Source organism: Thamnophis sirtalis, unplaced genomic scaffold (assembly GCF_051295495.1).
Source record: "Thamnophis sirtalis isolate CommonGarterSnake01/CBP01778 unplaced genomic scaffold, rThaSir2_p1.2 scaffold_3, whole genome shotgun sequence".
Classification (NCBI taxonomy): domain Eukaryota; kingdom Metazoa; phylum Chordata; class Lepidosauria; order Squamata; family Natricidae; genus Thamnophis; species Thamnophis sirtalis.
Genome location: NW_028261383.1, coordinates 15566469 through 15638557, shown reverse-complemented (window position 1 = coordinate 15638557; position 72089 = coordinate 15566469). Strand labels below are relative to the sequence as shown.

The 72089-nt window shown below is 41.0% G+C and overlaps 2 protein-coding genes across 2 annotated transcripts; both read left to right on the top strand.

Annotated features, from left to right (window-relative positions):
* Positions 1 to 22367: 22367 nt before the first annotated feature.
* LOC148047270 (vomeronasal type-2 receptor 26-like) lies at positions 22368 to 34553 on the top strand. The gene is made up of 4 exons (XM_087708018.1): positions 22368 to 22625; positions 26232 to 26292; positions 30947 to 31090; positions 33643 to 34553. The coding sequence occupies exons 1-4, from the start codon at positions 22368 to 22370 to the stop codon at positions 34551 to 34553; spliced, it is 1374 nt and encodes a 457-aa protein (XP_087564144.1).
* Positions 34554 to 39898: 5345 nt separating this feature from the next.
* On the top strand, positions 39899 to 50311 carry LOC148047269 (uncharacterized). Its single transcript, XM_087708017.1, has 5 exons — positions 39899 to 40110; positions 40846 to 41033; positions 42754 to 43400; positions 48818 to 48944; positions 49401 to 50311. The coding sequence occupies exons 1-5, from the start codon at positions 39899 to 39901 to the stop codon at positions 50309 to 50311; spliced, it is 2085 nt and encodes a 694-aa protein (XP_087564143.1).
* Positions 50312 to 72089: the final 21778 nt, after the last annotated feature.

The window sequence follows — 72089 nt, the reverse complement described above, 5'->3', positions numbered from 1 at the left end:
GGGACAAAATTCACTTAACAAATTTCTCACTTAACAAGATAAGTCTTGGGCTCAATTATGGTCACCTGTATCTTCTCTCTCTTACTACCCAGTAAAACCAGGGAGGAGCCTCTGTTAGGCCCCTATTGCAACACTGCCATTCTGGAGGGGAGGTGGAATAGTTTGCATGTTTTTGCTTTTGCTGTAACTGCTTGGGAATTGAGTGGGGGAGAAGTGGCCATCCGCACTGACTCCCTTTGCCAGTTCCAGCCGGGCATTCAAGGTGGCAGCATTCGGAGGGAAACCCCTTCTCACCATCCAGCCTCAGAGTTTCTCAAAACACCTTTGCGGCAGTTTATTGGCTACAGATGGACATGGGGCACTGGGGTGGGAACAGAGAGGAAAAATTAGCCTAACGCTTCACGCCTGAATTTCAGACTCCACCTGACTTCTCTGCAATCACTATCTCTTAGTAAAAATTCCTTTTGAAGTGTAAACTGTTTCTAGAGTTTTACTTTCTTGGGAAGGTAGCTGAAGCAGGTCCTTACAGCCTCTCTGTGTCACTTCTGAGACCCAAGATGCTACATACAGGTTTTTGAAATTTGTGCAATGGGATCTTGTTGGTATGCCCCCAAAATATGGGGGGTGGAGCGCTCTCTAAATTTCATTATTTTAGCTGTGCTTTTTAGTGACAAGATTCTTTCAATCCCCTTTGAGGGTGAGTCCAAGTCAATTTTCTGTGGCCATGTTGTTTAGGCTTCCTCTGAATATTGGCATTTAAAATAAGAAAAAGGAAATGCTCTATCTACAAATTGTATAACTAAAGTGAAAAGTGTTTGAACATAATTGAGATTGTCATTAAGATTGAAACCCGGGTGGGTGTTGGGGAAAATTGGAGATTCTGGTTGATCTCAGATGGCCTAAAGATATTGGAGAACTTTCCAGTAGTAGGTGTGATTCTCTATAGGAGCATCATGCATGCCCTTAATCCATCCATATTATCAATGCTCCATTAGTTGATCCATGTTATTTCCAGCACTAGCTCTCTCTGCCAGTTTACCAGATTTCAAAAGATAGAAATTGTCTTAATCCAGTATATTAAAAACTGCCATTCTGTGGGTTTGAGGAAGTGTATCTAGAAAGATTAACTGATTCATTATTAATGTCTAATACTGTAGGTTCCTATGGAGGTTCTGCATATTAAATATGAAATCTTACAGTTTCCAAAATTCCATAGATCTCACATATATATTTATACATTAGAAAATGGTATTCTTATTAACTTTATTCTGCATTTAGGGAAATGTTCCTCATAACAGCTATTATCCCAAGAAGCTACCTCTTAAAATGTGAATGGAGAGATTGTTAAAAAATAATCCTTTTGGTATTCTCAGACGCAGAAAAATGCACCAAGTGTCCATCTGATAAATATCCAAATGAGGACAGAATCCAATTTACCCCCCAAATTATAACCTTCCTGTCTTATGAAGAAAATCTGGGCATCATCCTTGTGTCTTTTGCCCTATTCTTGTTTTTAAGCACAGCCCTTGTTTTAATCATATTCATTAAATACCGAGAAACCCCCATTGTCAAAGCCAATAACTAGGACCTCTCTTACACCCTCCTGGTTTTCCTCTTCCTTTGCTTCTTGTCTCCTTTACTCTTCATTGGTCAACAAAAGAAAGTCACCTCCGACAAGCAGTGTTCAGCTCAGTTGCCATTTCTTCTCTCCTGGCTAAAACGATCGTGGTCGTGTTGGCTTTCTTAGCAACAAAACCAGGAAACCAAGTGAAGAGATGGTTGGGGAAGAGCTTGGCCAACTCCATCCTCTTTTCTTGTTCTGGTGTCCAAATTATGATCTGCTCCATCTGGCTGGGAGTTTCTCCCCCATTTCCTGATTCTGACCTCCACTCCCAACCTGGAGAGGTCACCCTGCAATGCAATGAAGGAGCTGTTCTCATGTTTTACCTCACCCTTTGCTACATGGGAATTCTGGCTTTCATTTGCTTCACAGTGGTTTTCCTGGCCAGAAATCTCCCTGGAGCCTTCAATGAAGCCAAGCTCTATATCTATATCTATATCTATATCTATATCTATATCTATATATCTATATCTATATCTATATCTATATCTATATCTATATCTATATCTATATCTATATCTATATCTATATCTATATCTATATCTATATCTATATCTATATCTATATCTATATCTATATCTATATCTATATCTATATCTATATCTATATCTATATCTATATCTATATCTATATCTATATCTATATCTATATCTATATCTATATCTATATCTATATCTATATCTAATCATCTATCTATATCTATCTATATCTATATCTATATCTAATCTAATCTATCTCTATCTCTATCTCTATCTCTATCTCTATCTCTATCTCTATCTCTATCTCTATCTCTATCTCTATCTCTATCTCTATCTCTATCAATCCATCCATCCATCCATCCATCCATCCATCCATCCATCCATCCATCCATCCATCCATCCATCTATCTATCTATCTATCTATCTATCTATCTATCTATCTATCTATCTATCTATCTATCTATCTATATCTGTGAACATCTAGTAGACCAGTGGATACATTATGAGTCTTAGAAGGGCAGTTCTTGACATGTCTCCAAGTTCTCTGTCATAGGCTGTCAATTCCTGGACTCTTGGTTGTCTTTTATCCCAAAATGGAAATTTCTATGAAATTTCACTTCAGGCACATAGAATTTTAAAATCAGCTACAATTTAGGGTTAATGTATGGAGATCTCATTGGGGGAAAAAAGCACAGAAAAACCCTACTCTTAACACTAGGGAGGGTTCAAGGATCTTTCTGTTAGAAGACAGAAAGTACTAGAGTTGAGTCATCAATGTAGAGTTTAATCAAACTTTGTAACTCTGGGTGACCTTCCTCAGCAGCCTCTGGAGACAAGGCATCATGAATTGACAGCAGAAGTCAATTCCTTGGGTGCTAAACTTTTTTCCTCCACCATCAGTTTCTGGACATGTCCTGACAGGAAGGAGCACAACAGCCCCAGGGATATATTTGTGACTTTTTGCTTACATGCTCTTCTCCAGTTGACACTCTGCACATGGAGTCTTGGAAGAAGTTCAGGATCCTCAGAGGAGAAGTTGTTTCTCACTGTAATTATCACCATCCTGGATATTCCAACCTCATCTTCAACTACTGTATTGGCTGCCTTTGAAGTAAACATCACACTAAGGCAAAGTGAAATGATCTTGTATCAGAAAAGGATAAATGTCTCAGGTCACACTATATGGCACAAGTTTTGGGACAGCCACAGATTGTGCTTCAGACTGTGCTTTCGTCTCCTTTCCAGGTGAAGTTTGGATTGCTTATCTGAGTCAGAAAACTGAGGATATTTTGAATTCATCTAATCTTTCTTCTTTGCTTTTCTTTAGAAACAGAAATGGGATTGATTCAGCTCTATAAATGATGGATTTTCTGCTTCTACTGGTATTGGTGTCTCGGGGAGTCTCTGTGAAGCTTGGAATGAAATGCCCGCTGAATTTTGAGACCCAGGATGGGAAAAAACCATGGAACTATTACAAGCCAGGAGACCATCTCATTGGTATAGTCACCACTATGACAAGAATATCGCCTGAAATGTTGCCTTTCGACATGGCTCCTACGAGTCCGTCTCATTCGTAAGTTATTCAATGTGACGGAGGTGCATTCCTTCTACTTGCATTTCTAACACTGTTGTTTTCTTTTGATTTCATTTATCCCTATGTTGCAATAGCTGTCTAATGTCTTAAGGCTTTCCTCTTTTGTGGAGTAGACTCAAATGCAATATGAGGCAAATAAAACCTGAAACAATCCAAGATTATTTATCCATTTCCATTCAATACTGAGCTCATAACTTGAATTATTTGAGGTTATTTTAAATTAATGATTGAAAGGGTTATAGATGCCTCTGCCCATTCCTTTTCCATATTTAAATAACTACTCATTGATATCCAATTTCTGATCTCTAGCGGTATAGATCAATAAGAAGAGAGCTGGAAGTGACCTTGGAGTCTTCTATTCCAGCTCTCGGCTCAAGCAGGGGATCGTATAATATTTCAGTGAAGTGATTGGCTAGTTTCTTCTTAAAACCTCCGAGTGATGAAGCTTCCACCAAATTCTAAAAGCAATCTGTTACACTGGTCAATTGTCCTCAATGTTAGGAAGTTTCTCCTTAATTCCAGGTCGCTTCTCTCCTTGATTAGTTTCCATCCATTGCTTCTTGTCTTCTAGTCCTTTGGAAAATAAATTGCCCCCCACCTATTTGTGGTAGCCTCTCAAATACTGCAATACTGCTATCATTTCCCTCCCCCCCCACCAGTCCTTCTATCTCTAGATCTTCTACAATTGCTTTTCTGGGTCACTAATGAAACAACCATTTAGGTTTAGGTTTATTGGACTTATATGCCGCCCTTCTCTCAAAGGACTCAGGGTGGCGTACAACATAAAAACACATATTACAAAAGTTAAAAGAAAGATTAAATAGAATATCCAAAAAACCCAATAGACATTTACAATGAGATTTAGAAATTAGATTAAAATGAACAATTAAAATGAATAATTAATTTTGTTCAGGCCAGGCCGGCTTGCTGGAAAAGCCAATTTTTTAGGGCACGCCGGAAGGACCAGAGGTCAGGAATTATGCGAAGCTCTGGGGCAGCTCATTCCAAAGGGAAGGCGCCCACACAGAGAAGTCTCTCCCCCTGGAGGTCACTAGCCTACACTGCCTGGCCGATGGCACCCTGAGGAGGCCAACTCTGTGGTCTTGAATTAACTGAGTTAGGTCCATAGCTGTCATGGAAACCATGAACTCCCGAGCTGACACCCATGCTGGCATGAAAAACGCTCTCCATTCTCCATTCACCGCCAGCTGTCCCGTTTCGCTCACAACATTCCAGCTACAGGGCAGAAATCGCAGCTCAAGTGTACACCTCCCCCCCCCCACCGAGGTCCCAGAAAGTTCCCATACCTGGACCTGGAACCGATAATGGGATAGGGTACCCCCTGCATACCCCGAGAAGGAAAATCATCCCCCCGAATTTCTCCTCAAATGCGACAGGACACCATCTTGGGCATGTACAGTTAGCAGGCATTTTATGTTAGTTGTACATTAACAATTGAATGATTTTCTGTGTAGGTTACTTGACAAAAGAAAATTAGGAGTGCTACAAATAACGAGGAATATGTATTTCTTAACTGTGGTGGAAGATTATCTCCATCCCATCTTCTCAATGCTCATAAAAATTATTTGATCATGAGTGGCTATCATTTGCGTTTGGCTTTGGATGTATAGTGTATTAAGACTCAGTAGGGTTGTGGCAACAAAGAGGATTAAATTGAAAAAAAATATTGTTTCTGTTGATGATGATAACAACATGAACATTTCTTTACAGTTGGGTAAATAAATTTAAGCTGAAAACCATGATTTATGCCATTCAAATGATCAACAAGAAACCCCAGCTTCTGCACAATCTCACACTAGGGTACAACATCCATGACAACTATATCAATGATCTTGGCACTTCAGAAGCCTTGCTGGACATGCTCTCTACTGGAGAAGCCAATGTTCCCAACTACAGCTGTGGAAGGAAGGAAAACCTCTTGGCTCTTGTTGATGGGTCTAAGAGGGACATCTCCATCCAGATATCAACATTAGTAGCCGCCTACAAAATCCCACAGGTTTGTGTGCATATGTGTTTCTCTATCTGCTAAAGTGAGTGGAGTTGCAGTGTATGAGCCATAAATCCAACCATATTGTGTCTATAAGGGATGCAGTGGCCTAGCAGATAAGATGCTGGTTTTGTACAGGTCTGCAGATGGGGCACTGAATTGTACTCTATATAAGGCATTGCTCAGTCTGTGTCTGGGTGTTTTAGCCTTGGGCTGGACAAGCTTATGCCTCAATGTATTTTATGGTCCCTCCCAAATCTTTTATTTTGTTGGAGGTATTTATTTGAACAAAACAGTTCAATTTGGTCCGTCATCACTATGTGTTACTCTGCTTGCAACTTTGACATTCAGCTAAACCCACCTGTCTTCCAATAAACCAGAACTTATATGTAAAGCTTTATTAAAGGAAGAGGATGGGTGGAACTGGGAGAATAGAAATACATACTATATGAACCAATAAGCAGCATTTTGGATTTACTGACCCCAAAGATAGCATCGTATTCTTTATTGCTTTTTCAGATCACTGATGCCATTGTTTCAAAGGCTCTGCATGATAAAATTCTATTCCCTTTTTTCCACCGGATCCTCCCCAAAAGTGGGATCACATATCCAGCAATTGTCCAAGTGCTCCTCCATTTCAGGTGGACCTTGATTGGTCTCTTTACTTCAGACACAGAGGAAGGAGAGAATTTCATGAGGACTTTTACTCGTGTGCTTGTCAGGAGTGGAATTTGTGTTGTTATATCACAACAATTCTCAGCCATTGGGCATGCAGCACCCCTCAGGGAGGCCCTCTCTAAGTGGAGACAAGTCAACGTCTTTGTAAACTATATAGAATATGCTAACGTTTGGGACAGAATTCTTACTTTACAGTTAACTTTTGAAGATATGCCAGGACCTATTGGAGGGAAAATCTGGATTGTGGGAACCATTGAATATATGGTATTGGGAAAGGAGAGCCTTTACAAATATGTCCATAATATTTGGAGCTTTGCTTTTCAGCAAAAAGCAAGGCCAGATGGCTATAAAGATGATGTTTTTGAAGAAAAGCACTTAGTGAAATTTGATCATCAGTGTTTTCAGTGTTCTTTTGCAAAGCAAATGTTTTCTGTCAAAGGCCGGAGAAGATGCACCCAGAAAGCACTCCTGAAATCTCAGGTGGAATGGAGGCCTATATGGGTCTCTTTTCACCTCCATTTACACAGTGTTTTTAAGACTCTGGTCCATGCCTTGAAAGCTGCGTATTCCTCCAGATCCAGAAGGAGAAGCAAGCAGGGGGAAGAGAATTTGGGGGCTCCACGGATGCAGCCATGGCAGGTATGTAGTCCTTATCAGAATCCATGAAAAGCCAATGGAGATGGAGAAGAACCTTCTCAGCCTCCTTGTACCACAAAAGCTTGGCCAATCTAATCATTCAGGAAATAAAGTTCTGGAGATGCAGAACAAAAGTCTTTGGCTGAACCTGGAAAAGATCAATTGTCATCTTTGTTGCTCTTCTCTACACTCTTTCTAGAGTCTCAACATCTTTTTTTTACATCGTGACAACCAAAACTGAATGCAATATTCCAAGTGTGGCCTTACCAAGGCATTATAAAGTGGTATTAACACTTCATGTGATCTTGATTCTATCCCTCTGTTTATGTAGCCTAGAACTGTGTTGGCTTTTTTGGCAGCTGCTGCACACGGCTGGCTCATATTTAAACGGTTGTCCATTAGGACTCCAAGATCCCTCTCACAGTTACTACTATTGAGTAGTAACTTTAGTAGGCTTTAATGATATAAAACGTGTAGAGTCACCTCGAAGAGAGATGGGTAGAAAACAGATCTGATAAATAAAAACAAACAACAACAGTTAAACAGTTGAACAAACAGTGAAATAGATAGACAAATACACAAATAAACAAACAAATACACTAAGCGATTTCCAAAAAGTGGGCACTATGATGCATATATTCATATTAAAATGGCTAATCTTAAAACAATGTGTAAGTTTTAAAATAAATTGCTGTATGTAGAGTATTATGAGTAGCATTGTAGAATTTTATATGAAGACACCATGAAGTCATATAGTAGTACCTTGTATTCTTTCCACCTCATAAACAAATGGTACAACATAGGAGAAGAAACACATCAAGGCTAGATTCAGCAGTCCGTCTGCATTTAAAAGACAAAGATCACTCTTTTGAAGACAGAAAAGTCTACATTTTGGATAGAGAGGACCACAGGTTTGAAAGAGGGATCAAAGAGCCCATCTACATCAAAATTGAGCAGCCCTCTCTCAACAGAGGGGGGGGATACACCATCATTCTACATTCTACAATACAGTCCTTTCAAGAAGGCTCCACACCCATTTGCAATACTCAGGTGACCCTGATGACACAGATAAAAGTGCAGGTGTCCTCAATGACATTCTAAAAGAATGCAAATGACCAGTTGTATTCAAGGGGTATAAATACTTACAAAACTCACCATCCAGCCAGAGCTGAAGAAGCTTCTTAGATGATGTGGAATGTCTTCAAAGAAAAAAGAGAAAGTCCAGTTGTCTCTTGTAAAAGCACTTTTCGGTCTAATATAAGACTCGTAATAGTCCCTTAATATGTCTTACAATAATGCAAAATTAGGTCATATGGTCATGTTTCCTATCTGGTCTACTTGGCAGATACTTGGCAGATACTTCAGAACTTTATACTTCAGCATTTATGAATAATCTCATCGTTTGTTTCTGTGTTCAATGTATTTCTGATGTGTTCTAAAATCTTCCCTTTAATAGACAAATTTGATCAATTATATTTGGTCAAAGATGATTATGGTACTGGAGGCTAAAACACATAAAATGCATTTTTTTCAATATAATATCAACAATTTATCTCACTTTTTTCACTTTTGAAGATAGCGGTTAACACTTCCTTTCCTAACTTACAATATTTGCAAGTTAGACATATAGATGAAAGTTTCAAATCTGAAAAGACCACCTGGGATAAGGAATTTCCTTTTTTTAAAAAATTCCTGCATGTTTCTATTGTAGCTCCATCACTTTCTGGAGAAGAATGAGTTTTGCAATCTTTCCCACTGGAAATTTTACATGGACCGAAATGGAGATATAACAGCAGATTTGAACGTCATAAGCTGGGTGTATCTTGATGAGTTCAAAGAAACCGTCGATGAGCAACTGGGGAGTTTTGAAAGGCAGACATTTACAGTCAATAAAGATACTCTGTTACTGCTAAAGTTGCTCAATAAGGTGGGAGAAATATTGGTTGTCCATTCTCTATCTTCAAAAGAGAATTCTCTCATTGAGAATTAAATGTGAGGAGTAGATGTATCAGTTTTCTTGGACTTCTTAGAAGGCATCAGTACCAGAGGTGGAATTCAGCAGGTTCTGACCAGTTCTGGAGAACTGGTAAATACCACCTCTGACTGGCCCTGCCACCATCTATTCTCTGCCTCCCGATTCCCAACTGATCAGGAGGAAATGGGGATTTTGCAGTAACCTTCCCCTGGAGTGGGGTGGGAATGGAGATTTTACAGAATCCTTCCCCTGCCGTGCCCATCAAGTCATGTCCACCAAACCATGCCCACAAAACCAGTAGAGAGCCGAGGTGACACAGTGGTTAAATGCAGCACTGCAGGCTACTTTAGCTGACTGCAGTTCTGCAGTTCGGCTGTTCAAATCTCACCGACTCAGGGTTGACTCAGCCTTCCATCCTTCCGAGGTGGGTAAAATGAGGACCCAGATTGTTGTTGGGGGCGATATGCTGACTCTGTAAACCGCTTAGAGAGGGCTGAAAGCCCTATGAAGCGGTATATAAGTCTAACTGCTATTGCTATTGCTATTGCCATTGCTATAGTAGTATTTTTTTTTTTAATCCTACCACTGATCAGTACTATGGATCAAGGTATCCTTTACATGTACAAATATGGAGTACTGTTTTAAGCTGATTCTGCATTGTGCAACATGAGGTGCAAGGTGACACATTTTCAGCACACACAGGAAATCCCTTTTGTTCATCCTCTGAAATCTGGAATTTCCATAAAACTGACGAGAGAGGACAAATACTGATGACTGTGGTAGTGATAGACTCAACTTTGCTTGTTTCTTGTTCTAGAATAGCAAAGGAGAAGGTAATTCTGTTCCATTCTGTTGCAATTTTAGAAAGAGTGCAGGGAAGAACAACAAAGATGATTAGGGTACTGGAGGCTAAAACATATAAAGAAAATGTGGCAAGCCAAAGATCCAGAAGAAAAGACGGCTGCAGGCCTGACACCCCTCAGAGGCAAGGCAGGGAGTTTCTATTGGCTATATTGTCTGAGTTTTTTTCAGTGGCACCTTTCAGGCAAGGGCTGGAGCAGTTTGTTGATTCAGCTTTGTTACACTTTTACAAGGTGAGAAGTCCTTTTGACTGAAAGTTCAGACATCTAGTTAAGCCTATTAAGAGCTTCCCCGGCAGCATTAGGGAAAGAAAAAAAGAGACAAAAAAATGTCACTTTATTATTCTATTGTGGTTGCTTGCTTTTTTGGTAATATGGGAATAGAAATATGGTAAAAATATGATAAGAATATGAGAGGTTCATCCTGCGGGGGAAAGCAACAAGCTAAATCTTCCGACATAACTACCAACAATGCTCCAACACTGGAAGATTTAAGAAGAGATTGGACAACCATTTGCCTGAAATGGCATAAGGGTTCCTGCCTAAGCAGGAGGTTGGACTAGAAGATTTCCAAGGTACCTTCTAACTCTGTTATTCTAAGTATTGTAAGTATTCTAAACATTTCCCAACTTCAGGTTTGGTCTTCGTCCCTGTGGCAAATATTGCTTGAGATTCAGATTATTGTGGCTAGGGACATTGTGTAATGAAATGTCTGTTAAAAAAGCAAGCTTGGAGAGCACCAAAGACCCCCTCATTTTGGTGGATGGAAGTGGGGGAAGGAATGGAGAGATCTGTATAAGGAAGTTTCTTTTTCTGTTGCTGCATTACTGTGTTAACCTCTATATGAAGTCTCTCTTTCTTTTTCCCTGCCATGATGTAGTGGGGGAAGGGTTTGATTAGTATTCCTTTACCTAGCAGGTTTTAGGTGAGAATCTTCAGTTCTTGCCTAGATTTCTGCTAATCACAAACCTTCCAATAAAAACTCCTTTTGGAACCACTGGAGTTTCAAGAGTCCTGTTTTCTTGGGAAGATTGGAGAGACAAGACCTTATAGTTTTATTATACTTTCATCAATCTAATAGAATAAAATTTTAGGAAATATTTTAGAACAAATTTGATTCTATAATTTAATATGGATACATCATCATACTTTAAAACCATGGATATTTGAAGGGTGGAGGAATAAATGTTAATACTGCCATGAGAAGGAAATCACTAGTCACTTAATACTTAAATCTTTTCTTAATTCCATCCCTCCTAACTTTATTAAATAGAAAAGGTCTTTATATCAATGAGATATTCCAAAAGCAAAAGGGATGAACTAAATGAAGAATCTGTCAGCAGTTATATGTCTTACAACTATTTGAAACTTGTTAGAGGGTTCATACTTATCTAAGAGAAGGTCAGAGACTCTAATACATTTTGACCATTATTTTCTATGAATGGTGAGTCCTAAAACAATTTCTTTTGCATTTCTTCTTTCTCTTCTCAGTCTCTTCCTCAGTCCAAATGTGTGGAAAAATGTCAAGCTGGATTTGTCAAGCGGGCTCGAGAAGGAGAGCCAGTTTGCTGCTATGACTGTCTTCCTTGTCCAGATCAGACTGTCTCCACTCAGGAAGGTGGGTCACACTGAGGAAAATGGCAGGCCTTGTAGTAGTGAACTCATTCAAGACATTTTCATGAAAGTGCAAGTTAAACCACAGATTGATGCTCAGCTGTTTTCTTGTTCATCTTCTGTTCAGTTTATTTAAGGGGAAGAATAGCAAAAAGAACCTGAAAAAAATACTAGTTAGATGCAGTAGGTTATGGCAGATTGGACAAGCTTTACCACTGCCAGTCTTTAAATTTGAGTTTATCTGCTGAACAGAACAGAATAATAGAGTTGGGAGGGACTTTAAAGGTCATCTAGTTTAACCACCTGCTCCAAAAGAAGACCCAATACCATTTGAGACAAGTGACTGTCCAGTCTCTTCTTAAAAGCCTCCAGCTATAGGGCATTCAAAATTTCTGAAGGCAAGGCATTCCACTGTTTTATTGTTCTAAGTGTTGTGGTTCTAAATTTCTCCTTAGTTCTAGGCTGCTTCTCTCTATGGTTAGTTTCCATCCAGCCTTCTACTGGTTTGGAAAACAGGTTGACCCCTTTTTTGCGGCAGCCCCTCAAATATTGGAATATTAAGCTACATAGAATTACCTATAAGCTACACAGAAATAGTGTATTTTTCGGAGTATAAGATGTATCAAAAAAGAGAGTGAATATTTGGGTGCATCTTATACTCCGAATGTAGCCCCCCCCACCAGAGGTTAAACATGTGAGCCATAGAGGCAGCGAGGGTCTGTGGCAATCTTTGCTGCCTGGAACAGCTGATTGGGGATTTTCCTGCAGTCTGATCCACCCGCCCTTCAGCTGTGCTGAATTAGGTTGCAATAAGTGCTGAAGCTGACCTGGCTGGTCAGAGTTTGCAACAGCAATCACATTCAGAAAGCACAGTGACTGATTCAGCAGGATTCAAAATAATAATAATAATATACAATTATCAAAAGCAGGTTTTCCAAGGTAGCAGTAAATACAAGCAAAACACAAGCAATTTCACTTTCAGTTCTCGGTTAAGCCAGGCTCCTTCCTGTCTCCTTGTTGTTCACACAGCAAATTTCAGAGACCAAATAGTCCTCATTGGCTATGCCGATTCATTTGCTGACCTTGTTACCATGTGTCAGCTGAATACTGGTAGGCAGAGACAGAATTTATTTTCTTCTTATTTTCCTCCCCAAAAACTAAGGTGCATCTTATACTCTGAAGCATCTTATACTCCAAAAATGTGGTATTTTAGGATCATTATTGGAAGGATTATTGCAATGCATTCATTATGGACTTTCTGTTGTGTTAAATTATGGATAGCCCTTATCCCACCCATATTACCAATGATCCCAATAGCCATTCCAGGTTATTTGCAGAATAATAGTTTTCTCTGCTAGTTTACCAGATTTCACTATACAGGAATCTTCTGAATCAGTATATTAAGAATTACCATCCTGCATGATTCAGGAAATACATCTAGAAAGATTAACTGATTCATTACTAACTTCTAACACTGTAGGTTCCTTTGCAGGTTCTGCACATTAAATATGAAATCCTACAGTTCCTAAGATTTTCAAAAATTCCATATATCTCAGGTATCTATTGATATATTGTAAATGTTATTCTTATTAACTTTATTGCAACGAAATGTTAAAACATGCATTTAGGGAAATGTTCCTGGTAACAGCTCTTGTCCCAAGAAGCTTCTATTTAAAATGTGACTGGAAAATTTCTTAAATAATAATCCTTTTGGTATTCTCAGATACAGAAAAATGCACCAAGTGTCCACCTGATCAACATCCAAATGAGGACAGAATCCAATGTATCCCCAAAATTATAATCTTCCTGTCTTATGAAGAAAATCTGGGCATCATCCTTGTGTCTTTTTCCCTACTCTTGTTCTTAACCACAGTCCTTGTTTTAATTATATTCATTAAATACCGAGAAACCCCCATTGTCAAAGCCAACAACCGGGACCTCTCTTACGTCCTCCTGGTCTCCCTCTTACTTTGCTTCTTGTCTCCTTTACTTTTTATTGGTCAACGAAGGAAAGCCACCTGCCTTCTCCGTCAAGCAGTTTTCAGCATTGTCTTCTCAGTTGCCATTTCTTCTCTCTTGGCCAAAACGATCACAGTAGTGTTGGCCTTCTTGGCCACAAAACCTGGAAACCGAGTCAAGAGATGGTTGGGAAAGAGCTTGACCAACTCCATCATCCTTTCTTGTTCTGGTGTCCAAATTATCATCTGCTCCATCTGGCTGGGGGTTTCTCCCCCTTTCCCTGATTCTGACCTGCATTCTCAACCTGGAGAGGTCATCCTGAAATGCAATGAAGGCTCTGTTGTCATGTTCTACCTCACCCTTTGCTACATGGGAATTCTGGCTTTCATTTGCTTCACCATGGCTTTCTTGGCCAGAAATCTCCCCGGGACATTCAATGAAGCCAAACTGATCACTTTCAGCATGCTACTTTTCTGCAGTGTCTGGGTAAGTTTTGTCCCAACCTACCTCAGCACCAAAGGGAAATACATGGTGGCTGTCCAGGTCTTCTCTATCTTGTCCTCCAGCGCAGGTCTTCTTGGCTGCATCTTCATCCCCAAGATCTACATTATCATCCTGAGGCCAGACCTGAATACAAAGGAACAACTCACAACCACAAGAAATGTAGAAAAGTGAGGGGGAGATATTTTAAGTCTCAATACTTTCTATCATTCCAGCCCTCAAAGATGATCCACAAGAGGGCGAAAGACATTACTTGAAATAAAGAGCGTTTAGAAGATAATGTACCCGTTCTTGATCTATAAAATTATAAGATGATCACTGAGTTTTTTTCATTAAAGCAGCAAATCTCTCTAATGCCATTAGCCTATTGAGGCCGAAGATGCTACATCCAGGTTTTTGTAAGTTGCACAATGGGATCTTGTTGATATGCCAAAGAATAGAGAGGGGGGTTGGGTGCTCTCTAAATTTCATTTTTTAGTTGTTCTTTTTAGCGACAAGATTCTTTCAATCCTCTGCTGGCGGACGAGTCTTCATCTGAAAATTGGTATTTAAAATAGGAAAAAGAAAATCCTCTATCTACAAACTGTGTAATAAAATTGAAAAGTCTTTGAACATTATTGAGATTGTCATTAAGATTGTAACCCAGGTGAGCATTTGGGAAAGTTGGAGATCCTGGCTGATCTAAAGAAATTAGATATTTCCAGTACTCGATGGATTCTCTAAAGGAGCATCATGCATTCATTCTTCATTTAGTCAAACTAGAATTCAAACTAATGCAAACACAAGCAATATAAGCCAACCTATGTCATAAACTTTAAAAGAGCTTATTTAGAACAAACTCAGAAAGAGCCTAAGCAAAATTTCATGGACAAAAATCCTAAAGGGGAAAAAAAAACCTGTAAGAACCATTGGAAACACTGAAAAATATAATAATAAAAGCCCAGTCCAACACAAAACCATTGAAAAAGATAAACAAGTAATCCAAGAAGAAAGCAGCACAAAGATCTCTCCGATAAACTGATAGACAGAAAGGATAAGTACAAAAATGGAAAGAGAGACACATAACTAACGCAGAATATCAGCACATTGTCTGAATTTGCAAACATGAAGACAGGAAAGCAAAGGGTCAGAATGAACAAAGATTTGCAATAAAAGATCAAAAGTCAAAGGCAATAAAAAAATTCTTTCAACATGTAAGTAACAATAAAAAAGTCAAGGAAACAGTCAGTCAGCTAAAGGGAGAAAATTACAACAAAGTAACAGGCAGTAAAGAGAAAGCAGAGCAGTTTAACTTATTCTTTGCATCAGTCTTCATGAGATAAGAAACTATAGCCCAATCTAAGAAAAAGCTAACTCTAAAAGACAGCCAAGAAATAAAAATTAAAATGGTCAGAGAACACCTATCTGATCTTTTTTTAATAACATTTTAATTTTCAGACAAAACACAAACACACAACACTTATAACAGAAAAGCCTCTTCAACTACACACAGTGTGTTGATTGGTTACAAGGTCTTTCTGTGTCCTTTCCATAGTCATCATTTGAATTTTATCAAAATTCACATATTGACAATCAAGATAGCTTTGTATACATTGTTATTATGCTTCCGCCTATTTTAAGTCATTCTATTATTTTAGCATTGCTAATATTCTCTAATAATTTTCAATTCCATGTTTTTCCCATTATTAGTATCATCAATCTAATATACTTGTATACAAATTGATATAATTATTAAACATCCATTAAGCCTAGCTATTATTACATCCTTTCAACATAAGGCATATTAAATTTAAAATAAATTTATATTATGACATTTTATTACATCATCCTGAAATCATCCAATAATATTACATCTTTATATTCTACTCTATACATTTAACTAAAATGTATTGTGACATTTCATTTCATCATCCTGTATCCTTCCAGAGATAGTGTAGTCCAATATCTCTTGCCTTTTGTAAAGTCTGTATTCTAAGTGTTTTCTTGATAAATCTTATGTGGACTTCTATTAAGAACGTGTTGTTCATTGCATGTCTTATAGGAATTCGAAACCCTCTATCTGCTCTTTTTATCAGCTTAACTTTTGTTATCATTAGTGCTTCTGCTGAGATTACTCTCATTATATCTGCCAAATTTTCTCTCCTTTCTTCATCTATTTTCTGACATCTGGACTAAGGTTCTGGTTCATCGATTTCTCCTTTCTGTATTTCCACTTATCATTTTCCTCCACTCTCACTTTGCTGGCAGTGTCAACAATTTTCTTATCACTTTCATATGTCTCTGTTATTTTTTCAGTTCTGTCCTCAAACTTCATCAATGTCCCTGTACTTTGATCTATAATTTCAAGTCTTTTTTCAATTCCCTCTGTAATTATTAAAACTTTTTGAATTTCTAAGAAAATTCTTTGCAAAGTTAGTGCCTTTTCTTCCTCACGTTGTGCCATTTTCCAGATTATAAACACTGCCAAAACATCCGAGGCTTTTTAGGTTTCAAACAAATTCAGTGGAGTTTTTCAAATCAAAGCTTACTCTTTCCTTCAAAGGAACACCTATATAAACAAAATGTTTTCCACTGAGCCTTTCAGTAAACAAAACTTATAGCTTTATCAGATATTGCCAAGCCTCTAGCCACTAGACAGCAGTGTTACCTCTTTTCCATCTGTTTCTGCTTCTCTCTGTAAACACCAAGTTCTGAGAGAGGTAAAAAAATGTTTAAAAATTACAGTCCGTCCAAGCCTTACGAGAGAAAAAGCTTTTAATCCACGAGTACAAAAAATGAAAAAAGTATAGAGGAAGAAGGAAAAAAAGAGACCAGTCCAGTTTAAAAGTAAGAGGCATTTGTAAAAAGTCCATCCATAAAAAACAAACAAATTCCAATTCTTTTGGGTTTTTCCTTCTCTAATGATAAAAGTTTTTCTCACCATTTTGACTGTACTGTACTGCTTCTGTTTCAGAGGCTTGTCCCAAACTTCTGCAGTCATTTTGGCACCTTCTCTTTCAGCTGGCAAAAAGAGCTTTCTCCTGGATCAATCAGGGGCTTTGCGATGCCCCTAAGATCAGCAGGACATGCTCTTCTCTATCGCTGTTCCTTCACAACAGTTTAGGTCCAAAAGGAACAGAGATATCGACAGCAATCCTGGAGCCCCAAGATTGCATGTTGCGTCATTGCGACGTCAAATCCCCACCCTCAAAGCAGCATGATTGCACAAACAACTCTCTGATCAAATGAAAGACAAAAAGGATAAGTACAAAAATGGAAAGAGGGACACATAACTAAGGCAGAATATCAGCACATAGCCTGAATTTGCAAAGATGAAGTATTTGGAAAGCAAAGGTTCAGAACAAGCAAAAACTTGCAGCAAAAGTCAAACATAATAAAAAAGGGTTTTTTTCAATGCATGAATAACAAGAAAAAAGTCAAGGAAACAGTCAGTCCACTAAAGGGAGTGTCAGGCCTGCAATTAATATCCCTTTTAGTATCTTTGGCCTGCCACACTCTCTCTTATTTCATTATGCTGTTTCATTAGTGTAGTAGTTGGGAGGGGGGAATAGAAAGGAGTAGAATGTTGGAATGTGTTGTTGTCATTCTTTTCTAGAAGCCAAGGTCATCTTTTGTCTCCGCACCTCTGCACCTGATTGGAAGCAGCTGGGTGGAGATGCCAGCGTGGAAGAAGAAGATTGGACCATGTGATGGATTTGTGGGTGTGGGGACAAGATCATGAACTTTCAACTGGGTGGGAATCCAATGTAACTTCCAGAATTGGGATTCCACAGAATGATGCCAACATGTCTGTCTTATTAAATTGGAACTTTAAGGATAGCTCTGCCTTGGACTCTGACTTAATTCTGCATGATGTTTGGAACACTGACAGGGAGAAAATAACAAGGAAGTAACAAAAGACAGTAGACAGAAAGCAAAGGTGCTTAACTTATTCTTTGCATCACTTCACACAAAAAGAAACTATAGCCCAACCTACCAAAACATAACTGTCAAAGACAGACTAGAAATAAAAATTAAAATAAGCAAGAAAATGGTTAGAGAACACCTATCTGATCTTGAAGAACATAAATCACTGGGATTTGATGGTTTGCATTCCAATGTTCAAAAGCAACTGGCAGATTTTATCTCACAACCATCATAAGGTAAAGATTCCCCTCACATATATGTGCTATCATTGTCAACTCTAGTGGGCAATGCTCATCTCCATTTCAAAGCTGAAGAGCAAGCGCTGTACAAAGACATCTCCGTGGTCATGTCGCCAGCATGACTAAATGCCAAAAGCACACGGAATGCTGTTAGCTTTCCACCAAAGGTGGTTTTGAACTTCTCGGAAGGCAGAAGCTGGGACCAGTAACAAGAGCTTATTCCGTTATGCAGCACTAGGGATTTGAACTGCTGAACTGCCCACCTTTCTGATTGACAACCTCAGTATCTTAGCCACTGAGCCACTGCCTCCCTCACAACCATCATACCATATCTTTAAAAATCCTGGAGCCCCGGGGAACTATCACAGGACTCGAAAAGAGCTGATGAGTTTCCCATCTTGAAAAAAAACCTCATACTTGGAAACCACGGACCAATCAGCCTAACATGAATAGCTGGGAAGACACTAAAAATATCTACCTATACCTATACCTATACCTATACCTATACCTATACCTATACCTATACCTATACCTATACCTATACCTATACCTACACCAAGAGCCAAGGTGGCGCAGTGGTTAAAAGCAGCACTGCAGGCTACTGCTAGATCAGCAGGTCAGCGGTTCAAATCTCACCGGCTCAGGGTTGACTCAGCCTTCCATCCTTCCGAGGTGGGTAAAATGAGGACCCAGATTGTTGGGGGCAATATGCTGACTCTCTGTAAACCGCTTAGAGAGGCCTGAAAGGCCTATGAAGCGGTATATAAGTCTACTGCTATTGCTAAGTCTACTGCTATTGCTACACCTACACCTACACCTACACCTACACCTACACCTACACCTACACCTACACCTATACCTATACCTACCAACCTACCTATCTTCCTACCTACCTATTTTAAAAAATAGATCTGTGAACATCTAGTAGACCAGTGGATACATTATGAGTCTTAGAAGGGCAGTTCTTGACATGTGTCCAAGTTCTCTGTCATAGACTGTCAATTCCTGGACTCTTGGTTGTCTTTTATTCAAAGGTGATATTTCTAAAACAGATGAAAAATGAAATTTCACTTCAGCCGCAAAGAATTTTAAAATCAGCTCCAAATTAGGGTTAATGTATGGAGATCTCATGGAAAAGAAAAGCACAGAAAGTCATCAATGTAGAGTTTAATCAAACTCTGTAACTCTGGGTGACCTTCCTCAGCAGCCTCTGGAGACAAGGCACCATGAATTGACAGCAGAAGTCAATTCCTTGGGTGCTAAACCTTTTTCCTCCACCATCACTTTCTGGACATGTCCTGACAGGAAGGACCACAACAGCCCCAGGGATACATTTGTGACTTTTTGATTACATGCTCTTCTCCAGTTGACGCTCTGCACATGGAGTCTTGGAAGAAGTTCAGGATCCCCAGAGGAGAAATTATTTCTTACTCTAATGATCACCGTCCTGGATATTCTGACATCATCTTCTACTACTGTATTGGCTGCCATTGAAGTAAACATCAGACTAAGGCAAAGTGAAATGATCTTGTATCAGAAAAGGATAAAGGCCTCTGGTCACACTGTAGGACACATGTTTTGGGACAGGCACAGATTGTGCTTCAGACTGCACTTTTCTCTCCTTTCCAGGTGAAGATTAGCTTGCATGTCTGAATCAGGAAAGTGAGGATGTTTTGAATTCTTCTAATTCTTCTTGTCACCAGAAAGAGGATTGATTTGGCTCTATAAATGATGGATTTTCTGCTTCTACTGATATTGGTGTCTTGGGGGGTCTCTGCGAAGATTGGAATGAAGTGCTCTCTGAATTTTAAGACCCAGGATGGGGAAAAACCATGGAACTATTACAAGCCAGGAGACCATCTCATTGGTATAGTCACCACTATGACAAGGATATCACCTGAAATGTTGCCTTTCCACATGGCTCCTACAAGTCCGTCTCATTCGTAAGTTATTCAATGTGATGGAGTTGCATTCCCTCCACTTCAAGTTCTGATACTGTTATTTTCTTTTTATTTCATTTATTCCTATGTTGCAGGAACTATGTTAAATAACTGCTCATTGATATCCAATTTCTGATCCTTAGAGGCATAGATAAATAAGAAGAGACCTGGAAGTGACCTTGGAGGTCTTCTATTCAAGCCCTTGGCTCAAGCACAAGAGTGTATATTATTTCAGACGAGTGACTGTCTAGTCTCTTCTTAAAAACCTTTGAGTGATAATGCTGTCTAATATCTTGAATTATTCTGATTTCTATGGATTTCCTCTTTTGTGGAATAAATTCAAATCCAACAATGAGGGGAAATAAAACCTGAAACAAGTCCAAATTATTTCTCCTTTCCTGTCCAGTACTGAGCTCATCACTTAAATTGTCAGGTCCATTTAAAGTAATGTTGGAAAAGGTTATAGATGCCTCTGCCCAGGTTCTTTGGGAAATAAATTGATTCTGCCTCTTTGTGGCAGTATACTGGAATGCTTCTATCATGTCCCCCCTTTGGGTCCTTCTTTTCTCTTGACATTTTAGAGTAGCTTTTCTGGATCACTTATGAAGTCTTCATTTTATATTGGTTGTACTTTAATGGTTGAATGATTTTAAGCGCAGGTTACTAGGCAAATGAAACTTAGGAGTGCTACAAATAATAGCATACTTGTTATTCTTAACTGTGGTGGAAGACTATCTCCATCCCATCTTCTCTATGCACACACACACACACACACACACACACACATTCAGATATATATTCCGCCAAGCCAATGCCGCTGCTGCTGCTGCTGCCAGCCCGCGAGGCAGCATCGCGGCCTGCGCCATCTTCTTCCTCTCCTGTGCCTCTGCCGCTGAGTCAGGCTGCTGCTGCTGCTGCTACTGTGGCTACCGCTGCATTTGGGGCCAGCGGGAGGAAGGCCTAATGACGGCACCAACAATGATGTTGCCTCCCACAGGCGCCAGCCCGGCTGGGCTGAGGAAGAGAGGAGGAGAAGGCGACCGCCTCTGGCAACACGGATGCGAGGCAGGCCCTGCCAGCCGTGACCCCATCCAGAGATGCCACTGCTGCTACAGCCACCGCCTCATGGGGCACCCAGCAGCCATCCCAGCCTCTCTGCACCTCAGGCTGACACCACTGCCGCCACCCTGTCGGAACTGCCTTGGCGAGGCTGTAGCTGGCTTGCTGTGAGGGAGGGGTGGAGAGTGCGCACGGCTGGCCAGGCTGAGGAGACGCTCCTCTGGAGCTTTACTGGGCTGGGCGGGGGGAAGCCAGCTTAAGGGCAGGGGGAGGCGGCCGAGGGATGGCACAGGTGCCGCCCTGCCATAGACAGCAAAGGCCCGGTGGGAGGAGAGGGGAGAGAGGAGAGGGGGAGGCTGAAGGGCTTCGGCTCCCCTTGGCGGAAATGGCCAAAGCTCTTCGGAGGACGGGTGGAAAGAGTGAGGCCGCAGCCCAGCCACACATATAAAGGGACCGTCGGGCGAAGCTGGAAAGAGGCTGAACTCTTCCGAATATACTATACTCATGAAATGAATGCTATGGTAAATGACACAGCTCAATTCCAACACAATGTCACATGAAATAATTAAATCAAAATGAAAATAAATCGAAATCTATGAAAATTCAATGTAACAATACAATCGGAAACATTGAAATGGAATCGCGAAATATTTAGTATAGCGTGTGTTGCTTTTATGTCCAACAGATGGTGCTGGTTTTTAAAAAAGCATGTTTTTACCTGTCACAGGTGTGACATCTATATAATATAGGTATATAAAAACACACACTTATTCGAATGCAACGTTGTGTTAAAATTTCAAAGCAATCGGTGAAGAACTTTCATAGATTTTATATATATATATATATATATATATATATATATATATATATATATATATGTGTGTGTGTGTGTGTGTGTGTGTGTGTGTGTGTGTGTGTGTGTGTGTGTGTGTGTGTGTGTGTGTGTGTGTGTGTGTGTGTGTGTTTGTATAGTCTTCATTTTATGTTCCTTGTAGTTTAATGATTGAATGGTTTTAAGCAGAGGTTAAATGAAAATTAGGAGTGCTACAAATAATGTTGTATATGTGATTCTTAACTGTGGTGGAAGACTATCTTCATCCCATCGTCTCAATGCTCATAAAATATATATCATCATAGGTGGCTATAATTTGTATTTGGCTATGGATCTTAATTACCTTAAGACTCAGTAGGCTTCTGCAGACAAAGAGGATTAAATTGAAAAAATGTTTCTGTTGATGGTGATAACAATATGAACATTTTTTTTTCACAGTACGGTAAATAATTTTAAACTGCGAATCATGATTTTTGCCATTCAAATGATCAGCAAGAACCCTCAGCTTCTGCACAATTTCACACTGGGCTACAACATCCATGACAACTATGTCAATACTTTTGGCACTTCAGAAGCCTTGATGGACATCCTCTCTACTGGAGAAGCCAATGTTCCCAATTACAGCTGTGGAAGGGCAGAAAATCTTTTGGGTCTTGTTGATGGAGCTAAGAGGGACATCTCTATCCAGATGTCAACATTAGTAGGCTCCCACAAAGTTCCACAGGTTCGTTTGTGTGTATGATTAGCCAAGTGAGTGGGGTTGCAGTGAATGAGCCATAAATCCAACCATATTTTGTCTACAATGGGTGTGGTGGGCTGGCATGTAAGGTTTTGACTGGAAGATTGGATGCCGGAGACCCAAGTGCTATGCAATGGAGTGAGCTCCTAACCTTGTCTCAGCTCCTGCCAATTTGAAAGCAGGGGGATATAAGTAGATAAATAGGTACCCCTTTGGTGAGAAGGTAAAAGTGCTCCAGCTTATAGTCATACTGGTCACAGAAAATAGGGAAGCATATTTGACAACTCTGGATCTTTTGGATAGAGGAAACTTTTGCCTTCACCCTTATTTTGCCTATGGAGTTCCAGAGCTGTTTTCCCCATGGTCTTGAGAGGTATCATGGCTGTGGATTGGGATATACAACGCGGAGGGGGGAAAGTCCTCTCCTAACACTATTCCTATTTGCTTTGAGAGCTTCTTCTGCACATTTCTGAAAGTGAGGATATGCTCTAGATCCAATCAAAAAGGTCTTCATTAAAAAAGGAGGATGCAGCTTTGAAATTTCATACAAAATAATGATATTTCCATGGTGAACAAATCCATAATTCATAAAATAATCCCAATGATTATCTTACCTACATTTGAGAAAACATACATGGCTTATGGACCTGAGCATTAACCACTTCATTAAAGAAAAAGTTACAAGCACATCATCCAACATGTCAACTATTTTTTATCGTAATATGTTCACGATCAAATTCATCATAAAAGACTTGATGATAAATGGATCCCCAGGAGGAGAGTTTCCAATGGTAGAATTTTTTAAACAATAATCCTGACTGGTGGGGTCCTCTCTTTGCAGGTTCATTGACAGATATCAGCAATATCTACTACATCCAGTTTGGTGGAAGATGGGAAGAAGAAATAAAAAGGAACTTTGCAATTACTGACCCAATATTCTTACGGACATTGTGGCTCACATTTTTCTAGTTTCATCTTGCGGAAAGATGAGAGTAGGTAGATGAACAGTGCAGTGCTTACAGAAGAACAATAAGGTTTTAGACAGAGTAGATGCACTATTGGCAATTGCTTTGTCTTGAACCATCCAATTACAAAAAAAAAAATTACCCCCAAAATCAATCAATGGAAACAATGGGTTTTTGCCATTTAAATCTTACTACATACAGCATTTGACACAGTAAAGAGAAAACGGTTAGGAAAGAATTTGATTCCTTGGAATGGAACTCAGACTGTTGTCTCTGATCAAGGCCCTTTTTACAAGCATTTATTTGAGAGTGTGGTTTGGGTTCAGTGGAGGCATAGCAAGAAGGATCAATGTTTATCAAGGTGTAAGACAATGGGGAATATGTGCTTCATTTTATTCAATGTACACATTAATGACTTACTAGGGTTAATGAAGGTTCCTGAACTACATATGCCTAAGAATCAGGAACTAGAGATGAATGACAGGAGCTCATTCCATCCCATGCTGCTACCAGAGATTGGACCACCAAAGTTTTTAACCATTTTGACCAGGATTCTGAAGTACATATTCCTAAAGATCAGGAGCTAGTGGCAAGCAACAGGAGCTCACCCCATCTCACAGTGCTACCAGGGATTGAACCACTGGAATATTCACCATTTTTGGTGGATGTTCTTAAGCCACTGAGCCACCATACAGCCAAATGGAATGGATAAGCTGCTACAAATAGACCCTCCATTTGGACCAAGAATCTCAGTGCAAAAATGCACAACCATGATAGCATGGTGTTTACTTGAGCAAGATTTGAGCAGTTGTGCACAATGATTCATAATGGAAGATTTATGGAAGGGAAAAAATAATTTAAAAAATTGGGGGGAAAAAGAGAAGATATAAAAAAGAGGACATGTTGATGTGGAGAGAACTTGATGATGAAGATGTTATGTACTATTGTAATTATATTGATATATAGTTCTATTATTAATAGTATTGTGATGAATAGTATAACAAATATTATAGCAAATGGGGTTTGATTGTTTAAAACCCTGATCTCACACTGTTCGGTGGAAGTTCAAAGTAATATAAATAAAATAAATAAAACGTAATGGAAGATTTAACTAAATCCCTTTTACAGAATGTACAATAGACCAATTATCTATTGTGATCCTTATATTAAATATATATGTATATCAGTGGTGGGATTCAATTAATTTACCAACCAGTTCTCTGCCCTAATGACCAGCTGGGTAAGCGTGGTTCGGTGGTCATGTGATCATGTGGGCGTGGCCAAGTCAATGTCACTCATGTCGATGGGTGCTTCGCCTTAGCTATTACAATGTAATAAGGGTTAACTGGAGAGGCAGTTTCTGTAAGCAGGGCAATAAAGATTAGGCTAGAAACAACACCAGAATGTTTCCTTCCTGCCTTCCTTACAGGATTAGCCCTGTAAAGTGGGAAAAAACTAAGATTTCTTCCCAAAACCGGTTCTCCAAACTGCTTAGAAAGTTACCAACCGGTTCTCCCGAATAGGTGCGAAATGGCTGAATCCCACCACTGATGTATATTTGAATGTGTGGTCACACTTCAAAAACAATATATAATAGAGGCATTTCATTGAGCAAAAAAATTCAGTTGGGAACTGTCAATGTGGGTCTGATTGTGATAAATTGAAGTGATACAGAAATATGAATTGCATTATTTATTCTTATTGTTCTTATTTTATTATTATGTACAGTCCTGTTAAGGTTCTGTACTTTATGTTCTGTACCTTGATATAGTTTAAATGAGTAATCAACAATAAACTATTCTAATATGTTCTTGAGAAGCACATTGGATTTATTAAAATCTAATATTTTGGACTTGATCTGACCTCAAATATAGCATAGCATTCTTCATTGCTTTTTTCAGATCAGTGATGGGTTTGGTTCAGAGGCTCTGAGTGATAAAAGTCAATTTCCTTTTTTCCACGGGATGCTCCCCAAAGAAGGGATTATGTATCCAGGAATTGTCCAACTGCTCCTCCATTTCAGATGGACCTTGATTGGTCTCTTTACTTCAGACACAGTGAAGGGAGAGAATTTCATGAGGACTTTTACTTCTGTGCTTGTCAGGAGTGGAATTTGTGTTGTCATATCACAACAATTCTCAGTCATTGGGCATGCAGCACCCCTCAGGGAGGCCCTCTCTAAGTGGAGACAAGTCACTGTATTTGTAAACTACATAGAATATGCTAACGTTTGGGACAGAATTCTTACTTTACAGTTAACTTTTGAAGATATGCCAGGACCTATTGGAGGGAAAATCTGGATTGTGGGAACCATTGAATATATGGTATTGGGAAAGGAGAGCCTTTACAACTATGTGCATAGTATTTGGACTTTTGCTTTTCAGGGGGGAAAGGGGGCAACTGATGGTGCTTTTGGAACTGAATTCCTTGGAAAATTTGAAGATCAGTGTTTTCACTGTTCTTACTCAAAGCACATTTTTTGTGCCAAAGGTCGGAAACGATGCATCCAGAGAATGCCACTTGAGCCTGAAAAGGAATGGAGGAGTATATGGATCCCATTTCACCTCCATTTACACAGCGTTATTAAGACTCTGGTCTATGCTTTGAATGCTGCCTATTCCTCCAGATCCAGGAGAAGCAAGAAGGGCCCAGAGAGATTGGAGGTTCCAAGACTGCAGCCATGGCAGGTACGAAGTCCTGGGTCTGTGAAACTCCAAAGGAGAGGGAGAGGAATCTTCTCAACCTCCTTGTGCTACCAAAGGCCAATAACATGGCCAATCTAATTACTTAGGGGATAAGTTGTGAGGATGGGGGTCAAGAGGTTTTGGCTGAACCCTGGCAAGATCAAATGGCTTCAGCTGCATGCATCTTGAAGAGCTGGTAATTTAACATCTTTAGTTCTGAATAGGTTTTTTTTTCTAACTTTAACCCTGAAAGAATTGGTCTACAACTCGATTTGCAAACCGTATCTGAAGGGACATCCTGTGGGCCAGTCAAGGGATTTTGGCTTTTCTATCATGGGTTGTGCCATTTGAAACATCCTTTCCCCTGAGCTGAGAGTTGTATCCACCCTTCAGATCTTCCATTAGACCCTGAGTACCCGGCCCTCCTAGTTGTGTATCATTCTGAAGATGGTTGACAGATTAAGACCAGATCCCACCTTTCCCTACAACATCAACATATATGCTAATTTTAAAACCACGTATGCATTTTAAATAAGCTGCTGTATGTCGCTTTATGATTACCAATTTAAGAGTTCCACGTTAATAAATTTGAAGGACATGCTGAAACTATCTAGCCCAACTGCTCTCTGCAGGAATCCAAATTCATGTTTTTCTGATGGATGACTTCTCAGTTTTTCCATTAGAACAAACAGTGAAGGAGAGACTGATCTTTTCTGGTTAATTGGCTCAGCTCTGAAAGTTCTACTTCTTTCAGGAAGTACATTGGTGGAATCAAATTACATCACCAACAATCACACAATCTATTAAGCAAGTGTAATGATATGTACAAATATGGTATGGCATCAAGCTAGATAGTAGGGGATTGTGAGTTCCAATTTTGCCTTAACCATAAAAGCCATCTGGGTGAATTTGGCCTGTGACTCACTCTCAGGTTCACCAATCATACAGGATGGTTTTTGTGGGGAAAACAGAAAGAAGAAAATATGTTGGATACCTTAGCAACCTTGAGTTGTTTGTAAAAAACAATAAGAGTTGTGTCTATGTATAACAATTAAAAATATTTTAAGGATCCTTCTTAACTTTTCAGTCTCTAAAAGGTCTTGGTGGGATATTTGTGCTATAAAATTTATAAGATTCTTTTAATGTACCCTTACAATAAAGTTAAATTAACTCATGTGGTCATGTTTCCCATCTGGTCTACTTGGGAGAGGATTAGCCTGGCAATTTTCATCTTCAGAACTCCATGCTTTCTTGTTCTTTCCAAGGCCTTTATGAATAATCTCATTGTTTGTTTCTTTCTTCAATGTATTGGTAATGAGTTCTGAAATGTTCCCTTTAATAGACAAATTTGGTCAATTACCATATTTTCCAGTATAAGATGCATCTTTTACTCTCAAAAAAGAGTGTGAAAATCTGGGTGTATCTTATACACTGAATATGGCATTTTTGGCCTCCTGAAACCCCACCCCCTTTGCAAAAATGGCCATGCATAGCCTTTAGGAGGCTCTCAGAATGCTTCTGGGGATGGGGATGGCAAAAATGAGCAGAAAATGGGCCATTTTTCCTCATTTTTGTCCCCCCAGCCCCCAGTAGCAGTCTACAAGCCTCCTAAAGGCTATGCATGCTCCTTTTTTGACAAAATGGGTCTTTTTCATGAAAAATGGGCCATTTTGGGGAGGCGTGGAGAGTACAAAAACTTTTTTTTAATTTGCCTCTTCAAAATCTTGGTGCATCTTATACTCCAGTGCGTCTTATACTCTGAAAAATGCAGTATATTTTGTCAGTACATGTTTTTTTCCCAATATATAATTGACCAATTTATCTGAGCCCTTTTCACTTTTTAAAGAAAGTGGTAGCACTTGTTCTCCCAACTCACAATATTTGCAAGTTTGACAACTGTAGATGAAAGTTTTGAATGTGGAAAGACCGCTTGGGATGAGAAAATAAATTTTCTCCTTTTAAAATTCCTGGATGTTTCTATCCTAGTTCCATCCCTTTCTGGAGAAGAATGAGTTTTGCAACATTTCCCACTGGAAATTGTACGTGGACCAAAATGGAGATATAACAGCAGATCTGAACGTCATAATCTGGGTGCTTCTTCCCTTGTTGGATCCCAGTGATGAGCAACTGGGGAGTTTTGAAAGGCGGACATTTACAGTCAATAAAGATACTCTGTTGTTGCTAACGTTGCTCAATAAGGTGGGAGAAATATTGGTGTCCATTCTCTATCTTCAAAAGCTGGAGCATCCATTTTAAGTTGGCCAAGTCAAATCACCTTCACTGAGAATTGAATGTGAGGAGTAGAAATCTCAGACTGCTTAGAAAGCATCAATACATTAAGCTGAGCATAAATGAGATTCCAAATTTACCTAATAATAAATGTGGCTCTGTCTTTCCATGCCACTTGGGGTTACCTGATTGTAGTTCTTCAACAGAAAAATCTCTTGTATGTCTATCTGGGCCTTAGAAATAACCTTTTCCAAGAAAGGGCCATACTCACGTTCATCTCCTGCAGCAAAAGGTGCTTGACATGTTTGGCACTGATGACGTTGCCTAGTTTAGGTAATGAAACATCTGAAGGAAAACGAGCAAGCACAGGGAGCGCCAAAGACCCCTCGTTCCAATGCTGAGCTACAAATATTCTCCTTTATTAGGATGTTTTCATGACCTCCTTGCCATCTAACTAGCAATTAGACAGTAGACCCATGATGGTGAACCTTTGGCACACATGCCAGAGGTTGGCACACAGAGCCCTCTCTGTGGGCACATGCGCCATCGCTAGCTGTTCTTTGCGGGTGCTGGAGCGCCAGACAACGGCCCGAAAAATGATCAAAAAGAAGGGCTTTTTCCAGGCCATTTTCAGGCCATTTGGGGGGGCATTTTCAGGCCATTTTGGGGATCCTTTTCCAGGCCTTTTTCAGGCCATTTTGGGGTCCTTTTCTAGGTCATTTTCAAAGCCATTTTGAGGGCCATTTTCAGGCCATTTTGGGGGTCCTTTTCTAGGCCGTTTTCAGGGCCATTTGGGGGGCCTTTTTCAGGGCCTTTTCCAGCCCATTTTTGGGACATTTGCAGGCCATTTTTCAGGCCATTTTGGGCCATTTCCAGGCCATTTTGGGTCCTTTTCTTGGCCATTTTCATGGGCATTTTGGAGACACTTTTTGGGCTATTTGGGGGGCTGTTATCCGACTGTTTTTCAGCCCATTTCCAGGCTGTTTTTGGGGGGTCATTTTCAGACTGAAAAGAGGCCGCAATACAACCCAAAAATCTGGCATCTGCGTGCTGGCCAGATGATCTTTGGGTTTCCGGTCCTCAGGCACATGCACACCAGTGGTGGGATTCAAATAATTTAACAACCGGTTTTCTGCCCTAATGACCAACAAGGTAGATGGGGCTTGGTGGTCATGTGACTGGGTGGGCATGGCCAACTCAACATCACTCAGATTGATGGACGCTTTACCTTAGCTGTTACAATGTAATAAGGGTTAACCGGAGAGGCAGTTTCTGTAAGCAGGGCAATAAAGATTAGGCTACAAACAACACCAGGATGCTTCCTTCCTGCCTTCCTTACAGGATTAGCCCTGTAAAGTGGGAAAAACACAAAAGGAGATTTCTTCCAACAACCGGTTCTCCGAACTGCTTAGAAAGTTACCAACCGGTTCTCCCGAATAGGTGCGAACTGGCTGAATCTCACCACTGATGAACACGCATGCATGCAGGTTCTGGTTTGGGCACTCAGTGCTGAAATGGTTCGCCATCACTGCAAGGGACCCTTGGTTTTATTCTCACCTGACTAAGAAAATAGACAAAGACCTTCTTGTTTAAGGCTGGCACTTCTACTTGTAAGGACCTTTACTTATATTCCTTAAGGGAGACTGTTTTAGACTACTTTCCAAGGGGAAGAGCTTTGCAATGTTTTATGTAAACTTAAAGAAACCTTTGCACAGTAATACACTCCTTTCTTTCAGTTTTATTATATTTTCATAAATCTAATAGGGGAAAAAACTTTAGTAAATTTAGAATTTAGAATAACAGGGTTGGAAGGGACCTTGGAGGCAGGAAATCCTATACCATTTCAGATAAGTGGCTGTTCAGTCTCTTCTTGAAAACTTCCAGTGTTGGGGCATTCACAACTTCTGGAGGCAAGTTGTTCCACTGATTAATTGTTCTAACTGTCAGGAAAATTTCTCCTTAGTTCTAGGTTGCTTCTGTTCTTGCTTAGTTTCCACCCATTGCTTCTTGTCCTACCCTCGGGTGCTTTGGAGAATAGCTTGACTCCTGCTTTATATTTTAGAAGAAGTTTGATTGTATAATTTAATACAAATATGTCATCATCCTTTAAAATCATGGATATGTGAAGAATGGAGAAATAAATTTTAATGCAGGCATGAGAAGGAGCCTGGTTCTCACTTAATGCTTAAACCTTTTCTTAAATCCATCCCTCCTACTTTTATTAAGTTGAATCAATGAGATATTCCAAAAGCAAAAGGGATGAACTAAATGAAGAATCTGCCAGCAGTTGTATCTCCTGCAACTATTTGCAGCTAGTTAGAGAGTTCACACTTACCTAATTGAAGGCCAGGGACTCCAAACTGTTAATATACAGTTTGATCTTTGTTTTCCATGGATGGTGAGTTCTGACACATTTTCTTTGGCATTTCTTCTTTCTCTTCTCAGTCTCTGCCTCAGTCCCAATGTGTGGAAAACTGTGAGCCTGGATTTGTTAAGAGGGCTCGAGAAGGAGAGCCAGTTTGCTGCTATGACTGTGTTCCTTGTCCAGATGGGACCATCTCCATTAAGATAGGTGGGTCACACCAAAAAAAAAAAGAAGAAGAAGAAGAAGAAGAAGGGGAAGGTTTGTGGTAGTGAACTCATTCAAAGTGTTTTCATGAAAGGGCAAGTTGCAAGATTGAAGCTAAACCGGTTTTCTGTTTATCTCCTGCTCAATTTATTTCAGGGTAGGAATACTCAAAAGAGGGACTGGTTAGAAATGGTTGGATTTGGCAGATTGGGGAAGCTTTACTACTGTCATTTTTTTTTAAAAAAATGGGTTTATCTGCTGAACAGATCAGAATGAAAGAGTTAGACTGCTCAGTATTCACCAACAGCAATGGCTAGTCATACGACAACCAATTGTAATGAGCTGTTACATATTGATTTACAATAGATAATGTTGAAATGGCACTATGCAACTGAAAGCCATCTCTATCTATTGGCCCTGATGGATTATGTGCCGACTTCTTGAAAAAACTTGCCACTGCCCTAGCAGAACTTCTATGCACAATCTACGAGGTATAGCAATAGCAGTAGACTTATATACCGCTTCATAGGGCTTTCAGCCCTCTCTAAGCGGTTTACAGAGAGTCAGCATATTGCCCCCAACAATCTGGGTCCTCATTTTACCCACCTCGGAAGGATGGAAGGCTGAGTCAACCCTGAGCTGGTGAGATTTGAACCGCTGAACTGCTGATCTAGCAGTAGCCTGCAGTGCTGCATTTAACCACTGCGCCACCTCGGCTCACCTCGGTATCATTCAGAACCAGCTTCTTGCCTGACCTATGGTCATTAGCCACGCCCATACCTATCTTTAAAAAAGGAGACCCCAGCCCAGTAGAAAATTACATCAGCAATAGAGTGATCAATGCCTGGAATGCTCTACCTGACTCCGCTGTTACCTGCTATCTTGTACATCTTTGACAAACTGATACATACAAATACAAATAGAAGGGATCTTGGAGGTCAATAGCAGTAGACTTATATACCGCTTCATAGGCCTTTCAGGCCTCTCTAAGCGGTTTACAGAGAGTCAGCATATTGCCCCCAACAATCTGGGTCCTCATTTTACCCACCTCGGAAGGATGGAAGGCTGAGTCAACCCTGAGCCGGTGAGATTTGAACCGCTGACCTGCTGATCTAGCAGTAGCCTGCAGTGCTGCTTTTAACCACTGCGCCACCTTGGCTCTTGGTCTAGGTCTTCTAGTTTAACCCCCTGCTCAAGCAGGAGAGCCTATACCATTCCAGTGAAGTGGCTTTCCAGTCCCTTCTGAAAAGTCTCCAGCAATTGGACACCCACAATTTCTGAAGGTAAGGCATTCCACTGAATAATTCTCTTAATTGTGAGGAAAGTTCTTCTTAGTTCTAGATTGCTTTCTGCTTGGTTAGTTTCCATCCATTGATTCCTGTCTTGCCTTCTGATGGTTTGAAAAATAGGTAGACCCCTTCTTCTTCTTCTTAAGAAGCTCTGACAGCTTCTTAAATTTTGGAACATTAAGCTGCACATTGAGTGTAGTTTGTCAGCCAGTTACAGTTTTGTTCTATACTTAAGAGACCGCCTCCTGCCAATTACCTCCCTATGACCAATTAGATCCCACAGATTAGGCCTCCTCTGGATTCCATCTGCTAGCCAATGTCGACTGTCAACCCCCCCCGGGGGAGGGCCTTCTCTGTGGCTGCTCCAGCCCTCTGGAACGATCTCCCCAGGGAGATTCAGACCCTCACCACCCTTCAGCCTTTCCGCAAAGCCGTCAAGACCTGGCTGTTCCTGCAGGCCTGGGGCTGATGAGTTCCCAGCCCCACTCGAATTGTTGCGGCTGTTGAGGAGTTTTTTAATCTGTTTTTTGTATTTTGTCCTGTCTTGTTTGTTTTCTTTGTATTGCCCCCCTTTCCTATTGGTTTGTTAGCTGCCCTGAGTCCCCCTGGGAATAGGGCGGCATAAAAGTTTAATAAACTAACTAACTAACTAACTAACTAACTAACTAACTAACTAACTAACTAACTATATTTTAACTTCTAGGAATATCATATATCTTTGAAACTTGAAGCATAATGTTAGGATAGTTATTCGAAGGATTATTGCAGTATATTCATGAGAGGCTCACTGGGAATATAACACTGATCCACAATTTCTGTTGTGTTAAATAATGGATAATCTTTTATCCATCCATATTATCAATAGTCCTTTAGTTGTTCCATATTATTTGCTGCACTAGCTCTCTTTGCCCACTTGCCAGATATCACAAGATAGAAATCTTCTGAATCTGGTATATTAAGAATTGCAATTCTTCAGGATTCAGGTAGCATATCTACAAAGATTAATTGATTCATTATTAATGTCTAATACTATAGGTTCTTATGGAGGTTCTACACATCAGATATGAAATCCTATAGTTCCTAAAATTTGCTCAAATTCCAGATATATATATTCAAACATGGTATTCTGATTAACTTTATTCTAAGGAGATGTTAAAACATTCATTTGGGAAAAAGTTCCTGGTAAAAGCTGCTGTCCCAAGAATCTTCTTCTTAAAATGTGAGTGGAGAGATTTAAAAAAACAACAATTCTTTTGGTTTATTCAGATACAGAAAAATGCACCAAATGTCCATCTGATCAATATCCAAATGAAGACAGAATCCAATGTATCCCCAAAATTATAATCTTCCTGTCTTATGAAGAAAATCTGGGCATCATCCTTGTGTCTTTTGCCCTATTCTTGTTTTTAAGCACAGCCCTTGTTTTAATTATATTCATTAAAAACCGAGAAACCCCCATTGTCAAAGCCAACAACCGAGATCTCTCTTACATCCTCCTGGTTTTCCTCTTCCTTTGCTTCTTGTCTCCTTTACTTTTCATTGGTCAACAAAGGAAAGTCACCTGCCTTCTCCGACAAGCAGTGTTCAGCATTGTCTTCTCAGTTGCCATCTCTTCTCTCTTGGCCAAAACAATCATGGTGGTGTTGGCTTTCCTAGCAACAAAACCAGGAAAGCGAGTGAAGAGATGGTTGGGGAAGAGCTTGGCCAACTCCATCATCCTTTCTTGTTCTGGTGTCCAAATTATCATCTGCTCCATCTGGCTGGGAATTTCTCCTCCTTTCCCTGATTCTGACCTGCACTCCCAACCTGGAGAGATCATCCTGCAATGCAACGAAGGCTCTGTTGTCATGTTCTACCTCACCCTCAGCTACATGGGCATCCTGGCTGCCATCTGCTTCACCACAGCTTTCCTGGCCAGAAATCTCCCTGGGACGTTCAATGAAGCCAAGCTGATCACCTTCAGCATGCTGGTCTTCTGCAGTGTCTGGGTAAGTTTTGTGCCCACCTACCTCAGCACCAAAGGGAAATACATGGTGGCTGTGCAGATCTTCTCTATCTTGTCCTCCAGCGCAGGTCTTCTTGGCTGCATCTTCATCCCCAAATGCTACATTATCATCCTGAGGCCAGACCTGAATACAAAGGAGCAACTTACAACCAGAAGAAACGTAAAAATATGAAGAAAATAGTTTTCAGCATTCTATCTGACTTCATTGTTACTCCTCTGTATACATAAGATGGCTGTAGACATGACTTGAAATAATTAAAGAACATTTAGAAGATAATGTCCCCATTCTTAATCTATAAAATTCTGAGGTTTTTTAAATTAAAGCAGCATCTCTCTCTCTAATGCCCTTAGTATAATGACCCCCAAAATTCCACATTCAGGTTTTTGAAAATGACACTTGTACAATGGGATTTTGTTGATATGCAAAAAAATATGGCGGGGGGGGGGGGAATTCAATTATTTTAATTCCATTTTTTAGCAACAAGATTCTTTCAATACCCTTCTGTGGGAAACTCCAAATCTTTATGTAGTCATGTTGTTCAGACTTCCTTTAAAATTGCCTTTTGAAATAGGAAAAAGAAAATGCTCTATCTACACATTGTATAATAAAAATGAAAAGTGTTTGATCATCATTGAGATTGTCATTGTAAACCAGGTGGGCATTTGGGAAATTTGGAGATCCTGACTGATCTCAGATGGCTTAAAGAAATTAGAGAACTTTCCAGTAGTCGGTGGATTCTTTATAGGAGCATTATGCATTTATTCATTTAGTCATACTAGAATTCAAAATAATGCAAATACAAGCAATAAATATAATCCAACCAGCACCTTAAACTTTAAAAGAACTGATTTTTAACAAATTCAGAGAGAGCCTAAACAAAATTTCATGGACAAAATTCCTAACAGGGAAAACAACATAAGAAGTGTGGAAACACTGAAATGTATGATAATAAAAGCCCATTCCAATACAATACCACTGGAAAAAAAAAACAAGAAATCCAAGAAGAAATCAGCTTGGTTGCACTGTGGTCACCTGGCCAGCATGACTAAACACCGAAGGCGCACAGAACACTGTTATCTTCCCACCAAAGATGGTTCCTTTTGTTTTCATTAAAGATTTTTTTTTTCATTTTCATACCATATAATCACATGTATGCTATTACATAACCAACATCATATTGTATTATTAAATGTTTACATCAATTCATCTTACCAGCAACTCCCAAAAACCAATTATTGGCTCTTCTGCTCTCCATACACCATGTTTGTACTTTATCTATCACTTTCATCTTCCTCTCTCCTCCCCCTCCCTATCTACTTTCTTCCCTCTGTTGTCCTTCCCTTCTCAACTTCCCCTTCCTTTCTCCTTCTCCTCCCTCCCCTTACCACTCCTCATTTCTCTCCTCTTCTCCCCACCTTGCCCTTTCTCCTATCCCTCTCTTCTTCCCTTAACTTTCTCCTCTACTTCCCACTCTTCATCTTATTTATTTGGTATATTTCAGCTTCTGAGTGAGCTCCATTTTATGTTGATGGTATTTATAATTCCTTTTCAATATACATATTTAATTTTAACCTGTATTCTCTTCCTTTTTAGTAAAAAAAACCAATATAACAGAAAAGTATACATAAATAATTGTGCTTTTAAACCCCTTCCCCCAGCTTAATTTTGGCTGAGATGTAGATCTGGTTACAATTCCCCACTATTCTCATCATTATCTTTATATAATTATACATCCTTACATGCCCCCAATTTGTGATTCTGTCTTTTTATCTCAATAGTTTCCCTTTGTATAAGGTGACCAGATTTTCAGATTGGTAAAGAGGGACATCTTTGACCGGGGGGAAGGGGCTTGATTAAAAAATTTATACGGAGCAACAAAAATTTTCATACAAAATGCAAATATTGTATTGTAATATTTTTTATTTCAACATAACTACAATTTACAAATATAAATTGTAACTGTTGCCAAACATCAAAATTTTGATCATGTGACCATGAGGATTCTGCAACGGTCGCTAAGTGTGAAAATGGTCGCTAAGTGTGAAAAATGGTCATCAGTCCCTTTTTTCAATGCCATTGCAACTTTGGTCACTAAATGAACTGTTTGAAAGCTAAGGCTAGCTTGCATTATAATGCCTTATGGTAGCTTACATTTTCAAGAGAGAGAAGCTAAACTTCTAAACACACAAGGAATTTTCTCTTTGGTGAATATGCTCTCAGTGTACATAAAGAAAAATAAAATAGAATACATTCATCAAGAATCATAAGCTACAATACTTAGTGATGGTCCCTAAAGTCTGGAGGATTGTTCCCTCTATGCTTCTTTAAAACAATATATGTTAGAATAGAATAACAGAGTTGGAAGGCACCTTGGAGATCTTCTAGTCTAACCTCCTGCTTAGGAAGGAAACCCTACACCATTTCAGAAAAATGGTTATCCAACATCTTTTAGTTCCAGTGTTGGAACATTCACAACTTCTCTCCTTGATTAGTTTCCACCCATTGCTTCTTGTTCTACCCTCATGTACCTTGAAGAATAGTTTGACTCCCTCTTCTTTGTGGCAACCCCTGAGATATTGAAACATTGCTATCATGTCTCCCCTAGTCTTTCTTTTCATTAGTGGTTCAGGCACCAGACAAGAAATCAGGAGTTTCTAGTCCCATTTTGGACATGAAAACCTGCTTGGATGAAATGGGGCCAGTCACTCTTTTTTTCCCTTCTTTCCTTCCTTCCTCCTTTCCTTCCTTCCTTTCTTCCTTCCTCCTTTCCTTCCTTCTTTTCCTTCCTTCCTTGTTTCCTTCCCTCTTTCTTTCCTTCCTTCTTTCCTTCCTTCCCTAACTTTCTCTCCCCCCCCCTTTTCTCTGTTGTGGGGAGTTGGAAGGAGCATTAGATCTGTTCACCGCCTTAAAAGTGGGATTTTTTTTAAATGGCTTTTTTTTAAAGTGATTTCAGCCGGGATGCCTTTAGTACTCGCCCCATCCATCCTCCCATCCTCCTTCCAAAAAGTTGATTTAAAAAGCCAGCGATCTGCGCCCGCTTCTCCAGCGTTCCTGATTCAGGGGCAGAGGTGCCTGGGTGCGCCCTGTTCCCCCCTCAAGGCTTCATGTTAAAGCCAAAAAGGATCTCCACAGAGATGGCTCTGGGTCTGGGAAGGCAGGGCAGGGAGGGATGCTGGAGAGCACTTTCGCCTACAGCCTTGGGGGGAGGGGGGTGTTTGCAACTCTGCCCTGCTTGCCGCCCCTCGTTGCTTGAAATGGGGTGCTCCGTTTGGGGGGGGATGCAGGAAGTCCAAATAAGAGGCGGGCTCAACCTCTGCTGGGATGGAGCAAGCAGAAGGAAAGGCAAGAGCGGGGGATGGGACTTTGCTGGCAGTTGCAAAGCAGCCTTCCCCCGATTGCCTTCCCCCATGCCTCCCAACCCTTTCAAAAGCTACCCCCATCACCAGCCTCTCCCAACTGGATCCCCGCCTGCCTCCTCTCGACTCACCCAGACCAGATTGACAGTGGCTTCCACGGCATGGCTCAGAAGAGCGGCGCCCAAAAGAAGCAGGGGGAAAAAAAAACTTCTGATGGCTGAGCTGCTTGGCCCAGGACCTAACCTCCTCCTTACCATCGCTCTCCCTGCAGAAAAATGGCACACGTCGGCGCGCGCACGCACAAAAGGGGAGGGAGGGAAACACTGCCCTCTAAAGGCCACATCAGGAACAACACTTTAGAATTTTTTTTTTCACAGCGTCCTTTTTAAAATTGATTTTCTTTCTTTTGGAAAATCGGTACTTTTTCAATACGCGACGGGATGCGGGGAAAATTATTGAAACGTGTGCCTGTCCCGCCAAATGCGGGACATCTGGTCACCCTACCTTTGTAGATATATTTCATGTTCCCTCTCCATTTTTCCATATCTTGGATTAGATTACCATTAATTGTCTCTAAATGGCAATCCTCACTGTTCAGTGTTTGTTATACTTTTCTTAATCTATTATATAAAATAACAAGCGATAAACATCTCACTTTATTCATCATCTTAAAAGTTCTATATATGTCTATTGTGGCCCAGCAGGATCCAGTTGAGCTGCTGATGGACTCGGATAGTGAGGAACCATATGAGTCTGCCAGATTGCTGCCCTGACTCCGATTCATAGGGCAAATCTCTGACCTTCAAGGGACCTGTTGCCTCCCTCTAGGTCTGATGAGATACTGCCTTTCTTTGCCCCCCCTTCCGGGCAGGTTCAGATCCAAAAAATGATCTTGAAGCTGGTTTGTCAGATAGGGTTCATGTGAGACTCTTAAGAGTCCACACCCCAAATGTCTTTCCAGCTGAAAAACTTCCTGTCAACTCCAGATGGAGTTGCATTTTTACATGCTTTCAAACTGCTAGATTGGCAGAAGCTGAGGCAAGTAACAGGAGCTCACTTGGTTACATGGCACTTGGGATTCAAACCACCAAACTGCTGACCTTTCTGATTGACAAGCTGAGCAACTTTGCCACTGAGACACCACATCCCTCACAACAATCATACCATATCTTTAAAAATCCTGGAGCACCAGGGAACTACCAGAGGACTGGAAAAGAGCTGATGAGGTTTCCATCTTGAATAAAAAGCTCCAGACTTTGGAACCCATGGAGCCATCAGCCTAACACAAATACCTGGAAAGATACTGGAAATATATATCTTTCTACGTATACCTATACGTATACCTATACCTATACCTAAACCTAAACCTAAACCTAGGTTGTCAATTCCTGGACTCTTGGTTGCCTTTTATCAAAAAATGGATATTTCTAGAACAGATGAAAAATGAAATTACACTTTGGGCACAAAGAATTTTAAAATCAGGGTTAATAAATGGAGATCTCATTGAAAAGAAGAGCACAGAAAGATCCCACTCTTAGCACTAGGGAGGGTTCAAGGAACTTTTCATTAGAAGATAGAAAGTACTCAAGTTGTGTCATCAATGTAGAGTTTAACCAAACTTTCTAACTCTGGGTGACCTTCCTCAGTAGCCTCTGGAGACAAGGCACCATGAGGAAGAAAAGCAGAAGTCAATTCCTTGGGTGCTGAACCTTTTTCCTACACCATCAGTATCTGGGCATATCCTGACAGGAAGGACCACAACAGCCCCAGAGATATATTTCTGACTTTTTGCTTACATGCTCTTCTCCGGTTGACCCTCTGCACATGAAACTATGGAAGAATTTCAGGATCCTCAGAGGAGAAGTTGTTTCTCACTGTAATTATCACCATCCTGGATATTCCAACCTCATCTGCTACTACTGTCTTTGTGTTTGAAGTAAACATCAGACTAAGGCAAAGTGAAATGATCTTGTATTAGAAAAGAATAAATGCCTCAGGTCACACTATATGGCACAAGTTTCTTCAGATTGTACATTTCTCTCCTTTCCAGGTGAAGATTGGATTGATTATCTGAGTCAGAAAAGTGAGGATGTTTTGAATTATTCTAATCTTTCTTTTTGCTTTTCTTTAGAAACAGAAATTGATTCAGCTCTATAAATGATGGATTCTCTGCTTCTACTGGTATTGGTGTCTCGGGGAGTCTCTGTGAAGCTTGGAATGAAATGCCCGCTGAATTTTGAGACCCAAGATGGGAAAAAACCATGGAACTATTATCTGCCAGGAGACCATCTCATTGGTATAGTCACCTCTATGACAAGAATATCGCTTGAAATGTTGCCTTTCAACATGGCTCCTACAAGTCCGTCTCATTCGTAAGTTATTCAATGTGACAGAGTTGCATTCCCTCCACTAGCAATTCCAACTCTCTTGTTTTCTTTTTATTTCATTTACTCCTATGTTGCTCTCTAATATCTTGAATTGTTTTGATTTCTATGGCTTTCCTCTTTTTGTGGAATAGATTCAAATCCAACGATGAGGCAAATGAAACAAGTCCAAATTATTTCTCCATTCCTGTCCAGTGCTCATCACTAAAATTCTGAGGTTGGTTTAAAGTAATGATTGAAAAGGTGATAGATGCCTCTGCCCAGCCCTTTTCCATATTTAAATAACTACTGGTTCTTTGGAAAATAAATTTATTACTCCTCTTTGCAGCAGTATAGTGGAATACTTTTATCATGTTTCCCCTAGTTCTTCTTTTCTCTTGACTTTTTATAGTAGCTTTTCTGGATAAGTTATGAAAAGTCTTCCTTTTATATTGGTTGTACTTTAATGATTGAATGATTTTAAGCGCAGGTTACTAGGCAAATGAAAAATAGGAGTGCTACAAATAATGTTGTATATGTGATTCTTAACTGTGGTGGAAGACTATCTTCATCCCATCGTCTCAATGCTCATAAAATATATATCATCATAGGTGCCTATAATTTGTATTTGACTTTGGATCTCAACTACCTTAAGACTCAGTAGGCTTCTGGAGACAAAGAGGATTAAATTGAAAAAAATGTTTCTGTTGATGGTGATAACAACATGAACATTTTTTTTCACAGTACGGTAAATAATTTTAAACTACGGATCCTGATTTTCGCCATTCAAATGATCAACAAGAACCCCCAGCTTCTGCACAATCTCACACTGGGCTACAACATCCATGACAACTATGTCAATGCTCTTGGCACTTCAGAAGCCTTGATGGACATCCTCTCTACTGGAGAAGCCAATGTTCCCAACTACAGCTGTGGAAGGATGGGAAACCTCTTGGCTCTTGTTGATGGGGCTAAGATGGAAATCTCCATCCAGATGTCAACATTAGTAGCCGCCTACAAAATCCCACAGGTTTGTGTGTGTGTGTGTGTGTGTGTGTGTGTGTGTGTGTATGTCTTTCTCTATCTTGTGAGTGAGTGGAGTTGCAGTGGATGAACCATAAATCCAACCATATTTTGTCTACAAGGGATGCGGTTACCTAGTGGATAAGATGCTGGGCTTGTCAATTGGATGATTGGCAGTTGGAGATCCAAGCATCATGTGATGGGGTGAGCTCCCATCCTTGCCTTAGTTCCTGCTAACGTTGCAGTTTGAAAGTATGGAAACACAAGTAGATAAATATGTACCATTTCAGTGAGAAAGTGACAGTGTTCTGTGTTTCTCGGCTTCTAGTCATGTTGATCACATGACCATGGAAACATCTTCAGACAACTCTGGCTCTCTCACCTAGAAAATAGAGATGAGCATCACCCCCTAGGGTGGGATATGATCGGACAGAGGGAACATTTATCTTTGTCTTGTCTATAAAATTCAAGAGTTGCTTTTCACCATGGCCTTTATAGGCATTGTGGCTGTGGATTGGGATAGTCCCAATCCGCTTGGGGCCCACACAACTTATTTACCATTTTAAGATGTGTCTATATATATGTGGCTATTAGAGGACATTTTTCTCTCTCGTTGTATATCCTATTTTCTCTCCTTGCATCCGTAGCTGACTGGTAAGAGAATTATCATATATATATGATAATTAAGATATATAATGGCTTACTTCAAATCTCAGTAAGGGTATGGCTAGCTGATGAGAGCTAAATAGCTTGAAATAGATCTGTACTAGTCTCCCTTTATTTCAGCACAAATGCAACACACACACACACACACACACACACACACACACACAAACATATATATGTACACACACATACATATATGTATATATAAACCACTATTAATTGTCTAAAGACTCTGTGTGCAATGTGCTGTGTTTTGCTCCTGGGTTTATCCCATAATAATAGTCACGCTGTCAAAACAAATACAGATAATTTAAATTTTACCAGCAATGCTGTGTGTATTCGATGTGGATTTTTGTGATTTGCATTTTTTATTCTTTTTAACTTGTTTGCTTATATTTATGTACAGTGTTGTTAATATTCTGTACTTTATATTCTGTATCTTGATATGGTTTAATAATAATTATAATTTGTAATATAGGAATAGCAATAACACTTGGACTTATGTATTGTTCCAGAGTACTTTACAGCACTCTCTAGGGGCAGTTTACCATGTCAGCAATTTGACCCTCACAATTAGGGTCCACGTTGTATCAACCTCCAAAGAACGGAAGGCTGAATCAACCTTGAGCTGGTCAGGATCAAACTTCAGGCTATGGGTAGTGTTAGCCTGCCATATTGCATTCTAACCACTATGCCACCACAATAAGCTTTTCTAAGATGTTCATGAGTAGCAAGTTGGATTTATTAACGTATTGTATTTTGCACTTAATCTGACCCCAAATATAGCACAGCATTCTTTATTGCTTTTTCAGATCACTGATGCCATTATTTCAGAGGCTCTGCATGATAAAAGTCTATTCCCTTTTTTCCACCGGATCCTCCCCAAAAGAGGGATCCAGTACCCAGCAATTGTCCAAGTGCTCCTCCATTTCAGGTGGACCTTGATTGGTCTCTTTGCTTCAGACACAGAAGAAGGAGAGAACTTCATGAGGACGTTTACTCCTGTGCTTGTCAGGAATGGAATTTGTGTTGTTATATCTCAACGATTCTCAGCCACTGGACACGCAGCACCCCTCAGGGAGGCCCTCTCTAAGTGGAGACAAGTCAACGTCTTTGTAAACTACATAGAATATGCTAGCGTTTGGGACAGAATTCTTACATTACAGTTAACATTTGAAGATATGCCAGGACCTATTGGAGGGAAAATCTGGATTGTGGGAACTATTGGCTATATGGTATTGGGACAGGAGAGCCTTTATAAATACGTCCATAATATTTGGAGCTTTGCTTTTCAGCAAAAGACAAGGCCAGATGGCTATGAAGATGATGTTTTTGGAGACAAACACTTAGTGAAATTTGAAGAGCAGCATTTTTATTGTTCTTTTGCAAAGCTCATGTTTTCTGTCAAAGGCCGGAAAAGATGCACTCAGAAAGCACTCCTGAAGTCTGAGGCAGAATGGAGAAGTCAATTTATCACTATTCACTATCATTTGCATAGTGTTCTTAAGACTCTGGCCTACACCTTGAAAGCTGCATATTCCTCCAGATCCAGGAGGAGAAGCAAGAAGGGTGCCGAGAGTTTGGGCCCTCCAAGGCTTCAGCCATGGGAGGTATGTAGTCCTTATCAGAATCCATGAAACTTCAGTGGAGACCCCATGTGCCACAAAAGATCAATAGGTTGACCAATATAATCACTCAGGAAATAAAATTGTGGGGATGGGAGATTTTTCTTAGCAGAAACCTTAATATTATTAACTGCAGAAACATCTACTAGCACCCCAATTAGTTTTACATTGCTTGCAACTGAATAGTTATGTATCAATTAGCTCTCTGTCCCCATTATTGCTTCTCTAGTGTAGGAAGAAAAATGCAATCCAGTTGCAAGCTTAGAGGGGAAAAACTTTGAAAAGAAAATTTAGGCTGGCTATAAGGTCCCCGTTTATTTGGTTTTCCAGAAATTTCAGTAAAAGCAGAATGTCCTAGGCTATTCCTATGAGGCTATTCATATTCTTATGAGGCCCTTTCACCTTCCATTTTTAAGTTTGTAAATTACATGAGAGACAATAAAATACATCATTACTGTGATATATATCAATATATATCAATATATATAGCTGGCCTCCCGACGGAGGGAGGCTCTGCTCTGCGGCAAAGGCAGCAAGGCCAGCCGCCTCCCCTGCTGCGCTCAGCTGCCCAGCTCAGCCCCCTCGCCCTCACCTGCCTGGCCGCTGGTGGGCTCCGTTGTCGACGGGGCGGCTATTGGGAGCGGCCGCGCCTCTTGCCCGACCGGCGGTGCTGGGAACGTGGGCGGGCTCCCCAACTGCCGCGGCGCTGGAATGATATTAACCAATACATTTTTATGTTTGTTTATTAGTCATATGCGTAGAATTTCTCCTTATTTTCGGTTCAGTGTTTTACTGTTCACTGTTTTTAGAATAGTGTAATTTTAATTTTGCTAGCAATTTGAATGTAGGCCCCTCTTGATCTTGAGGCTCTAGGCTGAAGCCTAGTTAGCCTATAGGAAAATCCGGCCCTGGATGCAGACCATCTCTTCTATACAGCAATACATCCAATCAACTGCAAACATTATGACCAGCAAAACTAAAAACTTCATCTTTAAACCACGCCTTTAGCCAAACTTTAAATTCTGCTGTATGCTAACCTTTTCCTTTTTGCTCCTTTAAACCACTACTGGTTCACCCGAATTGGGGTGAACCGGCAAAATACCACCTCTGAGTTAGATCACCAGCAGTCACAAATCTAATAAGAAAAGTTGGGGGTAATTATAAATGTGGTATGGCAGGAAGTTAGATAGTAGGAGATTGTAAGTTTGAATCCTGCCTTAATCACGAAAGCCATCTGGATGGCTGTGACCAGTGATTCACTCAGCCCAACCTCACAGGGGTGTTTATGTAGGGAAAATAGAAAGAAATAAAAATCTGTTGGATATCTTAGCAGTCTTGATTTATTTGTAAAAATAATAAATAATAAAAACAATAAAATAACAAATTTGGTCAATTCTTTCCATATATGATTGACCAATTTCTCTGAGCTTTTATTTTTTCCTTTTCAAGATAATGGTTTAGAAGCTAAAATTTCTTCTTTTAAAATTCCTGGATGTTTCCATCCTAGTTCCATCCCTTTCTGGAGAAGAATGAGTTTTGCAATATTTCCCATTGGAAATTGTACTTGGATCAAAATGGAGATATAACAGCAGATCTGAACATCATAAGCTGGGTGCTTCTTCCCCTGTTGGATCCCAGTGATGAGCAACTGGGGAGTTTTGAAAAGCAGACCTTTACAGTCAATAAAGATACTCTGTTGTTGCTAAAGTTGCTCAATAAGGTGGGAGAAATATTGGTGTCCATTCTCTATCATCAAAAGCTTGAGCATCCATTTTAAGTTGGCCAAGTCAATTCACCAAGATGGTTGACCTTCATTGAGAATTAAATGTGAGGAGTAGAAATCTCAGACTGCTTAAACTGCTTAGAAGACATCAGTACTTGTGATCAAGGTTTCCTTTATATGTTAAAATATGGAGCACTGTTTTAAGTTGATTCTATACTGTCCAACATGAGGTGCTAGGTGATAAATGTTCAACTTTGCTTGTTTATTATTCTAGAATAGCAAAGGAGAAAGCAATTATGTTACACAGTTCCCAAATTAGGGGACTGGAGGCTAAAACTTGTGAAGAACGGTTGCAGGAACTGGGTATGCCTAGGTTAATAGAAAGAAGGATTAGGGGAGACATGATAGCAGTGTTCCAATATCTCAGGGGTTGCCACAAAAAAGAGGAAGTCTCCAAGGCACCTGAGGGTAGAACAAGAAGCAATGGGTGGAAACTAATCAAGGAGGGAAGTAACTTAGAACTGAGGACAAATTTCCTGACAGTTAGAACAATTAATCAGTGGAACAACTTGCCTCCAGAACTTGTAGGTGCTCCAACACTGAAGTTTTTAAGAAGATGTTGGATAACCATTTGCCTGAAGTTCAGGTTTGGGCTGAGTCCCGAACTGAATCAAGACTGGATAGATACCTTCTTGGTCTCTGTGTCAAATATGCTTTGGGATTCAGACTCTTGTGGCTGGGGACAGTGTCCACTTAAAGGGAAGCTCCATAGTTAGTAATACGATGGCCAAAATTTTGTGGCCAGTATTATTAGCCTTTCACCCTACTGCTCATTGGAAGGAGTCCAAAGCATTCAATTCCCCTGAAATTATAATGTGAGATGATGCCCAGACCCAGGAAACTGGAACATAGAAACACGATTGATAGAAAAGATGCTCCTGATCATTGGTGAGTTTCAATTTTTTTGAAGCTATTCTGTGGGTGTGGCCTCCTTTGTGGGAGTGGCTTGCTGGCCATGTGACCTGGTGGGAGTGGCTTGCTGGCCATGTATTTTCTTTCTTTCTCTCTCTCTCTCTCCTTCCTTTTGTCTCTCTGTCCCTTTTCCCTTTTTTTCTTTCATCTTTCTCTCACTTTTTCTTTCATTTTTCTTCCTTCCTTCCTTTCTTCCTTTCTTTCTCTTTCTCTCTGTGTGAGTCTGTGTGTGTGCATGTGTGTGTTTATGTGTGTGTGAGTGAGTGGTGAGTTTCAAAAATTTTTGGAACCTCTTCTGTGGGTGTAGCCTGCTTTCCGGGTCCACTGGTGGAACCTCTTCTAACCCGTTTGGTAGATTTGATGAACCGGTTCTACCGAACTGGTGCAAACTGGTAGGAACCCACCTCTGCTCCTGATATTGGAATTACAAGGGACAACTTGCAATAGCAGTAGACTTATATACCGCTTCATAGGCCTTTCAGGCCTCTCTAAGCGGTTTACAGAGAGTCAGCATATTGCCCCCAACAATCTGGGTCCTCATTTTACCCACCTCGGAAGGATGGAAGGCTGAGTCAACCCTGAGCCGGTGAGATTTGAACCGCTGACCTGCTAATCTAGCAGTAGCCTGCAGTGCTACTTGAAAGGAAATGTTACTTAGATTTGGGTTTTGACTTGTAAGAGGGCATTTCATCTGATAACCCTGGAGTGATATTGTTTATCATGATTGTTTCTGATATTAAGTCTTGCTGAGTAGAAAGGAGGCTCCAAATTTAACTATAATAATAAATGTAGGTCTGCCTTTCCATGCCAGTTGGTGTCGCCTCATTGTAGTTCTTCAATGGAAAGGACCATGCCTTGGATGTCTATCTGAAGTCCGTCAGAGGTCTATCTGTGCCTTAGAATTCTTTTTTTCCAACAAAGGCTCATACTCATCTTCATCTCCTGCAGCAATGATGATGTTATCTAGTTTGTTATTAAATTGTCTGCAAGAAAACAAGCAAGCTCAGAGACACTCATTCCAACTCTGAGCTACAAATATTCTCCTTTATTGGGATATGTTTTCATGATCTTATCTCTCTCTCATACAACTACAATTCGGACACTAGGCACTTGGTTTTATTCTCACCTGAGTAAGATGTCAGCCACAGAAATTAAAGAAAATATATACAAATAAACAAAGACACTCCCTTTTAAGGTTGACACTTCTACTTGTAAGGACCTTTTCCTATGTATCTCAACTGGGAGACTATTTTAGACTACATTCAAAGGGAAGTAACTTTACAATATTTTATGTAGTCCTGAAGAAACTTTGCACAATGATAAGCTTCTTTCTTCATCACAGTTTTATCATATTTTCATAAATCTAATCGAATAAAACTTTAGCCAATTTTTCCAGAATAAATCTGATTCTATAATTTAACATGAATACATCATCGTACTTTAAAATCATGGATACATGAAGAATGGAGCAATAAATTTAAATACCGCCATGGGAAGGATGTCACTTAATGCTTAAATCCTTTTTTAATTCCATCCCTCCTGACTTTATTGAGTAAAAAAGTCCTTTATATCAATGAGCGATTCCAAAGGCAAAAAGGATGAACTAAATGAAGAATCTGTCAGTAGTTATGTCTCCTGAAACTATTTGGAATTAGTTAGAGAGTTCATACTTGTCTAAGTGAAGGCTAGAGACTCTTTAGTTAACATACTGTCAGCATTCCAGATAGCATCCAAAATTAAATTAGAGTCGAAGGCAAAGTATTGCTCAAAGTTCAAATTTCTTAAGAGAACCATGCTGACACATCTGGGGCAAAACCTGAATCTGAAGCTTCTCCCCCCCCCCCCAAGTTAAAGTTTATGATCTTGCCCCCACACCCACAAGTCCATCACATGATCCAATCTTCCACTGCCATGCTGGCAGTTCCACCCATCCAGTTCCAGTCAGGTGCAGAGGTACCAAGACAAAGGATGACCTTGGCAATCTCGGAAAGAATTTTCTTTTGGCTACATAACATTCTATTCCGTACCATCCCCTCTCCCATTTCCCTAGTATAGAAACAGCATAGTAGAATAGAATGTGGCAGGCCAAAGATCCAAAAGGAACATGGCTGCAGGCCTGACACATACCATATTTTTGGCGTATAAGATGCACCTTTTTTCCTCTAAAAAGTGGCTGAAAATCTGGGTGCGTCTTATACATTGAATACAGCATTTCTTGCCTCTCGAAGCCCCACCCCTTCACCAAAATGGCCGTGCCTAGCCTTATGGAGGCTTTCAGAGAACTCCTGGGGGCTGGGGATGGCACAAATGAGCAAAAAATGGGCCGTTTTTTGACCCCCAGCCCCCATCAGCACTCTGTAAGCCTCCACAAGGCTATGCATGCATTTTTTTTGACAAAAATCAGCTTGTTTTTTTAAAAAATGGGCTGTTTTTTGCTCCTTTTGCCCCCCCCCCCGGAGCACTCGGCAAGCCCCACAAGACTATTCATGCCTTTTATTTGAAAAAAAAATGGGCCCATTTTTGTAAAAAATGGGCCATTTTAGGGAGGTTTGCAGAGTGCAAATCCTTTTTTTTACCTTTCAGAAAGCTGTTTAATTAGAGTGGTTGATGAGTTTTAGGTGCTACAAGTTGTCAGTGATTTCTTTCTCCAACACATGGACGTGCATCCTAACATATCTTCTTTGGCATTCCTTGTTTTTCTGCTTAGACTCTGCCTCAGTCCAAATGTGTGGAAAACTGTCATCCTGGATTTGTGAAGCGGGCTCGAGAAGGAGAGCCAGTTTGCTGCTACGACTGTGTTTCCTGTCCAGAGGGGACCGTCTCCCCTCAAGAAGGTGAGTCACACCAAAGAAAATGGCAGGCCTTGTGGTAGTTACAACATCCATTCAAAGCATTTTCATGAAAGTACAAGTTAAAAGAAAGATTGAAACTCAACTCTTTCTTGTTTATCTTCTGCTCCATTTATTTAAGCAAAAAGAAGTTGAAAGAAAGACTAGTTAGATGTAGTAGGATTTGACAGATTCATTATTAACTTTTAACATTGTAGGTTCCTATCGAGGTTCTGCACATTAAACATGAGGTTCTCCAGCTCCTAGGATTTGCCCAAATTCCATAGATCTTAGCAATATATTTATATATTAGAAAATTTCATTCTTATTACTTTTATTCTGGGGAAATGTTAAAACATGCATGGGGAAAAATGTTCTTGGCCCCAGCTGTTGTCCCAAGAAGCTTTTTCTTAAAACGTGAATGGGGACATTGTTAAAAAATAATCATTTTCATATTCTCAGATACAGAAAAATGCACCAAGTGTCCACCTGATCAATATCCAAATGAGGATAGAATCCAATGTATCCCCAAAATTATAATCTTCCTGTCTTATGAAGAAAATCTGGGCATTATCCTTGTATCTTTTGCCCTATTCTTGTTCTTAACCACAGTCCTTGTTTTGATTATATTCATTAAATACCGAGAAACTTCCATTGTCAAAGCCAACAACCGGGACCTCTCTTACATCCTGCTGGTCTCTCTCTTACTTTGCTTCTTGTCTCCTTTACTCTTCATTGGTCAACGAAGGAAAGCCACCTGCCTTCTCCGACAAGCAGTTTTCAGCATTGTCTTCTCAGTTGCCATTTCTTCTCTCTTGGCCAAAACAATCACAGTGGTGTTGGCCTTCTTGGCCACAAAACCTGGAAACCGAGTGAAGAGATGGTTGGGGAAGAGCTTGACCAACTCCATCATCCTTTCTTGTTCTGGTGTCCAAATTATCATCTGCTCCATCTGGCTGGGAGTTTCTCCCCCTTTCCCTGATTCTGACCTCCACTCCCAGCCTGGAGAGATCATCTTGCAATGCAATGAAGGCTCTGTTGCCATGTTCTACCTCACACTATGCTACATGGGAATTCTGGCTTTCATTTGCTTCACAGTGGCTTTCTTGGCCAGAAATCTCCCTGGAGCGTTCAATGAAGCCAAACTGATCACTTTTAGCATGCTACTCTTCTGCAGTGTCTGGGTGAGTTTTGTGCCCACCTACCTAAGCACCAAAGGGAAATACATGGTGGCTGTGCAGGTCTTCTCTATCTTATCCTCCAGTGCTGGCCTGCTTGGTTGCATCTTCATACCCAAGAGCTACATTATCATCCTGAGGCCGGACCTAAATACAAAGGAGCAACTTACAAACAGAAGAAATGTAGAAATGTGAACCAGCAGAATTTTAATTGTCAATGATTTCCATTGTTCCATCCCTCAAAGATGACCCAAACTCCTCTTCATTCATAAGAGGGTCAACGATTTTGCTTGAAATGATTAAACAGCATTAAGAAGCTAATATCTTGTATTACACAATTCCAAAATGTTGAAATAGGAAAATGGAAATGCTTTATCTACAAATCATAGAGTAGAAGTGGAAAGTGCATCATTGAAACATCATTGAGATTGTCATTGAGATTGCAACCCAGGGGGATGTTGGGAAAAATTGGAGATCTGGTTGATTTCAGATGGCCTAAAGAAATGAGGCATCTTTCTCACAGTAGGTGGATTCTCAATAGGAGCATCATGCATACTGCCTTCATTTAGTCCGTATAACACATTTCAGTTTTACTAGTACTTTTACTCAGTACATTTTAAAAGAAGAACAGTTGGTAATAAAGGCAAATATACCATATGTGTTCCAGGATAATGTTGCAGGATCCAATCTGAGTCAGTCACTGAGACCAGATGTTTATTCTTCCAAGTTTTTGAACTCATGCTGGACCCATCCTCAGGGATCTTCTCTTGATCTCTAGAATGTGTCTCTCCAGAAGGAGACATTCTGGAGAGAGAGAAGTTTCCTGAGGTTGGGCTGCAGCTCAAAAGCTTGGAAAACTAGAGCTCTGGTCCTGGTGACTGACTCAGATTGGATCCTGCAAGAGCTATTGTGAAGTTGATCTTTGGATACCAAGTGAGCTGAGCAGTCCCAGCCTGGAGGCTCAGAGTCTAGCATAAGAGAGGAACTGGTAGTCCATTGTTCTCTTAGTCATGTTATCTTAGATGTCACACAGTTTTCTATCAGTTTTGGGTGGTGCTTGTCTGCAAAGACAATGGAGGCTGCATAGCACAGGGCAGAGCATTGGCAGCTTCTAGTTCCCTTGGCTGGATATCACAGTGGCTTGGGGTTTCTTTTGCAAAGTCTCTCAAGTTCTTGCATGGTTGATCCTGAGGTCTCCACCCAGACTCCAATAGACAGTTGCAAGGCCATCCAGGCAAAAGTAGTTTTCAATAGCTTCAGTAACAACTTAGATAAGGGAACAGAAGGGAAACTCATCAAATTTGCAGATGACACTAAACTGGCCGGAATAGCCAATACCCCAAGGCATGGTATTGCTCAATGTTCCAATTTATTAAGAGAGCCATGTTAGCACATCTGGGAAAACCCAAATTTGAAAGCTTCCAGGTTTTCCCACCCAGATGAAAGTTCAAGATCTTGCCCCCACACCCACAAGTCCATCACATGGTCCAATCTCCCACTGCCACGCTGGCAGCTTCCACCCACCCAATTGCAGCCAGGTGCAGAGACAAAGGATGACCTTGGCTTTCCAGAAAGAATTTTGTTATGGATACATATCACCCAACTCAGTATAATCCCACCTCCCATTTTCCCACAATAGAAAATACATAGTAGAATAATATAAAGCCTGAAGTCCAAAAAAGAAAAGATGGCTTGCAGGCCTAACAGCTACCACTTTAAGCCTCTATGTTATTTGTTGTGGCCCAGCAGGAGCCGTTGGAGCTACCACCAGACTCCGACAGCAATGGGCCCTCTGAGTCGACTCTGGAGGATGTGGAGGACCCTGGACAGGGTTCCGACTCCGAGCAGGGTGCAGAGAGGCTGGTTGGCCACCAGAAGGCGCCTGAGCCTTGGGCTAGTGGGGAGGAGACAAGGGAGAGTGAGCTGGAGGCCAGTAGTGAGTTGTTCCTGGATGCACGCCATCGAAGAGCGACTAGGCGTCAGGAACAATTACACAATTACAGGAGGTGATTGCACTCAGCTGGTGGTCATTAGGCTCCTCTCCAGAGTATAAAAAGCTTGTGCACACACCCCTCTTTGCAGAAGTCAACACAGAATCGAATGTTGGATTGCTGCCAAGCCTTATCTGTGTTTATTGCTGTCCAAGCTTGTCTTGGGTTGCTGCCAAGGACCTGTTTGTCTGTTAATTAAATGTCGTAATTTATCTCTGGCTCAGAGTGTGCTTTGGTGTGGAACGAGGGGGGTCAGAACAGTTATATATGCAATTTATGATACTTTTTGTTATTTATCTGTTCTAGCACCATCATTTCCACTAGGAAATGCTGCTGATAGGTTCTGAGTTGGCTTTGGGATGAAAAACACCAGGGGCAACTAGAAGCTGCCTTGGATATGCCACATCAACAGCAGGAGGGAAATCCCCAAAGATAAGCAGTGAACCTCATATCCTGGGGAGTCCTGAGCAGTAGGGCTATTTGTACCATTCCCCAAGGTTAGCATTAGAGAGCTGATAGATAGATAGATAGATAGATAGATAGATAGATAGATAGATAGATAGATAGACAGACAGACAGACAGACAGACAGACAGACAGACAGACAATGTCAACCCTGAAGCTGACCTGGCCAGGGCCATTTTGAGGCTTCAGTGTTGCCTCACTGGAACTGAGGGATAGGGAGGGGGCAATGGAGATAGCTGGGGTTTTGTAGCCCAAACAATATACTTTCTCCTGGGAACCAAGGACATTCACACAGGTGGCCAGAGAGAGGAGGAGTGAAGTTACCAGGCAAATGGACAGCATCTTGATTGGACTGTGTGACTGATTGTTTGAGGAAGGAGAAAAACTTTTACTTTTAATTAGGTGAAAACTGTGGGAACATTCAGAATCGGTTTTCATCAGCCTGTGCCAATATGATATGTCTAATAAAACTATTCTTTGAGGAATATACTTGCCTTGGAGTTCTGTTTGCTACGGACGTATTACTTGGAATCCTGACAGATAGAAGATAAATAGATGATAGATAGATGGAGAGAGAGAGAGAGCATAGACCAGGGGTGTCAAACTCAAGGTCTGTGGGCTGGATCTGACTCATGGGTACTTAAATCTGGCTTACAATGCCTCTGGTGTAGGGGTGCAGGGGACTGTTTCAGCCAGCAAAGTGCTACAGGAGGCATCTGTCCCATCTCCCCTCCCCAGCTGGCCCATGGAGAAGAATTACAATGCTGATCTGATCCTCAAAGAAATCCAGTTTCGTCACATCATGTGATTTCCCGTGGTTTCATAGGGAAGCCCATGTCTAATTTCATGCTACTTTAGAAATCAGTTCCAATACAAAAATGCCCCCAAATCAAAATTAAAGTTCCACACCAGCATAAGAGATTCTTGTGCCTCATTATCGTTTCTCTGCAATTCAGACTGGGTCTCAATAGGATAATGTAACATTTGGGGAAAAAGATACAAGTCAAGAGACCAACCCCAGATGCTAAAATGGAGAAGATCTCCACAACCACCATGGACTTCCCTTTGATGCTCAGATAGGTGGGAAGGAATGTGATCCAAACACTGCAAAAGACCAGCATGCTAAAAGTAATGAAATTGGCTTCATTAAAGCTGTCATTAAAGCATCTGGGAAGATGCAGCCGGAGGGGACTGGGAAAACTAATTCACTGCACGGAGGGAGAATGAAAGTCCCAGATCAACGTGAGCAACTAAATGTGAGTGCATGTTCCCCCTCCTTCTCCCCAGCCAAGGCTTGGAAAAAAACCTGGAGTGTAGATTTTGACTCCTTTCAAACAGCGATAAATGAAATGACCCATTATCCTGCAACTGAGTTGAAGACAGATTCCCTATTAAAATGGGAAATTCAACCCAGCCAGCAAGAAGGGATTTGGCCAGCATCTTTCACTTGCCAGCCACTGGAAATTAGGCTGCAGCTTGTGAATGAAGCACCACAAATTATGCTTTCTTCCCAGAGTATGGATGGAAAAGATGCCAGTAGGCACCTCCTGGGCCATCAACATGGGAAAGTCCTTCAAGTCAGCAGAGGGGCCTTTGGGCCAGAAATCCTCCAAGCCAGCAGAGGGGCCCTTGGCACATAACCCCCCCCCAACCAGCCATCATTGTGTGAACTGCAACCTGTGAATCAGGAACCCCCAGAATGGGTCTTAACCCCAGGTCATAGATGGAGGGGATGCCAGTGGGCACCTGCCCTCCCTCAGCAGATGGTACCATGGCAGATAACTGGGCAGTGGCCAACCCAGGGATTGACTCCCCCCCCCCCCAGGGTCTAGTCTCACCTGCAATGCCCCAACAGGTTCTTGCCCCACCTTCCTACAGAGAAAGGTTCTCAACAATGGAAGAAGGGATTATCAAGTGGAAGCTACAGGATGGATGGCGGAACAATGTGATGAGGCGGTTCCTAAGTTTAGAGATGTAATTAGATTCCTTTCCTCGGGGGGGCCAACAAAATGCCACCTTTGCTGTCAACCTGGCCACCCAGCGTCAGAGTGCTTGGCTCCAGCCCCAGTGCGCACCCAGAGAGTCGAGGTGGTGCAGTGGTTAGAGTGCAGCAATGCAGGTTTCTTCAGCTGACTGCAGTTCTGCAGTTCGGCTGTTCAAATCTCACCGACTCAAGGTTGACTCAGCCTTCCATCCTTCCGAGGTGGGTAAAATGAGGACCCGGATTGTTGGGGGCAATATGCTGACTCTGTAAACCGCTTAGAGAGGGCTGAAAGCCCTATGAAGCAGTATATAAGTCTAACTGCTATTGCTATTGCTAACTGCCCTGGCGGAAAAGAGAAGGCCCCAGATGCCACCACAGAAGAGTCATCTGGGCCAACAACCTCTGGAAGAGGATCCCCAACTTAAGGTGATGAAGAGTCCTACCAAGGGGGAGGCCTCGGAGGAGGAAAAGGGCAAACACCCTCTGGAAGAGGATCCCCAACCTATGGTGATGAAATGTCCTACCAATGGGGAGGCCTTGGAGGAGGAAAATGCTGAAGATAACCCAATGTAGTCAGAACAATGTATTGACAATTGTGATATCACAGCAAAACGCACACACCCATGTCATTTGAATTTGAATTTGAAAGTTTATTTATAGGCCGCCCTTTTCCCTGGGGTGACTCAGGGCGGCTTGCAACTCATGGGGAAGGGGATACAAACAATGACACATAAGAACAATACATAATTAAAAAGAACACAACATTCATACCATTCGGGTGGGGGTGGGTTAAATCTTTAGCCCCAGGCCTGACAAGATAGCCAGATTTTAAGGGCTGTGCGAAAGGTCTGGAGGGTGGTGAGGGTACGAATCTCCATGGGGAGATCGTTCCAAAGGGTTGGAGCTACTACCGAGAAGGCTCTCCTCCGCATAGTTGCCAGTCAACACTGACTGGCAGATGGGATTCAGAGGAGGCCTAATCTGTGTGATCTAATTGGTCGCGAGGAGGTAATTGGCAGGATTATCCAGTATCCAGATCCACTACCATGAAGGGCTTTATGGGTGGCAAGTAGCACCTTGAAGCGCACCCGGAGATCAACAGGTAGCCAGCGCAGCTCGCGGAGGATAGGTGTAATGTGGGTGAACCGAGGTGCACCCACAATCGCTCACGCGGCCACATTCTGGACTAGCTGAAGTCGCCAGATGCTCTTCTAGGGCAGCCCCATGTAGAGCACGTTGCAGTACTCCAGCCTAGAGGTCACAAGGGCACAAGTGACTGTTGTGAGGGCTTCCCGGTTCAGGTAGGGTCGCAACTGGTGCACCAGGCGAACCTGGGCAAATGCCCCCCTGGTCACAGCTGACAAATGGTGGTCAAAGGTCAGCTGTGGGTCCAGGAGGACTCCCAAGTTGCGAACCCTGTCTGAGGGGTGTAGTGTTTGACCCCCCAGCCTGAGAGATGGAACACTTGCCAAATTATTGGGAGGGAAACACAACAGCCACTCGGTCTTATCCGGGTTGAGCACAAGCTTGTTAGCCCTCATCCAGTCCCTAACAGCTTCAAGGCCCCGGTTCATCACGTCCACCGCTTCATTGAGTTGGCACGGGGCGGACAGATACAACTGGGTATCGTCCGCATATTGATGGTATCTTATCCCGTGCCGCTGAATGATCTCACCCAGCGGTTTCATGTAGATGTTGAATAGTAGGGAGGATAAGACCGAACCCTGCGGCACCCCATATGTTAGGGGCCTAGGGGTCGATCTCTGCCCTCCAACTAACACTGACTGCGACCTGTCCGAGAGGTAAGAGGAGAACCACTGCAAAACAGTGCCTCCCACCCCCACCTCCCGCAGTCGTCACAGAAGGATACCATGGTCGATGGTATCGAAAGCCGCTGAGAGGTCAAGGAGAACCAGGATGGAGGCGTGGCCTCCATCCCTGGCTCTCCAGAGGTCATTGGTCAATGCGACCAAAGCGGTTTCTGTGCTGTAACCATAGTCATCTTTACTATGCATCTTCCTTGGCCTCCAATGAACTCAGGCACACCAAACAATTAGAGAAAACTGATATTCCATCCTTGTATTGTGTAAACAACACCAAATCTGAATCCCTGTGATCATAAAGAGTTCACCAGGATTTAGACTGTGAATCTCACTGCTGGCACCAATTTCTGTAGAAAAAAGTACAGGACACCCCCCAAAAACCCCCAATAACCTACACTCACTGCAGATAATTTATTCAGTGTACACTGGAAGAATTTTCCTCCAGAAAAATAGTGTGAGGGAGTCCAAGAAATGAAAGGATGCACTCATATTTCTACATTTCAAGAAAGGAAGATGAAATGATAAGAGTACATAAGCATATTTAATATATGGTATAAAAAATATTCATAATTAGTAAGCATCAAGTTACTTTCCGATATACTGTTGCTACCCCCAATAAACAGTTGTCTAAATAAAAAGAAACACATCAGTTGCATTTGCCATAGCAGTTTTGGTAAAATGTTTTGAGAAACAAGGATGTGATGGTTGCCATATGCAATTCTTCTATATTTCCAGGTTGTTAAAATCCACCCACTACTCCAAGAACTTCCTCACAATCCTATCTTACAGTCACCTTTTAATGATTTGAAGCCTTGTCATGCATGGAGAGCAACTTGGACCATTTTCTAGGTAACACTTGCGGGAACATATAGAGAGTTGACACTCCTGTGTCTCACATTTCAACATCTCTCCTGGTTGCAAGCTGCTCCTTTGTATTCAAATGTGGCCTCAGAAGGATAATGAAGCATTTGGGGATGAAAATACAGCCCATCAGACCAGTACTGGAAGACAAGATGGAGAAGACCTGAACAGCCACCATAAATTTTCCTTTGGTGCTGAGATAGGTGGGCACAAAACTCACCCAGACACTGCAGAAAACCAGCATACTGAAGGTGATCAGCTTGGCTTCATTGAAGGCCCCAGGGAGATTCCTGGCCAGGAAAGCCACAGTGAAGCAGATGGCCGCCAGGAAGCCCATGTAGCTGAGAGTGATGTAGAACATGACAACAGCTCCTTCATTGCATTGCAGGATGATCTCTCCTGGCTGAGAATGGAGATCAGAGTCAGGGAATGGGGGTGAAATCCCCATCCAGATGGAGCAGATGATAAGTTGCACAATAGAACAAGAAAGGATGATGCAGTTGGCCAAGGTCTTCCCCAACCATCTTTTCACTCGATTTCCTGGTTTTGTGGCAAGGAAAGCCAGCACCACCATAATCGTTTTGGCCAAGAGAGAAGAAACTGCAACTGAGAAGGTGCTGCTGAAAACTGTTTGTCGGAGAAGGCAGGTGGCTTTCCTTGGTTGACCAATGAAGAGAAGAGGAGACAAGAAGCAAAGCAGGAGGGAGACCAGGAGGATGTAGGAGAGATCCCGGTTGTTGGCTTTGACAATGGATGTATTTCGGTATTTAATGAAGATGATTAAAATAAACAGTGTGGTTAGGAACAAAAGTAGTGCAAAGGAAACCAGGATGAGGCCCAGATGTTCTTCATAAGCCAGGAAGATTATAACTTTGGGGATACATTGAACTCGTTTCTTATTTGGATATTGATCAGGTGGACACTTGGTGCATTTTTCTGTATCTGAAAAAAACCAAAGGAAACCTTTCTTTAATATTCTATCCTTTCACCTTTATGAAATATCTTTTTGAGATGACAATTGATACCAGGAGCACTTTCCAAGATGCATTTATTAACACACAGCAAGGATATGCCTAGCTGCTGAGAGCTAAATAGCTTGAAATAGATGTATACTAGTCTCCCTTTATTTATTTATCAGCACAAATGCAACACACATACACACACACACACACACACACACACACATGCGACACATGCCACACATGCCACACATGCCAATCTTCTGAAATCTAGTTGGTTGGTATAGAAAACTAATCCTGGAATGGCTAGTGGACCAGGTTGTAATGAAGTACACCCATAGCCTGCCAAATATCCCTTCATTGTGGAGCAGTAATAACTTCTAGTCATTCACAAGGAGAGGCCCATGTAGAGTACATTGCAATAATTCTTCTAGGAGGAAGATCTGAAAGTTAAGCTGGCAAGGTTTTACTCCACCCCATATCAGGGATGAAGCTGCAAATGTGGTCAACGGTATTAAGCATCTGGGGGTGCAGATAACTAACAATCTGAACTGGTCTCTCCACACGTCATCCTTAGTGAAGTGTGCAAACCTGTGTTTGCATTCCTCATGTCGGAATGAGGAGAGCACCTCTTTCTCCTTCTGCCCTGACCACTTTTTACAGAAGCATGATTAAGAGCATTTTAACAAACTGTACCACTACTTGCTTTGATGGCAGCAGTGCCTGAGATAGAAAGTCCATATAGAGAGTGGTTAAGGACAGCTGAGAAGGTTACTTTATATACTGTACATAAGGAAGTGAGAAGGAAACTCACTTCTTGTTATTCAGTGTACATGAATAAGTATGTATGTATGTATGTATGTATGTATGTATGTATGTATGTATGTATGTATTTATTTATTTATTTATTTATTTATTTATTTATTTATTTATTTATTTATGTTTATGTAGTGTATATTGACATTGGTAACCCTTTGAGAGTTCTATGCCATGAAATTTCATTTTAATATATGCCTATTAGTGTACTTGGCTAACCGTGAATTAATTATAACTAATAATGTCACAAAGTGACAATAAAATAATTCTAAGCTCTAGGTTCTAAGACAATTCCTCACATTTCAAAGAACTCAGATATTTATAGAAAGACAAATATGGAAAGAAATATCCAAAATAAAAAGCAGAAGAGATACTTTCTCTGGCAGCAGTAAAGATAACCATACTCTCCAATCTCAATTAAGGTCTTTCTACTATTCTTCCACTTTGAAAAGAAATAGTGCAGTTTGAAAATAAATAAATAAAGAATCAGTTGCGGTTCATTCTCTCATTTAACTTTCACTGTCATGAAAGGGCTTTGGATGAATCTGCCCTTTCCTTTGGTGTCACCCACCTTCCTGAGTGGAGATGGTTCCCTCTGGACAAGGAACACAGTCATAGCAGCAAACTGGCTCTCCTTCTCGCTTGCGCTTGACAAATCCAGGACGACAATTGTCCACACATTTGGACTCAGGCAAAGGCTAAGGAGAAAAATAAGGAATGCCAAAGAAAATGTGCCTGTGCTAAGTAGCCAGAGCTATGAAGTCTAGTTGAGTAGTCTGTCAGGACTTCCCTTGGAAAAACAGTTCAAGTGAATCATAACCTCTAACCATTCATGATCCTATTCAGAGTCATGACCATACAGTGAGAAAAGCAACACAGATGATTAGGAGACAGGAGGCTAAAACACATAAAGGACAGTTGCTGGAATTAGATAGATCAGGTTTAATGACAAGAAGGACTAGAAGTTACATGATAGGAGTGTTCCAATATCTCAGGGGTGGCCATAAAGAAGAATAGAATAGAATAACAGAGTTGGAAAGGACCTCGGAGGTCATCTACTCCAACCCCCTGCTTAGGCAGCAAACCCTACAATCTCTTATCCAAAGCACCTGAGGGCAGGGCAAGAAGCAATGGATGGAAATTAATCAAGGAGAGAAACAACCAAGAACTCAGGAGGCATTTCCTGACATTTAGAACAATTAATCAGTGGAACAAATTGTGGCCAGGAGTTGTGAATGCTCCAACACTGGGAGTTTTTAGAGAAGAGGTTGGGTAATCATTTGTCTGAAACGGTATAAGGAAGGGGTGTCAACTTGCAACATCACGGCGGTGTCACATGACATATTGGGACTTTCCCCCCTTTGTTAAACTGGGATGGGGTGAAGAAGCATGTGATGCATCCAGCCTGTGGGTTGTGGGTTTGACATCCCTAGTATAGGGTTTCCTGCCTGAGCAGGGGGTTGGACTAGAAAACCTCCAAGGTCCCTTCCACCTCTAACCCTAACCCTAAATCATCTCTGTTATTCTCTTCTATTCATCCAACTCAGTCCAAACCTTAATGAAGACACCGTCAAAGAAAGAAACTGAGGCTTTGGCACCATAAATGTCAGCCATTGAAGGTTTCTCACCAGTTTGATGGAGATACTGAATCGTAGAAGAAACACAAAAGGACTACAGTCGGTGTCCTAATGAATAATCATGCAGCATCCAATGTTGGTCATGGCTGAACCAACTTAAGACAAGGTTCCATATCAAGAGGTCCCCAGTTCAAATCTGGGTGCCCCCTCCGATAAAGTTTACCACTCAGTTATTTTTGTTAGGTATAATTACTGATTGTATAGTTGTAGAGATTAATTTGATTTTGCACTTAATAACTGCAGCTAGATTGTTGGTGGCACAATACTGGAAGAAGGAAGATTCGCCTACTATTCAAGAATGGACATTGAAAGTCACAAATTTAGCCGAGATGGCTAAAATATCTGCATATCTTAAGGACCACTCAAACGAGAGATATAAACGAGACTGGAAAAAATGGATTGATTATATACAAAATAAATACGGGACTAAGAAATTCCAGATAGCTTATGATTAAGATCGGGAATGATATAAATTGTTTAAAGTTAGCCTAGCAAGGAGGAGCTAAGTTCAATTTAAAGATTTTATCTATTTTCTATTCTTTTTTTCAAATATATTTTAGACTGTTTTTGTTAAAGATTTATGCCGTGTACGGGTTCTGGGAAGTCAGGGGAGGGAAAGTTGTAGGGGGTTGGGAGGGAGGGAAGTATATTAGGCTTGACGAGGGGGGTTAGATTTTAATGTAATATGATTGCACATATATACGGTTTTCTCTTATTTTTTCTTTAAAACTAAGATATGTTAAGTATATTGATATGGAAGCATAAATACCACCAACATAGAATAGAGTTTGCTCAGAAGCTGAAATACACCAAGTGAATGAGAGGAAGAGTGGGAAGCAGAGGAGAGAAGAAAGACAGGAAGAGAGGGATAGGAGAGAGGGTAAGGGGGGAAGATGAGGAGAATAAGGAGGAGTGGAAAGAGGAGAAAAGAGAAGGAGAAAGGAAGGGGAAGTAGAGTAGAAAAGGATGATGGAGGGAAGAAAGGAGGTAAGGAGGGGGAGGAGAGAGGCAGAAGAAAGTGGTGTGTGGAGAGCAGAAGAGCTAATAATTGGTTTTTATCTTTCCGGGAGTTGATGGCAAGAGGAACTGATATAATTATTACTTAATACAATATGATATTGGCTATGTAATAGTATACATGTGATTATATGTTATAAAAATGGAAAATAAAAAGTTCTTGTAAAAAAAAACAAAAAAAAAAAAGAATATTACTAATATAAAGACAGGGTTCCATATCTTAACAACTGAATGACATCTTTGTGAAATAGTCCTGAAGTCCCCCAACTCTCTCCCAAAAGATCAGTCTAAGACAGCGATGGCAAACCTTTTCGCCATCGAGTGCCCAGACTGGAATGTATGTGAATGTGGGCCAGAGCACTGGAAACCCAAAGATCAGCTGGCCAGCATGTGCATGCCTGGTTTTTTTGGCCATTTTTGGCCATTTTTCAGGCCACTTTCAGGCCATTTTTGGGGCTGTTTTCAGGCCATTTGGGCCCAAAAGATGACCTTAAAACAGCCTGAAAAAAGAGAGAATTTTCAGGTCATTTTCCAGTGCTCCAGTGCCCATGAAGACCAGCTGGCCAGTATGTGCATGCCTGGGGTTTTTTGGCCATTTCTGGCCATTTTTCGGGCCATTTTCAGGCCATTTGGGGGGCTCATTTCAGGCTGTTTTCCAGTGCTCTGGTGCCCATGAAGACCAGCTGCTGGAAAGCAGAAGGGCACCTGGCAACAGCATGCGTGCCCCTAGGGAGGGCTCTGCATGCCTCCTCTGGCACGAGTGCCATAGGTTCACCATCCCAGGTCTAAAAAAACAATAACTTTTCTCCATTGGACTCTCAGTTAAGGTCATTCACCATGGTGACTAAATCCACTTGAAATGGGTTGCAATCTTTAGGAAAAAGAGAAACGCGGCAATATTTCACATACCTTTTCAACCAAATCTAGATAAGCAAGAGTATCTTGGTTGATAACAAGTTTCTGTCCTTCAATACCCCCCATTTTCTTATAGATTAACCGCCCATTGTGCAAAAACACCTGGAACTCAATGTCCACATCTGCGGTTACTTCTCCATTTTGGTCCAGGTAGAGTTTCCAATGAGAAAGATTGTAGAACTCATTCTTCTCCAGAAAGGGATGGAACTAGAATGGAAATACATCAGGAATTTGAAAAGCAGAAAACTTTGTTTCTTAACCTATGTGGTACTTTCATGTTACTTTCATTTTATTTTATTCTATTTGAAACATTAAAATACAAACTCCAAAAAAGGGGGAAAAAGATACAAAATACAAAAAAAGAGCTAGACAAGACAACACGAAAATCTGCATAAAAAGAAAAAAAGATGTATACATAACAGTAAATAGTAACAAGTACTATAATATCTTGTACAAGAACATCAATGATACACTAAAAAAGGATAATCAAATCTGATAATAATATCTGTGAAAATATCAAAATATTAGATGATTCTACTACTAAGTAAAATCTTACTTACTACTACTTACTTACTTAATATTAAATAAGGTTCTATATTTAAGCAAGAAAAACAAAATGCACAGGTACAGTATAGGTGGTACCTTGCTCAACAGTAGTAACTGTGAAAGGGATCTTGGAGTCCTAGGGGACTCCATTTACCATTTAAATAGGTAAACAGGACCGGATGGATTACACCCCAGGGTTCTGAAGGAACTGGCAGATGAGATCTCAGAACCACTGAACTATATCTTTCAGAGATCCTGGAGCACCAGGGAACTACCAGAGGACTGGAAAAGAGCTGATGTGGTTCCCATCTTCAAAAAGGGGGGGGAAAACAGATCCAGGAAACTACAAACCTATCAGCTTGACCTCAATACCATGAAAGATTCTGGAAAAAATAATCAAGCAACGAATTAGCGAACAGAGTAATAGCCAAAAGCCAACATGGGTTTGTCAAAAACAGATCATGCCAGACTAATCTTATTGCATTCTTTGATAATGTGACAAAATTAGTGATCGATATAGTTTACTTGGACGTCAGTAAGGCATTTGATAAGGTAGACCATAACCTACTACTAGATAAAGTAGAAGAATGTGGGTTAGACAGCATCACCACCAGATGGATTCGTAACTGGCTGAACAACCGCACCCAACATGTAGCCCTCAATGGAACTGCATCTACATGGAGGGAAGTACGCAGTGGGGGACCCCAAGGCTCTGTTTTAAGCCCAGTACTCTTCAACATCTTCATCAATGATTTGGATGAGGGAATAAATGGGGAACTCATTAAATTTGCAGGTGACACCAAGCTGGCAGGATTAGCCAACACTCCAGAAGATAGGCTAAAGATACAGGATCTTGACAAACTTGAACATTGGGCATTATTTAATAAAATGAAATTCAGTGGTGAAAAGAGTAAGGTTCTACATTTAGGCAACAAAAACGAAATGCACAGGTACAGTATAGGTGGTACCTTGCTCAACAGTAGTAACTGTGAAAGGGATCTTGGAGTCCTAGTGGACAACCATTTAAATATGAGCCAGCAGTGTGCAGCAGCTGCCAAAAAAGCCAACACAGTTCTAGGCTGCATAAACAGAGGGAGTTGAGTTGAGTTGAGTTTATTGGTTTTGTATGCCGCCCACTCCCGAAGGACTCCGGGCGGCTCACAATAAACAGGGAAGAGAATAAATAAGACAATACAAACAATTTTAAAATCCACAACAGTCACAATTAAGACGGGGCTGGGTGCTTTAACAGCCCCCAGCCTGCCGGAACAGCCAGGACTTAGTAGCTTTACGGAAGGCCGGGAGGGTAGTAAGGGTCTGGATCTCCACGGGGAGGTCGTTCCAGAGGGCTGGAGCAGCAACAGAGAAAGCTCTCCCCTGGGGGGTCGCCAGCCAGCATTGGCTGGCAGATGGAACCCGGAGAAGGCCAAGCCTGTGCGATCGAATTGGTCTTTGGGAGGTAATTGGCAGGAGGCGGTCTCTCAGGTACCCAAGTCCGATGCCATGTAGGGCTTTATAAGTAACAACTAGCATCTTGAAGCGAGTCCAGAGACCAATGGGCAGCCAGTGCAGCTCGCGGAGGATAGGTGTAACGTGGGTGTACCTATGTGCATCCACAATTGCTCGCATGGCTGCATTCTGGACTAGCTGAAGTCTTCGAACACTTTTCAAGGGCAGCCCCATGTAAAGCGCATTACAGTAGTCCAGTCTTGAGGTCACGAGGGCATGAGTGACTATCTGAAGTGCCTCCCGGTCCAGATAGGGTCGCAATTGGTGCACCAGGCGAACCTGGGCAAAGACCCCCCTGGTCACAGCCGATAACTGGTGATCTAAAGTCAGCTGTGGATCCAGGAGGACTCCCAAATTGCGAACCCTCTCTGAGGAGCATATAATTTCACCCCCCAGACTGAGATGGAATAATTAGCCAATCTTTGGGAGGGAACATCAATAGCCATTCGGTCTTGTCGGGACTGAGTGCAACTTGTTCGTTCCCATCCAGACCCTGACAGCCTCCAGGCACTGGCCCATCACTTCTACTGCTTCACTGAGTTGGCACGGGGCAGACAGATACAATTGTGTATCATCCGCGTATTGGTGGTATTTAGGGATAGAATCAAGTTCATGTGAAGTGTTAATACCGCTTTATAATGCCTTGATAAGGCCACACTTGGAATACTGAATTCAGTTTTGGTCACCACGATGTAGAAAAGATGTGGACTCTAGAAAGAGTGCAGAGAAGAGCAACAAAGATGATTAGGGGACTGGAGACTAAAACATATGAAGAACGGTTTCAAGAACTGGGTATGTCGAGTTTAATAGAAAGAAGGACTAGGGGAGACATGCTCCAATATCTCAGGGGTTGCCACAAAGAAGAGGGAGTCAGACTATTTTCCAAGGCACCTGAGGACAGAACAAAAAGCAATGGATAGAAACTAATCAAGGAGAGAACCAACTTAGAACTGAGGAGAAATTTCCTGACAGTTAGAACAATTAATCAGTGGAACAGCTTACCTCCAGAAGTTGTAAATGCCCCAACACTGGAAGTCTTTAAGAAGATGTTGGATAGCCATTTGTCTGAAATGGCATAGGGTTTCCTGCCTAGACAGGGGATTGAACTAGAAGACCTCCAAAGTCCCTTCCAACTCTGCTATTGTATTGTATTAAATAGGAGCCAGCCATGTGCAGCAGCTGCCAAAAAAGCCAAAACAATTCTAGGCTATGTAAACAGAGAGATTGAATCAAGATCACATGAAGTGTTAAAGTACAGAGTACAGAGTACAGAGTACAGAGTACAGAGTACAGAGTACAGAGTACAGAGTACAGAGTACAGAGTACAGAGTACAGAGTACAGAGTACAGAGTACAGAGAAGAGCAACAAAGGTGATTAGGGGACTAAAACATATGAAGAATGGTTTCTGGAATTGTTTAATGAAAAGAAGGACCGAGGGAGACATGATAGCAGTGTTCTGATATCTCAGGAGTTGCCCCAAAGAAGAGGGAGTCAAGCTATTCTCCAAAGCATCTGAGGGTTGAACAAGAAGCAATGGATAGAAACTAATCAAGGGGGGGGGAAGCAACTTAGAACTGAGGAGAAATTTCCTGACAGTTGGAACAATTAATCAGTGGAACAACTTGCCTCCAGAAGTTGTGAATGCTCCAACACTGGGAGTTTTTAAGAAGATGTTGGATAACCATTTGCATGAAGTGGTGTAGGGTTTTCTGCCTAGGCATGGGGTTGGGCTAGAAGACCTCCAAGTTCCCATCCGTTTCAGTTATTCTATTCTATTCTATTCTACTCTACTCTACTCTACTCTACTCTACTCTACTCTACTCTACTCTACTCTACTCTACTCTACTCTACTCTACTTCTCTACTCTACTCTACTTTACTCTACTCTACTCTACTCTATTTTATTCTATTCTAACCAAATATTTTGGCCTTCTGTAGCCCAAGGATTTTGATAAGATCCTCCTCTTTCTCTAATGGATTCCTTCTCCAGAGGAATTTAGTTCGTTGGATCTTTGTTGGGACCTCATACCTGCCATGGCTGCAACCTTGGAGCCTCCAGTGTCTCTTGGTTCTCCTTCCTTCTCCTCCAGGACCTGGACAAATATGCAGCCTTCAAGACGTGGGCCAGAGTCATATAGATAATGTAAATAGCGCCACTGTTTTGAATCTTCCTCCTATTCAATTTCTCTTGTGTCTCCACTGGAGTTTTTTGGCGGCATCTTTTCCGCCCTTTGACAGATAAAAGATGCTTTGAAAAAGAACACTGAAAATTCTTCTTTTCATATTGGTGGTCTATAAAGAAGTGATTTTCAAAACCACCATATTTTGGGCTTATTTTTTGGATAAATTTAAAGCTCCAAATGCTATGGATATATTTGTAACGTCCACGATGATACATTATATATTTTCCCAAAGTTGTTGTGATCCACACTTTCCCTCCAATGGGTCCTGTCAAAGTATCAAGTGTTAGTTGAAAAATATTAAATGTGCTGGAAACGATAATACGTCCTATGAAGTGAACAAAGACATTGACTTGCTTCCACTGAGAAAAGCTGGGATCCTTGAAGGGTGTTGGATATCCAGTCATTGAGAATCGTTGGGATATAACGGCACAAATTCCATTCTTGACAAGCAAAGGAGGAAAAATCATCAGGAAATTCTCTCCCTCCTCCGTGTCTGGAGCAAGGAGACCAACCATGGTCCATCTGAAATGAAGGAGCAGTTGGACAATTCCTGAATACTGAAACCCTTCTTTGGGGAGCATCTGGTGGAAAAAAGGGAATTTACTTTTATCGCTCAGAGTCTCTGAAGCAATTTTATCAATTAGCTGGAAAAGCAATGAAGAATGCTGTGTTATATTTGGGGTCAGGTCAAGTCCAAAAGATGAGTTTTTAATAAATCCAATTTCATTTTGATAAACATCTTAGAATAATTTGTTGATTGGCCATTGTTTACAATATTAAATGCAGAATATTAAGAAGACTGTATATAAAAATAGAAGCGCCACAGTGGTGCAGTGGTTAAAATACAGTATTTCAGGCTACTTCTGCTGACTTCTGGCTGCCTGTAGTCTGGCAGTTCGAGCCTTGCCGATTCAAGGTTGATTCATCCTTCCATCCTTCTGAGGCAGTGGTGGGTTTCAAAAATTTTTGGAACCTACTCTGTGGGTGTGGCCTCCTTTGTGGGAGTGGCTTGCTGGCCATGTGACCTGGTGGGTGTGGCTTGCCAGCCATGTGTTTTCTTTCTTTGTTTTTTTTTCTTTCTTTCTCTCTCTCTCTCTCTCTCTCTTTCCTTCCTTTTGTCTCTCTGTCCCTTTTTTCTTTTTTATCAACTCTCTCACACTCTTTTTCTTTCCTTTTTCTTTTCTTATTTATTTATTTCTTCCTTTCTTTCTCTTTCTCTCTCTCTCTCTGTGTCAGTCTGTGTGTGTCTGTCTGTCTCTGTGTGTAGCAGTGATAGGTTTCAAATTTTTTGGAACCTCTTCTGTAGGTGTGGCCTGCTTTCCGGGTCCACTGATGGAACCTCTTCTAATCGGTTCGGTAGATTTGATGAACCGGTTCTACCAAATAGGTGCTAACTGGTAGGAACCCACCTCTGTTCTGAGGTCAGGAAAATGAGGACCCAGATTGTTGGGGGCAAAATGCTGACTCTATAAACTGCTTAGAGAAGACTGTAAAGCACTCTGGAGTAGTATGTAAGTCTATGTGCTCCTGCTAAGTGCTAAGATGAAAAACAAATTAAATAAAAAAGAATAACAATCAAAATGCAAAGCATATTTCTCTGTCACCCCTACAATTTAATGAAGTTAGACTCACATGTGCAGATATTCACTGAAATAAAGGGCCATATTATATTGCATTTTTGAAGATTGCTACATACAAGTCTCAATCGCACAGTGGTTAGAATGCAGTACTGCAGGCTACTTCTGCTGATCACCGGCTGCCAGCCCTTTGGCAGTTTGGGTCTAACTGGCTGAAGATTGACTCAGCCTTCCACCCAGAGGCGGTATTCAGCAGGTTCTGAACAGCTCTGGAGAACCGGTATGGAAATTTTAAGTAGTTCACAGAACCAGTAAATACCACCTCTGACTGGCTCTGCCCCATCTGTTCTCTGCCTCCTGAGTCCCAGCTGATAAGGAGGGAATGGGGATTTTACAGTATCCTTCCCCTTGAGTGAGGTGGGAATGGAGATTTCACAGTAGCCTTCCTCTGGAATGGGGAGGGAATTGAGATTTTACAGTATCCTTCCCCTGGAATGGGGAGGGAGTGAAGATTTTACAGTGTCCTTCCCCTGGAGTGAGGTAGGAATGGAGATTTTACAGTAGCCTTCCCCTGGAGTGGGGAGGGAATGGAGATTTTACACTATCCTTCCCCTGGAGTGGGGAGGGAATGGAGATTTTATAGAATCCTTCCCCTAGAGTGGGGAGGGAATGAAGATTTTACAGTATCCTTCTCCTGCCATGCCCACCAAGCCATGTCATGCCCACCAAGCCGCACCAGGCTCACCAAGCCATGCACCATGCAACACCCACCAAGCATGCTACGCCCATCAAGCCATGGCCACAAAACTGGTAGTAAAAAAAATTAATCCCACCCTTGCTTCCATCCTTCCGAGGTGGATGAAATGAGGAGCCAGATTGTTGGGGGCAAGAGGCTCTGTAAAGTGCTTAGAGAGGGTTGTAAAACACTGTGAAGTGGTTTATAAGTCTAAGTGCTATTGTTGTTACTATTTTTCTCTGCTTCTATATTTCAGATTCTTTGTGCAGTCCTCTTTTTTACTTTCTTCTCCAGTTGTACAAGACCGTAGTTCCTCATATAATTTGTCAGTTGTCTAAGCCAAGAGATCTTTAGCTGAAATTTTGTCTGTTCTGACAGACACCGTTTTGGAAGTCTATAATTTCCATAGCTTTCAATTTGCACCAATAATTAATGATGTTGATTGAGGTAGATTAACATGATGTTGGTTAGTTGATGTTGATTAACATCAGATCAACAATCAAGAAGTAAATAATACCCCAATCAAGGAGCTGCCAAACAAACCAACAGTAAACAGCCTACCAAAAACCCTCCAAGACCATTTCCACCAGCGCTTACAGAGCAAGTCACCAGAAGATAAAATTGAGAGCATTCCCCACTCCCTACTAGCACTGATCATCTTATCTAGTTTGGGTAATGAAATGCCTACACAAAAATAACCAAGCTCAGAAAGCTACCAGAAACTCTCACTTCAACACCGAGCTACAAATATTCTCCTTTGTCAATTTGATCCCATCCCTCTAGTGATGCAGCCTAGGTCTGCATTGGCTTTTTTGGCAGCTGCAGCATATTGGTGTCTTGTATTTAACTCATGGTCCAGTAGGACACCTGGATTTCTCTCAGTTTCTACTGCTCAGCCAGGCAATTATTCTAGACGTGTGTTTAGTATTTCTTGCCTGGGAATAGGACCTAACTTTTCTCACCACTGAGAATTGCATTGCATTCGATAGAGCCCAGTGCTTAAGTATATCCTGAATTTTGAGTCCATCTTCCAAAGGGTTTAGCAATTTCCCCCAGCTTGGTGTCAACTGCAAATTTGACGAGTTCCCCTTCTTTTCACTCTTCTAGATCATTTGTGAAGATGTCAGATGTAAGACAGAATCTTGGGGTACCACACTACAGTCTTTGCTTTATGTGGATGCAATTTTATTGAGGACTATATGCTAAGCATGGTTGGTTCATGAAGCTCAAACATTTTAGGAACCATCTCACCCCAAAGGAATTGGCCAGCCCCATCTGTGCCAGTAGTGGAGGCATGCTGCAGAACCCATCAGTCGGGAAATTCTGGTTTGGGGTGGTGGTGGTCCAGGAGAAGACTGTTCTCTGCCATTGCTCCTGCCCTTTGGAACATCTTGTCCCTTCGAGCAGGGTGAGTTCCACCTCTCTTGACCTTCTGCAAGAGCCTAAACACTTGGCTTGGTCAGTTGGCTTGTGGCCCCATTGGGGAAGTGGAGTATTGGAGGTGGTTAGTTGATCAATAGCAGATCCCACCTCCAAGCCCACTCGTCCTACTCCTTCCCACCCCATTTTTAGGTATAGTTCACAATTTGTATTTTTAGTGCTGCTACAAATGTGTTTTTCTGTAGTTTTTATCAATTTTAATATTGTAAGCTGCTCAGAGTCACTTTGCAGTGAGACAGGTGGCAAACTAATTTAATAAATCAATGAATAAATAAAGCCTTTGGCAAGAAATTATGTGTTGTTTGTTCACTGAGCTACTATTAACTTTACTCAATAGGAACTTAGCATTTCTTTTAGACACAATATATATTTGACCAATGGGACAATAATTGATTGGGTATTTTTTCTTGTAAAAAGTTTTTTTATTTTTCCCTTTCAAATTCATTCTTAGGTATACATTCTTATAACTGCTGTTTAATGTTTGTCTATTCATCATAGTCTCTATATTCATTTTTACACACACACACACACACACACACACACAAAATGCAGTTTGGGTCACTTTCTTGCCTCCATTTTGTTATGCAACATCTTTCTCCTTCCATCTTCTTAACTTCCCTTCTCTACCTTCTTCCTTCCTCCTCTCCTTCTTTCTTTTCTAACCCTCTCTTTCCCATCTTGTCCTCCCTCCTCCTCTTTCTTACCCTCTTTCCTCCTCTTAATTTGCCACCCTTACTTTCTCCCCGTTACCCTTTCTTCTTCTCCCTCCTCATCCCCTCTTCTTTCTGTTGTTGCCCTTGCTTATTTACTTTCTCTGATGGGTTCTCAGGGTGGCATTTCAGCGATCCCAACTTTATATTTTCATACCAATAATTTTCTCTGTTTACATTTTATTCTTAATATTAATTCCACTTATATCATTTTTCCGCTTGTATATTTACATTTTAATATTTTCTTATTTCCCCTCCCCCTAATTTAATAACTTGTCATCTGAGATCTTTATTTCATGTTTTGTTCCTTTTTCTTTCTATTTATATCTTTTTTCAAGCCACTTGTAAAATCGCCCCCATGTCCTGTACTACAATGATTCCTCTTTGTCCTTTATTCTCAGTGACAATCTGTTCGTTTCTGCACAGTCTAATATCTTCTTTATTACCTCCCCTTCCGATGGGATTTTGTCTGCTTTCCAATTTTGTGCAAATCCAATTCTAGCTGCTGTTATTATTTGTACAATCAAATATGAACCTTCTCTACTATATTTCTCTGGTACAATACCCAATAAAAATACCTCTGGCTTAAACTCTATGGGTTGATGTATCATTTTCTCTAACCATGTTTTTATTTCAACCCAACAGATTTTTGCATCCATGGACGTCCACCACATATGATAATATGATCCTGGCAATTGGTGTCATTTCCAACATTTAGCTGATTTATCCTTAAACATTATGGATTGGGTATTTTATGTCCTTTTTTATATTTAGAAAATATTATTGTCATCTTCCATCCAACTGG

Excerpts from the sequence above, each read along its gene's own strand:
- LOC148047269 (XM_087708017.1), top strand. The coding sequence starts at position 39,899 with ATGGATTCTCTGCTTCTACTGGTATTGGTGTCTCGGGGAGTCTCTGTG. Across the intron at positions 43,401-48,817 it reads CAAGGCTTCAGCCATGGGAG|ACTCTGCCTCAGTCCAAATG; the intron begins GTATGTAGTCCT and ends TTTTCTGCTTAG. Across the intron at positions 48,945-49,400 it reads GACCGTCTCCCCTCAAGAAG|ATACAGAAAAATGCACCAAG; the intron begins GTGAGTCACACC and ends TCATATTCTCAG.
- LOC148047270 (XM_087708018.1), top strand. The coding sequence starts at position 22,368 with ATGATTTTTGCCATTCAAATGATCAGCAAGAACCCTCAGCTTCTGCAC. Across the intron at positions 22,626-26,231 it reads GCTCCCACAAAGTTCCACAG|ATCCAGGAGAAGCAAGAAGG; the intron begins GTTCGTTTGTGT and ends CTATTCCTCCAG. Across the intron at positions 26,293-30,946 it reads CAAGACTGCAGCCATGGCAG|CTTCTTTCTCTTCTCAGTCT; the intron begins GTACGAAGTCCT and ends TCTTTGGCATTT.